Raw genomic sequence first — 72089 nt, forward strand, 5'->3', positions numbered from 1 at the left:
CTAAGAATTTATGATGTACATTGGGTATATGTTTATTATTTAACCTATCTAGTTAAATTGATAAAGGCATTTAAATGAATAGTTTGGGATTGGACATTATGATTTATTGAGTTTATTTGATGTCCTTGGACTGTTGGTATACTTGGTGAACTCAAATTTGGAATGGCTATATGCAATAGAAATATCGTTGCTTTATAATTCGGATGAGAAAGGTTTTCAGACAGATTCTGTAGTTTGGTATGTTACATAGTAAAAATGATGTTTACTGTAAAAATGGTTAATAACAAAGTTGTAGGTAACTTCTTCATATATCTTGTGCCACAATTTCAGGACAATAGGCCAAAGGGTGTAGGAGTTATAGCTGTTTAAAGTTAGTATTCCGAAATGCTCGCTCTCTGGAATTTCTGGACAGCACTGGCTTGATTGTCTGTTTTGGTTAAGATAGATTGCGAAGTAGCTTTTGGTGATTAAATAAGAGTTGTAGACAATTTTATAATATTTCCAAAAAGTCCAAGATCACATCATTTGGATAAGTAGAACTTTAGTTATGAGTAAAACAAGTAGCTGCTGTTTTGTGGTATAGTAAATGAATTGTTGGAGTGTTTGATTAAGTGATCAAGAAGAGATATGCACATACTCAGTAAAATGTGATGCACTTGTTATTTGTTTAACACCATGCTGTTAAGAATGCTTACAAGAATCCATTCATCATGTATCATCATACTATATTTGTCAGCATGTATGCATTCGCAATATCTTATGCTGTATCCATGCATATAGGATCGACAGAGGAGATAACGTTGCTGGAATTCAACGAAGGAGAGGAAGAGGGACCAGCAGGAGATTCCTCAAGCCACAGCTCCCGAAGGTGAGGAGCAGACCCTAGAAGAGCTTCCGGAGTGCCCTGACCACCGCCCCACTTCCTTTCTGAAAGGCAAGCCCCAGAGCATTCTAAGTCTCCTAGTATTTTACAAAATATTACTCGAGTCCTTTATGATTGATGCATTAGGTTATAAGAGTTGATTGGAACCACTTGATGCATATAAATTCCTTGTCCAGAAATATACCTTTAACCCTGTATAGGTCCAGGATCGAATATATGCTTAGCCATGCTTAGACCGGTAGAAGTCGGGTGATTTCCTGTCACCTACGAGATATAGGTGGATACTGAAGCACGGTTGGCTATATTTGCTATCGTGGAAAAGAACCATGGGGTAATGTAAATCGAGGCCGGACGGAGTCTATGGTAGTTTGACTCATATGATTCCGTCTGTGCCGATTAAGGACCATACCGTTGTTGGACCTTTTGACAAGATTGAACGCATGCCTATCACTTAGCTGGCCGGATAACTCGTTCAGACCACGAAGCCGAGTAGCTCAACTTAGGCTGGGCCCCGCTCTATAGGAGTGCGCACTCTGGATGGTAGTAAGGATGTGCGGGGAGCCAGACTGAGCCCAAGGGCAGGCTAGGCCTGAATGTCCTAGCATTTGGTGTCCCTGATTGTGCGGCGCTGGGTGAACCCGCGAAATGTGTACTTGAGTTATACCAAAGGTGACCTAAGGCTACCGTGGCTGGTAGACCCGGGTTTGTGTTAGGAATAAATTCCCAGCTGGTTCAAATTGATTCGAATCGCCGTCTCTCTCGGATAGTGAGACACTTGGCTAGCTCCAACCTCGTAGTAATTGTATTATGGAATATGATGGTTCGGATAAACATGGAATTACAATACCTACTATGGTTACTATTGTATGCTCTTAAAATAATATCCCACCTATTTGGCACAGGATAGTTGCTAATTTAGAGATGGATAGTCATAATTAACTTGGTAACAGAATTATAATTGTGCAACTGAGTTAATCGCTTTTTATGCAAAATGTTGTCAAGCTATCTCCACTTATATAGCCTTGCATGATCCTTGGAGTCATTTTATTTCTAGTTTATGATGGGTAAGTCTAGCTGAGTACCTTCTCGTATTTAGGGTTTTATTTCCCATTGTTGTAGATGGCACTGTTTATCATGGTTATTGCAAGAGTTGCTTCTATCCCGCTGTGGATGAGGAGTAAGCCTTGGGCAGGCTTCTTTATAAATCCCTCTACATGCTTTTGTGGACTATGATCGTATGTTGGCACTATATTAAACTATGTTGGCAAATGCTACTTTCAAACTTAATTTGCTTCCGCTATTATCTATCAAACTTGGTTTGTAATAACTTTATTTCATACTCTGATGATGAAAATGTATCTGTGAACCTTATATAATATGTGACATGTATGTTGAATCATGTACGATCTTGGTTGATGTAAATCGTTTATCGAGACCCGTCGTGGTACTCGACGGACTACTGGGTTTATACGGGTTCAAGTATGACTGTGCGACCGCTTGCGGGCTACCATTGTACTTGTACTCTTATAAATTGGTCGGTTCTGTGACACCTATAAAGCACCCTGACCCGAACACTTTTAGCCCGGGTCGCTCAGGGGCTCCACAGGGGTGCGATACCACCTCTCTTTTGTACTATCATATGGTAAATACTTTTTTACCCGAACAAAAGGGTAGTCCATCCCTTTAATTACCCTATGTGACTTTGGTTAAACATTCCGACCGATTGCACTCCGCCACTACCTATGGTTACGAGTAGCTGAGCCTCGCGGGCCACGCTCGGGCTGTTAAAGTTGTAGCCTACGGGACGAACGGGCAAGTGCAAAAAAGAAAGGATAAAAACAGAGCCATGCTAGGGTAAAAATAAGGAACGGATGGGACAAGCTTCCCCTTACAAAGTGATTCCATCACAAAAACAAAGTTGATGTATTCATGGATACACAAAAATGTTTACACTGGAGGCTCCCCCACGAACCTATCCCTTACATATATTGACTGTTTTTTCTACTCTAAATACTCCTGTGGCTGCCCGGCAGCATCGGCTACCGGCTCGACCGGCGAAGACGAGGGCTGCTTGGTCTCTGAAAGGGACGATCTTTGGCTCGGTTGGAGGCGGGGCAACATTCACTTCCGACCCAGGCTCCACTCCATCCATAGGCTGGGCGACGTCCTCCTGGCGTGTGCCTTCAGCCACGTTCACACAGCAAGCCTCCATCACCCATTGTGCGGAGACTTGCTCTGCCCTATCTGTGCGCATGGCAGCAAGCTCTCCCCGAGCGCATGGATGGTGTCCGAGCTCTAGCTGTCGGCGTACCCACTATAGATGGCAGCAAAGTCTAGGTCTGGGTGGTGCGTCACCACCGAAGTCAGTACCCCTGATGTCCCATAGAACATCCCATCGGTGATGAGCGCCCGAACTTCATCCGAGACCTCCGCCAGTCGGATAGCGGGTGTGCTAGTGCTCAGCGCTGACCCAAACACCTCCTAGACGATGACCTGGGCGACGTTATGGATCTGGTCGAGCTCCCCCTCAAGAGCACATCACTCTTCAAGGGACTTGGCCAACGCCTCCACATTTCGACCAATCATCGCCTAGGCCATCTCCATGTCCTGCTCTAGCGACCCAACCCTTCCACCCAGTTCTAAAAGAAGGATGACAAGCTCAGAAGCAAGCTAAAGGAAAAAACCAAGACATCAAAGGCAGAATAGGTACATACTGAGGTGGTTGTTCTTGAGCATGGAGAGTCCCTCCTCCTACCGAGTCACCTGCTCATGTAGCCGAGCGTTTGACTCCTCTGTCCCCAGCACCTGCCCTAGGAGCGCGAGCACTTCCTGGTCGACCTCCGACCAGGCCTTCCGATCTAACTCCAGGGCCTCCAGGGAACTTTGGAGTGCCACCTTGGTCTCTGCCAGGGACTTCTGGAGCACTGCCTCAGTCTCCTCCTGGCAGTCCTTCCCCATGTCAAGTCCTTGCTCAGCGGTGGTCGCCTGCTCCACCACGAGCTATTCCGCCACCCACACCTCCGTCGCCTCGGCCACCCGATCTTGAGACTCACAGAGGGTGGACTCCAGCTAGCGCTCGAGCTTGGCAACCCACCACAACGTCGTGGCCTCCTGCTCCATCCAAGCATGCTCCTCCTGGAGAAAATAGGACTTGCGGCACGACATCTCCTCCAAGCCATGCAAAGCAAGAAGCAGGCGTGCTGAGACAACCGGTGAAAGACCAAGGAACCAAGGAACATAGAAAACTTACCTCTATGATGCGGGGCAGGTTGACCATCACCTCTTGATGGACGGACTTGACCTGCCCCAAGGCCTCCTCGAGCCTTGCCCTAGTTTGGGCGAGATCAGACTCCATCGTAAGTCCTCTTCCCCCAAGTACGTCCCAGAGCTACACCTCCTCCTCATGCCGAAGGATGAACCACACCTTCCTCGGGTCATCGGGGAAGGGCCACACAAGGTCGATGGTCGTCCCCAACCCGCTGGAAGGCTCAGCCACCGACCGGACCACCGCCAGCTCCTGCGATGGTGGGATGGCCGGTGGCTCCACCCTAGTGTCTATCTCACCGGGGCAAGGGACCTCCACCTCCTCGACCCCGTGGCTCACTGCCAGATGCTCTGCCTCTAGCCTGGCCATGTTGCCTCCCGACGCCTCCAGCTCTGACTAGGAGGGTGAGCCATGCGTCCCTCCATTGGGCAAGGCAGGGAGCCTGGTCTCCCTCCCCTCTTCCACCACAGCCGGTGCAGGAGGGATCGCGAGGGTCACCTCTGACCCGGCCTCCATCGTCGCCACCGAGATCACCGCCAACACCGTTGTCGCCGCTGTCATCGTACTTGTGACTGACCGGGAGGGCGCAACCCTCAGAGGGGAAGGTCGCACCACCGCCACCTTGCTCTCCCCGCTGCTCGTCACGATGCGCTGCAAGGTGGGCCTCCACTCCTCCCACATGGGAGGTGGGGTGATGCTCAACCCCATCAGTATCTGGCCACTGTTCAAAAAATACAGGACAGTCGCATTCAAAAAACTCAACTGTGAGATAAAAGAAACAAAGAAAGCCTATCGGGACACAAGCGACAGGGCTCTGAAGCCCTGACCCACTGGTAATGGGCTTGCCGGACGAGGGCCGCTCGCAGGTCATGAGCCACGACCCCTCACCTCGACCTAGGGCCTAGGGGAGTCGACTCGGCTGGCTCCTGATCAGCCCAGGAGTCGTTGTGACCGCTAGCTCAAGGAGCACCGACCGGAGTAGCTAGCGGGGTGTCCCCCTGTTGCGGGCCATGTGCTGGCGCCGGCCCCGATGATCCAGGGGTGTGAGCCTGCTCCTCTGACCGCCTAGCTTGCCCTGCCACTCCGGAGCAGGTGGGGACAAGGCCGACGATGCCTCCGAAGGGCGCGGCGAACATGTCTGCTTCGCCTCTAGCTCACTGACAGCGTTCGAGCTCACGACACGCTTCCTTGGCATGGGAACATCACCACGCCTCTCTGCCTCCCGCCCACCGCCGGCGGACGCAGCCGTAGGCTCGCAATGCTCCACCGAGGTCGCGATGACCTCCTGGCCTCCCTCATCCTTGGAGGAGATCACATCATCACCAATCTTTGTGGGGTCCCCTAACTCGAGCTCCGCCTCGACGTCGATCCTATTTTCCCTAGCCCACATGCGCCGAGCGATCTCCTGCTCCTTCTGGTGCTTCCTCTAAGCCTTCTCAGCTCTCTTCTTCTTCCTGCCATCCATTGCCTCCTTTAGGGCAGCTTATCGAGCCATGCCCTCTGGCCCCTTTGGAAGGTGCGACCGGGATTTATAACCGGTGAGTCCCTGTGAAATGGATGACTTGAAGTCAAATTACATGAGGGTGAGATGGATAAGGGACACGGAATAAGGAGAGGACATACCAGATTGGGCAGCTTCCCGACGTGGAGAGGTCTGACCTTTCCTTCGAGGGAATCCTAGGCCTTCAGTTGCAGCACCCGATCGAGTCAGCTCTAGACTTCGTGCTTCGCCAACTCCACCAATGACGCGCGGTCGCGGTCCGTCAGGCCAGAGTACAGCCACATCGACCGCATCCTTTCCGCCAACGGGGTGGCCTGATGGTGGAAGAAGGTGTGGAACACCCGCACCCCATCGAGGTCGTGCTGCAACAGCTTCTAGAGCTCTGCCTCGATGATCTCTAGCTTGTTCTGCCAGCTAGAGGGGCCGCACGACCAGCTCTCCCGCCTCTCTAACCTCCTATCGGTGAATGGCAGGAACGGCACCTCCATTGGGTTCTTGATGTAGAACCACTCCCTATGCCACCCCTGATTGGAGTCATAGGGGGTGTACATGGGGTATGAGCCTGATGAGCTCGGCTTCTTCTACAGGGCGAAGCCACCAACCAGCATGGTCCTGGCTGGCTTCCCCTCTGACAAAGCTTGCCTAATGAAGATCCATCGGAAGAAGTCCACATGCGGCTCCATCCCGAGGAAGGCCTCATAGACGGTGATGAAGCTAGTGACATGCAACACCCTAGTCGGATTGAGGTGCTGCAGCTCTAGGCCCCACTCACTGAGGAGCCTGTGTAGGAACCAGTGCGTGGGGTATCCTAGCCTATGCTCATGGAAGGCGAGGAATGAGACGACCTTGCTAGCCCAAGGTCGGGGGAAAGCCTCCCCTGTAGGAGCCCTCTAGTGTGCCACCTCCTTCGGCGGAAGCAGCCCCTTCTCGGCGAAGGCGGCCAGCACTGTCTCATCGACATTAGATGGTCTCCAGCTCGACATTGCGCTCTAGATTCATGAACAGATCTGTGGGTTTCTCCTCTCCCTCACTTTACCCTCTCTCTTGCTTAGGAACCACCGCGGTGCATGAACGCACTAGGAGAGAAGGAAGAAGGAGGAGAGGCAGCAGTTGGAGAATAGGCACAGCAGTTATAGAAAGGTGAAGGATTAGGGTGAAAACCCCTCTCCCTTCCCCCATTCAATGCGGATGAGATGTGGTGGGATGTGTCCTGACCGATGGGATGCGCCCTGCCTGATGAGACGGTGCCTGGTTAGACATGACGTGGCTTGGGCATGGCCCACCACTACCGCACGCCAGGCATGGGAAACAAGGTGCAGCCGCACGCAGGCGGCCCTCCGCCGTCCTAGGCAAGACCTAGAAGGGCCCAATGACGGGATCTCCACCAAGGAGAGACCAACGTGCTTCCTGAGTCGATCGGACGGCTCAGGTGAATGCCGAGAGATAGGTAAGGAAAGAAGGACGCCCCACGTGGGCCATGCCGACTCCATCACAAACGATGAGCATGAATCCCATTTGGACATATCTGATAAAAACTCCTCAAAGCCTGTCACTCGAGTCGTCAAGGTAAACTCTACCAATCCCTCCTACTTTATTTTTCAGATACATGATCATTCATTCATCCATACTCATACATGCATTCACGCATTCATTCATACAGTCATTCATTCATCCCATACATCCGAAGCATCGCATATGTGGTTAAATACATCACAACACTCCGTGTTGTGTCATGAAGCGGTAGTTGCCTCATTCGACATGAGCAACGACTAATCAGGGTTCAAAGGCTGGCCCACGAAGGGCTCGAGGCCGCCTCACATCAAACAGAGCTAGGGGAGAAAACGCAGATGAGCCCCAGCGGCCCTCGCCCAATCTGCTCCGAAGCAGACAGGGTCATCTCAACCTTCTCGTTTGATCCTAACCTCGAGCCATGCCCACATAATCTCCATTGAGGGGAGGCCAGCGGGCCACTTGGGTCAGTCTCCGGAATGACCCGGGCATCTACCGAGACATGGGTTATGGAGCAGTGGAATGCCAAATGAGGGCTATGCCGACCCCGTCATGAATGAGGAACCCAGATTCCACTCGAACGTGCCCGTTAGCGAGCCCACCGAGCGCGTCACTCAAGCCATCAAGGCAAGCGACGTTAGCTCAACCCCTCTGGTTGTGGAAACCATGGACGGGGTAACACACGAAACTAGACCAACCCCTACCGAGGCCAATGGGGCTTAGGGGCTTAGGTCATCCGACAATGACTTAGGAAATCAACCGACCGCGCAGGTCGTAGACGAGACACACACAGGCAAAAACCCCAAATGATGGAAAGACAGCAGTCTACGACCCTAGGAAAGAGTACTAAGATATTTAGCCTCCAACTAACTCATCAGTCAGACGTAGGCTCAGGGGCTACACCCGCGGGTGTGCTCACCACACCCGCTGTCAAAACAAAAAATTCCCCCGCTGGCAAAACAAAAAACCCTCAGACGATTCTACCCGAATCGCCCGAGGGCTCAGGGGCTACACCCACGGGTGCGCTCGCGTGCACCCACTATCAAGACAAAAATCCCCCAGACAATTCTACCCAAATCGCCCGGGGGCTCGGGGGCTCCTGTCGGGTTCATAAACCTAGGGTCCCTCATGGACCTGCTTCCTAGCAAAAGCTCGGCCCAGCAAACGACGTTGCGAACGACGCACAACTCCTAGGCTGGCCCAAAAACCTAAGGATAGGACAGAAGGGTGACCCAGTATGAGGATGATGCTCGCTTCCGACTCCTGCCTCTCCGACCGGAAGGCCTGGCCAAGGAGGAACGACGCTCGCTTCTGACTCCAGTCCGCCTCTCCGACCAAAAGGCCTGGCCAAGGAGGAATGACGCTCGCTTCTGACTCCGGTCCACCTCTTCGACCGGAAGGCCTGTGTTAACTCTAGATTCTGGTCGACTCTGGAGGATGACAGGTGGACCCGCATGCGGGAAGAAGGATATTCGGCAAACAAAACGAGCGGTCGGCTAAATGCTTGTGCAGTCGGTTACTTCAGAAGGTGGTGACTCCATTCGGGAAAGCAGAAGATGGTAGGCAAAGCCGATCGAAAAAGATGAAAGTTGTAATAATAAAGGACTCTGAGAGTTTAGGGCAAGGAATCGTAGTTTCCAAGTTTATTTAAGAATTCCTTTGTAAATCGTAGTCCTTTAGGACTCGGGTTTTGTCTAGGGTATAAATATTGACCCTCGACCATTGTAATAGGTGTTCACAACCAAATCAACACAACCGGCCCTGTGCCAACTTTCGAGTCCTTTTGTCGTGTCGTCGAGTTCTTCGAGAGGAGTCATCGATCCGTCGACCTCCGTAAGTTCCGACAACCTTGTTATCATGTTTAGTATCATGTGGTGGATTTAGACGTGATGCAAGTAGTCTTGTTTGTTTTCAATGATCGTGCGGCGGATCTTTGCTTGACAATCAAGAAGTCTTTGCTTATGCTTTGTTTATGAGTAGATACCGTGCGGCAGGCGTTTGCTCAATATGCTTAGTGAAAGCAAGACAGTTATCGGCTCTATTAGATACGGCAAAATCTAAATAGATTCATTAAGTTATCCTGTGTTGCATGTTTTAAATATTTTATATATCTGTAACACACTTCTACCCAATCTAGATTGATATTGTTCGGCCCTCTCTTATGGTTTTATTCGTGCTTCAATGATCATTGCTTTTCATATTACCTTTGCAAATAGATAACATGCTCATAATGGCTGAATTATTTTAATCTAGATTGTCACATGTCGTGGGTTCATGCATGTTAATTACGTTTAAGCTTTAACGAAACTAGGTGTCGTGCGGCAGATGTTGGTTTTAGATTAGTTTAGTCGTGTTTATTTGCATGCTCCTTCTTCATGGACCCCAACTCGGCTGGATTGCTGAGCTTGGTTATGCATTAACTCATAATTAATTTCACTTGTTCAAACATGTCTTCCCATGCACATGCATTCGGCAATCGGATCTTTACGTGTGTTCATCTTACGATTAGCTGAATGGTTTATAAACTTGTTGGCAGACAGCTTCCTATAGCTGTATGTCGTTATAAGTGGCTTCAGGGCTGTATATATGGAACTGTCTGGTCTCACCCGACATGTTCCGATTTGGCATTTAACTGTTTTATCCATTGTTAGTTTTTTTTAGGTCAAACTGACTGGCACGTTTCCGGATTACGAAGCACCCGGGGACCCGATTGAAGCCACGCTTTCCGGCTTGCTGTGTGTGAGACACAGTGTGTCACATTTTGTGTCAACACACTTTTTGGCACGCTCGGTGGGACAATCTGTTAGTTCAAGATGGCGTCTGAGATCAACAATGATCATGTTCTAGATGTGAGCATGGCAGAATTGCCAGATAATTACAGGGATTTAGTGCTACAAGCATGTGAGCAATACCAACGGAAGTGTTTGATGTCTTTTTCCAAAAACAAGAGCAACAAAGTGTTTCAAAAGCAGTCAATGCCAAGGGTTCTTCTTCTACATCAAACTGATTACACTGAAGAGGAGGATGCTCAGAAGATGGCAGCCCTGGTTTATAAAGCTATGGGAGAAACCATGACAAACCATCACACAGCTTTTCTGAATACCTTTCGGGCAATCATGATCAGTACTTTTGGTCCAATGGTTGATAAATACTTTGAAGAAAATGTTGGCCCACTTAGTGGACCGACACTTTTCAATGTTCCAAAGCATCAAGAGAAGCCTGTTGGAAAAGAAGTAGCATCGACTACAAATATAGGTGGATTGACTCACACTGAAAAGCAATCACATCCCACCTATGGCCAGGTGACATTTGGTACCACAGGAGAAGTGCCACCTTCAGCTTATAGAGTTTCTCCAGCATCAAACAGATTGCAGAAGAATATGTATGGAGATGGGTATCAAGAATTTACTGATTATAATGCTATCAATGCTGTGCCAAATCCAGGGTATAGGAGTGTTTCAGGATTGCCTTCTGGAGTGCAAGTACAAGGAAATCAGGATTCAGGCATTGATGTTTTGATGCACAGGATGGCTGATATGATGCAGAATCAGTTCGGCTTGAAGCCAAAAAATCAATCCTATTCATACAAGTCTCCTTATCCAGAGTGGTACAATAGAGTGGCGTTACCTCCAAGGGTGAAGCCTCCAACAGATTTGACCAAGTTTTACTGGTCAAGATGATACTAGTACCATAGAGCACGTCAGTCGGTACTTAATGCAGCTTGGAGAAGCTGCTTCAGATGAAGCTTGGAGGATTCGCTATTTTCCTTTGTCTCTTATAGGACCAGCTTTCACGTGGTTCACGTCTTTACCAGCTCATTCCATTGGTACGTGGGCAGAGCTAGAGCAGACGTTTCATTCATATTTCTACACGGGTACTAATGAGAAGAAGTTGGTCGATCTCATGAGTCTGAGGATGAGAACAAATGAGACACCATTGGAATATCTTCGCAGATTTAGGGAGACCAAGAATATGTGTTATTCTCTAAATTTACCAGATGATCAACTACCTGGAATAGCTATAGCAGGAATGTTGCCAAATATCAGGGAGAAGTTGTTCGGCATAGAGTTTGATGATCTTGGCCAACTTGCACAGCGTTTAGCAGCTATGAGTAACCAGGCCCAAGGATTCAGGAGAGATAATCGCTTTCAGAAGAACAATGCCACTAATGAGGTGTATCAAGGTTTTCTGGAGGAAGCGACTGAGTATATTGATGAAGATGAGATAGCTGCAGCTGAGTTGAATTGGGCAAAGGAGCCTACTCAAATTAGTCAACGCTGGTTGAAACAACAAAAGGGAACCTATGACTTTGATGTTACTAAGGCAGACAGGCTTTTTGCATTATTGATGAAGGAAGGACGCATCAAGCTACCAGAAGGACATCCCATGCTACGTCCTGAAGGAGTGAAAGACAAAAAGTATTGTGGCTTCCATAACACTAATTCTCACTCTATCAATGATTGCCGAGTGTTCAGAATACGAATCCAGAAAGCTATCCAAGAGGGACATTTGAAGTTTGATGGCAAGATGAGAATTGATGATCAGCCTTTTCCACAAAATATGATTTCTTTCTCTGTGAATATGGTCTCTGCCAATGATCTCAAAGGTAAAGGCAAGATGAAGGTGTTGACTTCTAATAGAGCAAAGAAAAGTGGTGCTGTTGACCTGGATCGGCAAGTCACCAGTAGAGAGCTGCAGCAACGAGTTCGGTTTCAGAATAGCCGAACCGAGAAAGGTCAAACTTCCAAACCCAGAGTTACATCACGTATTTTGCTAAACAAGTGGCAGAGAGAGCAAGAGAAGGAATACTATAAGAAGCAATGGTTTATGGAAGAATGCCGGAGGTATGAGGAAGAGGTATACCGAAGGGAGCAAGAAGAATACATGACAGAACAGGAGCAGTCTCATTGGGGTTGTTCATTCTTTAGGCATTGTTGGAATGAAGGCTTGAGGTTGCCTGCTAGAAATAATTGTCTGGAGTGTAGTGCTCAGTACTCCGAGTATAGGCAATCTCGAGTCAACCGCCGTCCCGTCTATGAAAGACTTGGAACGAAGGTTCCTGAAGATGATCGGCGCTTAAAAATAGATGATTTTGAGAATCAGCAAAGGAAAAGATTTGCAGGTCAAGGTTGGATTCATGATAGGGTGCATGATGAAGAAGCTGATTCCTATAGATACGTATGGCAAAAAGGACAGTGGTGTCCTCCAGGCCTGAGGAAAAGTCAGAAAAGAAGAGTTCAACGGTTGAGGAATAGGGAGTTGGAACAGGAAGTTACCGAAACAAAGCAAATATGGCGTCCTAAGAAGAAGCCTGATGGATGTGGTCCTTCGGCTGATGCTTGCATGGCTTTCTTCCTCCCATCAGAGTTTATAGCTCTCGAAAGCCAAGATGTCCAAGAAGAGGTGTACTCTGATTTTGATGAAAGTGAATGTCAGGATTTGATGGCTCAGCTTGTATTAACACAGCAGGCTGTTTTTGACAAACCAATCAAGAATCGTCACTTGAGACCACTCTATTTAAAGGGATATGTCAATGGCAAGCCTTTAACCAAGATGTTTGTTGATGGAGGGGCTGCTATCAATATCATACCTTATACTACCTTCAGAAAGCTTGGGATGACTAATGAAGAATTGTTGAAAACTGACATGGTGCTTAGGGACTTTGCTGGCAACCCTTCCGATACCCGAGGTGCTATCCATGTCGAGCTGACTATTGGGTTGAAAACTCTTATTACTACCTTTTTTGTCATTGATGGCAAGGGGGCATATAGTCTACTCTTGGGCAGAGATTGGATCCATGTTAATTGCTGCATTCCTTCAACCATGCATCAAATTCTCATTCAATGGATTGGAGATGACGTTGAAGTTGTACATGCTGATGATTCGGTAAGTGTTGCTGCCACAGAATCTACCTACTGGGAATATGAAGGCGTCGATTGTTTCTCTGGAAAAGTGTGGAAAGAAGGTCCTGTAAATGTTTTCAGCGAGGGCCAACAGCCGATCCAAGCAGTCGGCTCTCATAGCAATTTTTAATGGGAAATCCTGTCGATGGCAACAAAGAAAAGTTGGGACGTGGTTTTATGTCGGCTGATAAGTTGGAAGAAATTGATGTTGGTGATGGTTCTAAGCCAAGGCCGATGTATATTAGTGCAAAGTTAGACCCAGAATATGAATCAAAGTTGATAGATCTGTTGAAAGAGTTTAAAGATTGTTTTGCTTAGGATTACACGGAAATGCCTGGATTGGATCGTTCCATTGTTGAGCATCGATTACCCATTAAACCTGGATTTCGTCCTTACAAACAACCTCCATGGAAGATATACAAAGAGGAGGTATTGGCCGATGTGAAGAAGGAGGTTGAAAGATTAATAGAAGCAAACTTCATTCGGCCATGCAAGTATGCAGAGTGGATTTCAAATATAGTACCGGTATTCAAGAAAAATGGAAAAATGAGGGTTTGCATAGATTTCAGAAATCTTAATAAGGCCACTCCCATGGATGGTTACCCAATGCCAGTTGCCGATTTACTAGTAGATGCAGCAGCAGGTTATGAAGTCATTAGTTTTATGGATGGTAATGCTGGCTATAATCAAATTTTTATGGCAATGGAAGATATTTCAAAAACAGCCTTCAGATGTCCTGGTCATATTGGTTTGTTTGAATGGATAGTCATGACATTTGGGTTAAAGAATGCCGGTGCAACTTATCAAAGAGCTATGAATCCCATAATCAAGCCTTGGCCGTTCAGAGGATGGGGTATAGATTTAATTGGTCAGATCAATCCTCCTTCTAGTAAGGGACACAAATTTGTACTCTTGGCCATGGATTATTTCACCAAGTGGGTTGAAGCTATCCCTTTGAAGAAGGTAACATCAGAGAATATGATCAGTTTTGTTAAGGAACATATAATTCACAGATTTGGGATTCCTCAAACTATAACAACTGATCAAGGAACTCAGTTTACTTCTTCAGAATTCTGTGACTTTGCCAAAGATGTGGGGATTAAGTTGTATAATTCTTCTCCTTATTATGCACAAGCTAATGGTCAGGCAGAAGCATCAAATAAGATTATGATTAAAATCATCCAAAAGAAGATTGATGAAAAACCAAGGAGATGGCACTTGGTTCTTAATGAAGCATTGTGGGCTTACCGAATGGCTTGTCATGGGTCCACTCAAACGTCTCCCTATGAACTGGTTTATGGGCATCATGCTGTATTACCATGGGAATTACGATCAAGTTCAAGGCGAGTTGTGTTACAGAAAGAATTGGTAGAAGAAGATTATAAGAATCTGATGATGGATGAATTGGAAGATTTACATTTGATTCGTCTCAAGGCATTGGAAAATATTGAGAAAAATAAAATACGCGTTGCCAAGTATTATAACAAAAGGGTTAGGTTGAAGCAATTCGCAGAAGGAGACTTGGTTTGGAAAACTATATTGCCAGTTGGAACAAAGGATAGAGCGTTCGGCAAATGGTCTCCAAATTGGGAAGGTCCTTTCCGAATAGTAGAATGTGTACCTGGCAATGCATACATATTGAAGACTTTATTTGGGGAGGAGTTTACCAGAGCTATCGATGGAAGATTTCTTAAGAAATATTACCCCAGTGTTGAGGTTGGTTCATGAATGTAGATCGGAGAAGCCGATAAAGGGAAAATCGCCTTTAGCCTAAAAAAAATAAGACTGAGAATAGCCGATATTGTTCATATCGCCTTTAGCACAAAATAGCCGATGCAGTTTGCATCGCCTCTAGCACAAGAATGTTTATGCAAGACCGGGGTGTTTTCAGCATTTTTCTGACGGTCGCAGGCAGAATTTTACCGAAAAGAATCAAAGAAATAAGTATTCTTCCAAAAGACAAGATTATTTATAGAAGTCCATCCTAATACAAACTACTCCTCAAATAACTTGTTGAGGACGGACTGGGGGTTTGTGGATTCGGCAAGGGCGGCGGCATGATCATCGTAGACCTCCAGACGCTCATCGATGTCGTCGATCTCGTCCGGGCGTCCTCCAGCGAAGCTGACTGGCTGGAAGGAGTAGTCTTCGTTGGTTCGGGAGGTCATTGCCGCCAGCCTGAGAGAAACACCAAGGTGCACACCTTGGATGACGGCCTGATCAATACGGCCGTCCACAGCATCAAGGCGTGCCTCGGATGTCTCCCCCTGGGCATTCACCTTGTCGGCAACCTTGTTCACCGCCGCCTTCAGGCGGTCATTCTCCGCAGAAAGAGCTGGGCAGAAAAGAAAAAAATGGGTCAGCAAGCGGGGGAAGCCAGAATGATAAAACCAAATGAAGATATCAAACCAGTATGGCGTCGCAGAGTTGCTTCCGCTGGTCCTCCCATTCGGCTTGCTCGATGCCGAATTTCTTGGAGACGTCGCCTAGCTCCTCCCGGGCCTCGTCCCTCTCCTGGCGAAACTTGAGCGCTTCCTCGTGAGAGTATGGATGGTGTGCATCTGCTGGTTCCACCGGGCCCCAAGGGTTGGGATGATAGGAGCTTGAAGAGCTGGAGGATTCGGAAGAGCTGGATGATGGAGTTCCCAGTTGAGCTACTGTCGCCGAAGGAAGGAGATGATATTGGCTGGAGCTGATGACCCTTATCCTGATGAATGAGGAAGAAAAAATCGAAACTAAGAGATGGACAAGAAAATCGCAAGGGGGCAAAAAGCCAAATCGTACCCACGGCGCCGGTAGCGCGATGCTCTGCTTCCTTCCGCCTCTCCATCAGCAGGTCGCTTGCCACGGTCGCCACTGTTCGCCATTTGCTTTGGTGGAGGTTAGGGTTTTCTTCTGGAATGAATCGAACAAAGGAAGTGGAGGAGACAGATGTGAGAACGCTAAAACAGAGATAGCGATGAAGGCTAACGGAAGGGTCTATTTATAAGCCGAAGCGAAGAATCATGGCAAATTCCACGGAGTCGTGGGGCGAGAATGCCAAACGATGGAGTAGGGTTTTTCCCTTTCAGCTGGGCCACTACTGGGCTAGGCCAGGCATGGATTAAGTCGGACGTCGTTCGACTATCTCCCTGATTTGTTGGAGCCAGCATTGTTCGGCTATACCCTCACAACATTTAAATTAGGATTCGTTCGGCTATTGGAAGAATGGAGACAATCGGCTACATTCTAATCGAGTAATTTAAGGGAAAATGGCCGATTGCTTTTTCGAACGAATAAAAATATGTAAACATAAAGTTGATTGATCAAGGGACAGAGGATATCACACTTAAGTTTGTTACAAGCCCAATGTCTACTTGTTCAGAAGCTGATTGATTGCCTCTATGGCTTCAGTCCTGATTCGGCTAACATTATCTAGCACTTTCTGATCCTCATCTTCAGAACTCTAGATGCTGGATAACTTAGTTTTGATTTGCTGATCTTCTTTGATGGTCGAAGTTATCTTTAGTGAAGCTGCTTCTATGTTCTTCGGCAAATTAGCTATATGGGCCCTGTGAGACTGAATTGTGGTATTCAGTTCGGCTAGTTGAGCTTCTAGTCTGCTTTTTTCATCCTCCATGGCTTTTAGTTCAGGCTCCAAGGTTGTCAAGGAATTTCTTGTAGTCTGGATATGAGAGTGAAGATCTTTAATCTCCAGCTTCTTCAAAGATCTATCCTTCTGCAAAGCAGCCCTCGAAGATATGTTCTTGGTTGCCCTTCTCACCATGGCAAAGTGGTCATCAAGATAGGCTGCAGATTCTAGGGGGGCCTTGAGAGCAGAAGGGATATCTTGATCAATGAGTTCAAGGAGGTCTCTTATCTGGTCTGCATTCTGAACCAGACTAATGGTATCCTTGTTCAGCAGAATGATCACCTCTTTTAGCCGAGCCTGATTTTCCAGCGATAAGGTTTGTTGAGAAGTAATCTCTTCACCTTTCTCAATGATATAGTCCTCAATAGAGAAGGAGTAGCTGGTGGTCGGTTTAGTGATGTTCTTCTAAAGAAAAGAGAAGAAAGGAGGTGTTAGCCGATTGGGTGAATTTGCTAAAATATAGTGTAAGACAAGGCATTACCTGCTGAACTGATTGATCATCAGGATGGGTTATACCCTGGCTTGCTGGAGGACTTGGCTGAAGGTTCAGAAGGGACGGGTTTGGAGCTTGATCAGGAGAAGTTTCCCTTACCAGTTCATCTAAGATTTCATCTATTCTCAATAAAGTAAATGATAATGAGCATAAGGGATAGATGTTATTTAAAAAAAGGGAGAAAAAAGAGAATTGGTTGAATGATGTTACCTATAGTCTCATCAGATTTATGAGCCTTTGAACCCTCAGCTTCATGAGTCTCTGAAGCTTCACTGTCATGGATTTCTTCATTTTCGGTAGAAACTTCAGGGGTTGGTTTTACAGGTGCTGAGGTATTACCTAGTCTGGGAATTTCGACTTGTGGCTGCAATGGAAGTAATGAATGTAGAGGTGGTCAGGTTTACTGCTAAGTGGGGTTGTTAACCTGATAGAGAATAAAAGGTTCATACCTTAAGAGATAATTTGGCTTTCTTGGTCCTTGGTTTCTTGGGTAAGAGAAAATTTTTAGGTGTTTTCCTTTTGCTTTTTCCTCTTGAAGATGCAGCAGCTGAAGTAGCAGGAGTTCTCATGAGTGCCTTTAAAGGTACTGAATCCAAAGTTGCAGGAGTTTTCATGAATTCCTTTAATTTTGGAGCATCAAACCCCAGAGCAGGCTTGGGACCAGCCGAATAGTACTGGATTGCTTTGGCTGGGGGAGTAGACTCAAGATCCTGTGCATAACCAGATGTTAAAATAAGAAGTGAATTCAAGAGCAGGAAATGATGAGCATAATGAAATTACCTCACTATCAGAAGTAAAATCGGGCTGCAAGTTTTTGCATAAAGGATGAACTGATATATTGAAGATATGAGCATGCCATTCTTGCCACCAAGAGACAAAGAAGGGATGAGCAACATCTATTAGCCCAAATGGAGATGGTTCGTATGTTGGCAATTCCCATCCTAATTCAAAGATTTTCTTGGCTTCCATTCTTTCTGTTATTACTTCCTTTGACTTTATGATTGTTGAGAAGAGGAATCTTGGGGGCAGCTGGCCACATCCTAATTGTCTAGCCACCATATTTGGATAGTAGAATTCATAGGTGGACTGCACTAACCTCCCATGATGAAATTCGGCTGGCAGAGTGCAAGGTTTGATAAAGGAGTTGAAGATCTCCGTGGATTCTTGACCTGAACAACCAATTTCATAGCTAAACTTGCAGGGCAAAGTCAAATTTTCATTTTCTCTGTAAGGAAACCAGAGCACATTGCCGAATCCTTTGAAAAATAGCTTGAAGAAATGACCGATGTCTATGTCAATGCTGATAGATGATGCTGCTTCCCCATAAGTCTAACAAGCCTTAACCTTTGCTGTACTGCCTTCAGCATAGTTAACTGAAGGAAAACTTAGATTGAAGAGGCTCACAGAGGTTATCTGATGCATGTATAGCTGGAGCCACATTTGAATTAGCCACCAGGGACCATTCACACAAGAGATTTCTCCACCTTAGCGCATCTGAAGAGTAATCTGATGCATCATATGATAAACAGACCCTAAGAGATATTTGCCTAGTGGGATCTGAGTGTCTGCAGCTAAGTCTTCAGCCATCACTATGTGATTTAGGGTTGGTTCATTGGATTTTCCACAGAAGATGAATCTGCATAGCCACATATTCATGAAGGCTTTCAACTCTTTGTCAGAGATGGTGCTAGATGCATTCATGTAGTTCTGGATGTATTTGACCCATCCACATCCAGAGCTGACGGCTCTTTGATTACTTTTGCTCTTATACTTATAAGGGTATACTGGTAGTGACACGTTCAAGCCAGTCATCATGAACACGTCGGCTAGAGTGATGGTCATCATACCATGGCCGAAAATGAAGGCATTAATGGTGTTAGACCAAAAATGGGATGCTGCTATCAAAAGGGAATCGTTTCTGGGTGTTTCTGCTAAGGATAATTCCAGACAATGACTGATGTCTTGACTTTCCCAGTGGCTGCTGCTTTTCTCCAGCATTCTCCTGTACCAATTCAGCCATCCAGCGATTGGGGGAAATGGCCAATTCTTGAACGTGTTTGGCCATCGGTTTGGCAAGGTGATCCCAGATTTGAAAGGGATTCTTTGGGTTTCCTTCTCGATAATTTCAAAAGGGTCAGGATTTCCCATTGGACTGAGGAAATAGGAATCGGGGTTGGCAGCATAGGGGATCAAAATCTGATTCTTGTATTCCTTTAAAGGGTGATTGAAATCAAAGAGTAATAAGCCAAAAGAAGAACGGGAAGATCAAGTGGAAATTGCCGAATATAAGTGAAGTTTACCTCTGGAATTTCATCCTGGGTCGCCATTGAAGATTCGAAGTGGGTCCGAGGTTGCGCTGAAAGCTTGAATTTTTGGATAGCGGCTGCGGTGTTGAACGGTGCTGACCTAGGAGGAAGAAGGAGCTTGTGGTCAATTTCAGAATAAAACAACTTTTATCCCGAAATTGAGGGGGCATGTGTTAACACTAGATTTTGGTCGACTCTGGAGGATGACAGGTGGACCCTGTGGGGGATAGACCCCCAGGTACCACAAGATGGTACATGGGCCGCACCATACGAGGTGGCCCGGCCCGTAAGATCAAGGCGTGCACATCAAGATTACAAGTTGTACTAGATATTGTAATAGTACCAAATTGGATACTTTACTTGTAACCTTGTCCCTTCGGAGTATATAAGGAGGGGCAAGGGTCCCCTAGAGGACAGATCAAAAGAGATTAATCAGTATACATCTCAATACAATACACCAAAGACACAGGACGTAGGGTATTACGTCGATCAGACGGCCCGAACCTGTCTAAATCGCTGTCTCTGCGCCTTGTGTCACCATCTGGTTCCAGATCACACGCATCCTACCGATAATCTACCACCACGGGCACCCCCCTCGGTGGACTGCCGACCATATTTCGTCAACAGTGGCGCGCCAGGTAGGGGTCCCCTTTTAGGGGTTGTGCGTGCTTGATCTTCCGGCGAACCAGATGGGATTTTTTTCACCAACTTCATCCGTGGCGACCCAGCGACTGGCGGCGGCATCCCTCGACAGACGGATCTGATTTCGCATCTACTGCACTCCAACGATCAACGGGCGGCCAGCAATAAAGCAACATGGAGCTATGTTTCCATCAAAGATGCTAATCGGCCGTATGAGCAAACTGGAGCAATCGAAGAAATATTCGAGCACGAATCCAACCACGCTCGTTGTCGTTCTGCATCGTCTCGCATTGATGACACGGATCACGTCATGGGGAGAAGCCCACAAAGATTGGAAGCAGAGAGGAGGACGAGGACACGATGTTCACCCACAACTCCCGCACCTACACGGTTGATGCTCTCGAGGTGTTCCACAGGCCGGAGGCGCTACGTCAAGGACGATCGGCTGCGGATCTGCTGCCCCGTCGGCATCGAGCGGAGTCGGATCCAACCAGTACCAAGCAAGAAGATGCCCAGCAAGAAAGCTAATTATCAAGAGCCTTACAGACAACCAGCACGTACATACTAAGAAGACATGCAAGCTACGAGATGAGAACACGTGCACTCAGACGTGTTTGCATAAGGCAAGCTCGTGTTCAGACTTGATACTGCCCGTCTGTTTTTTCTCCGACCCAAGTACAAACAAGCACCAAGGCAGATTGGAGCCAGATACAACAGCTTTCGCAATAGCGAGCCGCCAAGCGAGCCACGTTGAGCCAAGCGAGTCCTCGAGTCCGTGACGTACGTGCCAGCATGAAGTCAAGCCGCCAAGCAAGCCAGAAGCAAGCCGTCCAGGCTATTGTTGATCTATCAAGCGAGCCACGCTGAGCCGTTGAGCGAGCCGCGGAGCGAGCCACGCCGCTGAGCAAGCCGAAGAGCAAGCCACGCCGAGCTCCGACCACGTCGACCGCGACCACGTCGACCACGTCTTCAGCGGCTCCGCCGAGCTCCGACCACGTTGACCGCGACCACGTCGATCTCGTCCCGAGCAGCTCCGCCGAGCTCCGACCACGTCGACCGCGACCATGTCCCAAGCAGCTCCGCCGAGCTTCGACCACCTCGACCACAAGACTACGTCGCAATGATGATCGTCGCGAAGAACGGCGCTACGACAATCGCGACCACAGTCATGACGACAGGTCGAAAAGCTCGAGGACCGGACAACTTCATCGCCAACGACACGTCAAGCCATCTCTCGAACATCGCAACACGCCAACTGCACCCACCGGTCGTCAATAAAGCTAAGTATTATTTTTAATTGAAAATTTCTTCGGTCATCGTACGCCTCCGCCGACCACCCTTAGGGTGCGCTCCGCGTCGAATTTTCTCCATACATACAATCCAAAACATGTATAAGTTTTTACAATGGTTCGCCGATACGTTTTCCTTCCTGCTTGAGAATCCCAGAGCCGGCACTGTCTCCGGCTCCACCCCACGCGTGCATGAGAGTCCACCCTCTGCGCTACGGGTAGTCGGCAGTCGCTCCCTGGTAACACTGGCACTCTACGCGCGGCAGCGTTCCGTACCTCGCGCTACGAGATGTTGGTCAGCCCAGGGCTGGCGCATTCTTCAGGACAGGTTAATACATCGCGCTACGCCACTACATAACAAAAGGGCTAAAAATAGCTAATGTTATTTTTCGAATATTACACCAAGTATAATTCATCGCCAACCGAACACCAAGTGTTTACTTCACCTCCTACAGAGAGGTCAATATATTTCGTACACCATCATGTACTACCGCTCTCCGTGTTTATTTTTCAGGAACACAGTTCGGTCAGCGAGCTCATGCTTCAGGGTTCGCCAAGACCACTACGGTGCTCGAGGACTCTGGCCAGACCATGCTCGTGCTCGGGGACTCTGGCCAGACCACGCTCGTGCTCGGGGACTCGCCAGACCACTCCGTGCTCTGGGACTTCTCGCCAGACCACTCCGAGCTCCGACCACGTCGATCACATCTCGAGCAGCTCCGCTGAGCTCCGACCACGTCTCGGGGACTTCGTCGGTCGCTCCTCGACCTGTGCTCGGGGACTGCCTCGATCACTCTCCGACCACGGCTCGGGGACTTCGTCGCTCGCTCCTCGACCTGTGCTCAGGGACTTCGTCGCTCGCTCCTCGACCTGTGCTCGGGGACTGCCTCGACCATGGCTCGGGGACTTCGTCGCTCGCTCCTCGACCTATGCTCGGGGACTGCCTCGACCACTCTCCAACCACGGCTCGGGGACTTTACGTCTCGACTACATGCGACAGGCAACTCGCATACAGTTGGGGATATTCTTTCTCATTTAGACCTTGCTACAAGGCTCATACCTCGCCTTCCAGCAAGCTCGGGGACTACATCGGTACGATGCACCTACCGGTGCATCTTGTATCGCCTGTACGACGGTTGGATTCTCAACTTAACTGGGAATTCTTTTTAGACCCTGGCACCACGTGCCTACGTCACCTACTACCAGGCTCGGGGACTAAGTGGGCACACTTCACCTTGCGGTGAATGTGTTTGTTTTTCGACCTCTACGCTTCTGATGATCAAGGACGCTACGCTTCAGGACGCACTTACATTTCTTTTCAGAAATACAAGTGGGCACACTTCCCGGGACGGAAATCTTTTTCTTTCTTCTTAAGAGCACCATACATTCTTCGGACAACCTCCTTCTCCGGCGACAACGGTGGTCGGAGATGTCAAGAACTCAAGCCTCACTGTTCGGAGAAGGTTGAAATGGCGTGTCGCATCAGAATACATGGCGCTCGGGGACTAGCTGTGGGGGATAGACCCCCAGGTACCACAAGATGGTACATGGGCCGCACCATACGAGGTGGCCCGGCCCGTAAGATCAAGGCGTGCACATCAAGATTACAAGTTGTACTAGATATTGTAATAGTACCAAATTGGATACTTTACTTGTAACCTTGTCCCTTCGGAGTATATAAGGAGGGGCAAGGGTCCCCTAGAGGACAGATCAAAAGAGATTAATCAGTATACATCTCAATACAATACACCAAAGACACAGGACGTAGGGTATTACGTCGATCAGACGGCCCGAACCTGTCTAAATCGCTGTCTCTGCGCCTTGTGTCACCATCTGGTTCCAGATCACACGCATCCTACCGATAATCTACCACCACGGGCACCCCCCTCGGTGGACTGCCGACCATATTTCGTCGACAGACCCGCATGCGGGAAGAAGGATATTCGGCAAACAAAATGAGCGGTCGGCTAAATGCTTGTGCAGTCGGTTACTTCAGAAGGTGGTGACTCCATTCGGGAAAGCAGAAGATGGCAGGCAAAGCCGATCGAAAAAGATGAAAGTTGTAATAATAAAGGACTCTAAGAGTTTAGGGCAAGGAATCGTAGTTTCCAAGTTTATTTAAGAATTCCTTTGTAAATCGTAGTCCTTTAGGACTCGGGTTTTGTCTAGGGTATAAATATTGACCCTCGACCATTGTAATAGGTGTTCACAACCAAATCAACACAACCGGCCCTGTGCCAACTTTCGAGTCCTTTTGTCGTGTCGTCGAGTTCTTCGGGAGGAGTCATCGATCCATCGACCTCCGTAAGTTCCGACAACCTTGTTATCATGTTTAGTATCATGCGGTGGATTTAGACGTGATGCAAGTAGTCTTGTTTGTTTTCAATGATCATGCGGTGGATCTTTGCTTGACAATCAAGAAGTCTTTGCTTATGCTTTGTTTATGAGTAGATACCGTGCGGCAGGCGTTTGCTCAATATGCTTAGTGAAAGCAAGACAGTTATCGACTCTATTAGATACGGCAAAATCTAAATAGATTCATTAAGTTATCCTGTGTTGCATGTTTTAAATATTTTATATATCTGTAACACACTTCTGCCCAATCTAGATTGATATTGTTCGGCCCTCTCTTATGGTTTTATTCGTGCTTCAATGATCATTGCTTTTCATATTACCTTTGCAAATAGATAACATGCTCATAATGGCTGAATTATTTTAATCTAGATTGTCACATGTCGTGGGTTCATGCATGTTAATTACGTTTAAGCTTTAACGAAACTAGGTGTCGTGCGGCAGATGCAGGTTTTAGATTAGTTTAGTCGTGTTTATTTGCATGATCCTTCTTCATGGACCCCAACTCGGCTGGATTGCTGAGCTTGGTTATGCATTAACTCATAATTAATTTCACTTGTTCAAACATGTCTTGCCATGCACATGCATTCGGCAATCGGATCTTTACGTGTGTTCATCTTACAATTAGCTGAATGGTTTATAAACTTGTTGGCAGACAGCTTCCTATAGCTATATGTCGTTGTAAGTGGCTTCAGGGCCGTATATATGGAACTGTCTGGTCTCACCCGACATGTTCCGATTTGGCATTTAACTGTTTTATCCCTTGTTAGTTTTTTTCAGGTCAAACTGACTGGCACGTTTCCGGATTACGAAGCACCCGGGGACCCGATTGAAGCCACGCTTTCCGGCTTGCTGTGTGTGAGGCACAGTGTGTCACATTTTGTGTCAACAGCCTGCCCAAAGAGAGGACGACGCTCGCTTCCGACTCCGGCCCGCCTCTCCAACTGGAAGGCCTGGCCAAGGAGGAACGACCCTCGCTTCTGACTCTGACTTGCTTCTCCGACTGGGAACACATCAAACCTCTGCTTACAGCTCCTCTCCGACTGGGAGGCCAGAGCCGACTGGGGAACGACCGACCGGGGATGTCCGCTCGGTGAAGACCTAGGAAACGGATAGAGCAAGTAAGGCGGGGCACTCCAGTCAACCGCAATACCAAGGGTCGTACCCTGCACACTTACAGGATAGTACTGTCAGGCCGTATCAGAAGGATGCACCACAACCTTCCAAACATGTCAGAACTAGAACAGTGTTGTGGCGCTGACATTTATCCTATAGTATGGTAGGCGCCGACATTTGCCTTACTAGAAGAAGACGATGGAGCCTACCACATGCATATGAGCGGCAACAGTGTTGTGGGCGCCGACAAACCGTCTTGTATCCGACGGTGTGGGCAACAAGACTAGGTAGCACACACACTCTCTCTCTTGTAAAGCCATCCCCTTCATCTATAAAAGGGGATGTGCTCTCTCCAAAATAGGACGATCGATCCGGACAACCAACGAATGATGATTCCAACGAACAACAGACGTTCGAACACTTAGCGCACGTCGGAGCTCCCGTCACTCTCGGCCCTTCGGTCCGGAGTCCGACCGAACCTCTGATACCTCCCATCTTACTCCCTCTCGTTTGTAACCCTACAGCAAACTTTGAGCAACTAGGCTCAGGAATAAAGTCACCAACCGACTCAAACTGGACGTAGGGCACATTGCCTAAACCAGTATAAACCCTGTGTCATTGAGTGCTAGGCCATATCCGATCACAACGTACGGCAAGACTACAAATATTTACGTGTTGGTCACTTTTTGCACCGACAGTTGCTTTCTTCTTGGTGAATCATTTCCTCATAATTCTAAATCTGATATTGTGCCTCTAACATTTCCTGCTGCCTTGTTCTTCTTTCTAAATCCATGTTCTATTATAACATCCAGATTTCATGTTTTGACAGTTAGAAGGCTTCTCATCATTACATATTCCATGCATCCAACACACACAAGGAGATTGGATTCAAATGATCGGTGTACTAACCTTGGCTATTGAGGTTTGTGGTTCCTCTTTAATCTGATTTCTGCCCCTTTGCCCTGCTTTGCGTGTACAAGTTGCATGAGCTGGATCTTTAAATTGTATACATGTACAGTATAATTGCATTAGCAGCAAGTACAAGTTATACTATGTCAAATGTGCAATTTCCTTATTTTTTGTTATGTAATTTATTTACAATAGGAATATAGCAAATGCATAACAGATATATTTGTAATTTTAGTTGAGGATTAGTTGAGGATTGCTGAGTGGTGTGGCTGTAGAATTACTTTTAGAAAATTGGCCCAGAAAATTTGATTTGTGTGTGTGTATGTGTGATTTCTGCTAGCTACATGTGTGTGTGATCTCATGCTCTCTGTTTTTTACACTATGCTCTCTGTGTTTTTAGCCTTTTAGACCACATCACAACCCCCAAGTGCTGGATCTGCTCCTTGTGCACAGTGAGCAACCAGGGCCACGCCCTGCTGTTGGAGCAAGCATAAGCATTTAGAAATAAATGATGTCATTAGTATAAAGTTGGAGCATCAATTATATGTAGGAAATGGTGATTGAGCACTTGGCATAGAAAATTGTGATCTAACAGCATGCCAGGGCCATTTGTATGTCCGCAAATAATTGGTTGAGGAACTAGGGTGTGATCGAAATATGGCTGCAAGTGGAGGTTCATACATATAACTCTTATTGTAGCTTTTTTGTGCTTTTGGAAATTGTATGCTCTCATATGTGTAACTCTTTGGCACCTGACAGTGTGAGTTATATAAATTACACTTTTATGTTTTTCTTTTGCAGGTACAACACCGTTTGTGGCTTCTGCACAGTCAGGTGTTATATCCACTGTGAAGTATCCACTTGATCATGGTGTTGATCTAATGAAAGCAGATGTAAAAGGATATGCAGTTCTACACAATGTTGTATGTGCAGGTATGAGTCATCAAGGTTTTTGGTCATGCTTGTATGGTTGTGTGCCAGTTTGTCTTTATTTCTATGTACACCATAGGTGGTTTTGTAAGATGGTGCAAAAGCTAGTAGACTTTTTTCTTATTTTCTTTTTATTTCTATAGGCTTCTATGTACCTTTAGACTACATCAGAACCCTCAAGTGTTGGATCTGCTTCTTGTGCACACTGAGCAACCAGTGCCACGCTCTGCTCTTGTAACAAGCACAAGTAGCAGGCCATCTTTGCCATCATGAATGTCTTTCCCATGGATCTATATTTTCCTAGTCTTTGATCTGAGTTGCTATTGTTTTTTGTTGCTTTTTCAGAAAGTAGATTTAAAAGATTGGGATGCTAACATTTGTTGATGAGGTATGGATCAGTCTTGTAGTGCTTCTTCTTGAAATTTCCTGGTCTTCTTCTTTGCAATCTGTTGTCTGCCCCTTTCTCCTGCTCTACGTGAGCAGAGCAGAGGCTTTTCCCACGCAGCAGATCTGTTTTTGCTTTGCTTCTCTTTCAAGTCTATCTGCTATATTCCTATATATTTATGGTTTTGGGCTTCTCTTATGGGCTGCTGCTGTTTAATGAGCTATTTTGTCATTTTAGTTAGTGGGCTCTTCAGTTGCACAGAAATTACAACAAATTTTCCTCTACGTGGGCCTTCTTTAAAAATCCATTGTTTTAGAAGCAGCCAACAAACGTGTGCTAGCTTGTTTTAAAACACACAATTTTTTCTCTATTGAAAATCATGTGTTATATAGGCAACCAACAACCATGTGCTAGCTTGTGCTAAAACATATAGTTTTTCCTCCATTACAAATCGTGTATTTTGCAGCCAGCAAACAACCATGTGCTACCTTTTGCTGAAACACAGGGTTGATGGGTAGACAGACTCTTGTTAAAATGTAGTATGTTCCGGCCACCGGCTTTGGCCGGCTAATCTTGTAATTTAAACTCTGTCATTTTGAAATGCAATGATACGTGGATCTCATGCGTATTCGACAAAAATAGATTTTTGAATTTATTTGATTTAAGGTTAGACCAACAAACCCAATTAAATCAATATAAATAACTTGATCATTATACTACGTAAAAAATTGTATGCCATCGCAATGTAAGGGCATGTTTTCTAATATATATACTAGAATTAAAAAGAAGAAAATTTCTCTCCTTAACTTTTTAATATGTCAACCCATCTAATCGCATCTCACTCTCCCCATCAGCATCTCACTCTTGCCGTCCACGTGTTTCCAATCTAACTCCAACACGAGACCATGTTTTCGATCCAAAACTAGCATAATCCAAATCCAGCATGAAAGCACATTTCAAATAGTCCACATCTAGCCATGGTATGGAGTTCGACTATAAGATGTATTAGAATAAATGGCGCGATTTGTATAAATTTTTAAACCGCAAGTCGTCTAATTGACTTCGCAACAAGATACATGTTTTATTATAAATGTACATACATATTTGCAAGTATACATAATATGGTTAATACCTATGTCCGGAAAAGATATAATTCTAGAATAGTGTTTAATAAGAAAATTAAGTTTTTCTTGTTAAAAGATCTTCTTAAATTTGACCTAACTTTAAGTAAAAAATAGTAATATTTATAGCATACTAAATATGTACCACATATTTAGTATAGAATATGTTTTTATAGTATAGCCATTCGAAATCATAAATATTAATATTATTTTCTATAAAATCAATCAATTAAAATTAAAATAGTTCGACTTAATCTAGAATTGCATGTTTTTTGCATAGCTTTTTTTTGAATCTGCAAAAGATCTGCATATCGATCATTGTATTTAAAAAGAAAAGTTCAACCATATAAATAACACGCTTGTGACAAACGCTTTAGGAGGTCTTACAGTCATATGCTGGACCGTATGCTGGACCGTCTTAACAAACAGTTTTAACCTTCGATATTACATAAATGGACTACAACCGAGCTAAGCGCAACGCGGACGCCACCACCGATAAAAAAATTTTACGTACAGAGTGATTACTGGTTTATCTTCTCTCGCCGCAGCTAGCAGCGAAGAATACACGCGCACGGGCGCAGGAGCAGACAGCAAGAGCACGTGAAGATGGATCCGTACACCCAGCTAGCGTCCGGTGAGCGACGACGCGCCGGCCCCGCGCTCAGGCAAGCGGTGGGTCTGCCGCTGCGGCGCGCGGGTGTCAGCAGCAGGGATCCGGCCGGGCCACGAGAAAAGTTGCCGCGCGCGGGGTCGACGGCGAGTTGGCGACGACGACGGCGACGGCCGACGGGGATGGCTGCATGCATGGCAGAGCAGGGAGAGCTGACTGCTGAGCTAGCCGCCAAGCGCCACGAACGACGCCATGCATGCCGCCATGCCGGTACAGTCACTTTACTTAAAACAACGCCCAATTTTCTACTGCTCGTCGTCTACTCCTCCCATCTCTCATCTATCCCTGCACCCGTCGGTCTACCAATCCATCCATCCGGTACAGTGATCTTTGTCTTCCGTGAGAGTACTACTGCACATGCATCCATGGTCGTCGTCATTCTCCTCTGTGTGCGCGTGGTTCCCGAGGCAATGGTAGAGAGATGTACAGTGGCTAGGAGTAGACGGAGGAGGATGTACTGTGGCTGACACCGCCCGTTCGAGCGTGGGGAGCACTGTAATTAATTGGTTGGGAACAAGGAGCGTGTCAGCACGGGTTCATGCAGTGTACTAGTAGTACTATAGTGAGCATGCATCTCCTTGTCCGTTCTTGCTGCCTGGCTGGTCGCTACAGAGGTCTTTGCTTTCTCTTTCTCTTTTAGGCACTCCTAGGCTGATGATGCCATTTTGCGTAGGCCATGGTTTTGACCGTGATTACCCTCATTAGCAACACTGATATTGTGGTACAGTGTGCAACTGACAGACATGCCTTTGCTATGTTTGCAATTTTCATTACTTTTTTTTGAACGAAAGCTTTATTAATCCCGAGGCAAAAGGGAAAAAAAAGCAATGTTCGCTTGAACTTATCAGTCATGGTACAGTGTTTTTCTCTCACAACAAAACAGCATCAGCCGGTTTATCAGCCGCAGAAACCATTAGCCGAACAGAGAAACAGGACTGGAACCGCTAACACTACTTAATAAGAAACAAAAAAAAAGAGACAAAGAAAATGAGGACGGCTAGAGCAAGACTCGCTAATTCAGATTTGATATCCATTGATCAAACTGAGGGCTTAAAGTTGACTTCGCTATGTGGCTGACCATTAAGATCTCCTTATTGAAGAAAGGTTTGCAGTCCTGAACTGCAACCCCTGGAAAATCAATCTGTTTCTTGGTGTCCAAATCGTCCAGCTCAGGAGAAAACTGCTACCATGAAGAATTCAGAGTTTAACTGAACTCTGAGAATCGAGACAACTGCTAGTAGGCTAGCACCGTCAGGAATATCCAGGTTAAGGATCCCCCGCATTGCCTAGCGAAGGGAGTGTGGAGGAACAAGTGCTCTGAGCTTTCGTCCACTGCCAAACTACAGAGTTCACAATTATAGGAATCCAGACTCATATGATTTCTTCTAAAAAAATTCCTGGAGCTTAGCCTACAGCAACCAAAAGAATACCTTGTGCTTTAATTAACATTTACTTTTCCATAGCCATTTGAAAGCAGGGTCGATTTGGAAGTGACCGGTTGAGGAGAAGAGAATGGACTCCCAGTTGTAACCCCAAATGTTATCATCAGAGGCACCAGTTCATTTTGCAAAAAAAAAAAAACATTGTTCTAGCAACTGCATTTGCTGAAAGGCCACTAAAGAAAAAGGCAGATAAAACAGTTGTGCCAAGTTATTCACATTGTAGGCCTTCTCCACTGTAATGAGTTTATTATTTGCAAAAGAGAAGTTCTGGCGTATATACTTTGGCTCAGTAAGTTGTCATTCCAGTTGTCATGCCAAAGTAGACAGGTTTCCCACTTTTAACTTGAACATTCACCTGATCCTTGTAATTTGGCAAAAGCTTCAGGACATCTCGCCACCAAAAAGATACCTTCCTGATGTGACTTGGAAGCCTCCCATTCTTGTAAGGCTTTTCCCAAATTAAGTGTACCCAAGGATTATCCAGTTTATTGAAACATGTGGAAGTTTTTCAGGAGAAAGAGCATTATTTTGCTTACCAATATAAATGACCCCCAGACCTCCTTCATCTTTCGGGAGGCAAACCATTTCCCATGCTACTTTGTTTGCATTTAAAGCAGAGCCTCTCCAGAGGCAGAGGCAGTGCTTCCTAAACTTATCAATTTGCTTAACAATAGACTTTGGAAGGGCTAAGGTGCATATGTAGAAAGTTGGATTGAAGTGACGACTGCATTAGTAATTTGTAGCCTCCTAGCTTGAGACGGGAACATAGAGGTACCAGTCATTCTTCTTTCACACTTGTTTACTAATGGCGGTAAATCTTGAACACAAATATGTGACAGGCAAGGTCCCCTTAGAGCAGCCAAAAGTTGTAGACAGCATGTCCAACTTTCCTTCATTCAAATTGACGGGAAACATCATGGACATTGCAATTTTCATTACTAGTCCATCAACTCGTCACTCGTGCTCGTACAAATCTTATGAGTATCACAGTATTAGTAGAAGTTTATGTTGCAACTACAACTAATCAATATTGCCTACACTTAAACTATTTGTCAAAATGTATAAATTTATCTAAACTAACAACTTATAGAACTTATTGTCATCGACTATTGACATAATCAAAAATAAAATTGCTAATGCTATTGGTATGTAATTGCTTAAGAGGGAACACTTCGCATAATGTTGAAGCGGCAAGCTGCCTCCTAATTCTTCAAAGCGGACCAGAAGGTTAAGAGGACGCGAGTCCTTCACAGATAGATGCACAGGTACAAAGGATGACAAAACGAGATGGAAAAATAATGTTAGCACTTGCCACTCAACAGTTATAGATTATGTAAGTTCATAGAGAAGGCAAACAACCACCTTCAAGATTACAAATTGCCCTAGCTCTACCTAACATATTCTCAACATATGCGGGGACATAATGATCTTTTTTTTTCAAACCTGCTAGCTCTATTGTCCTTGCTTAGTTGTTCCCTGCGTTGGCAAACGGCGACACCAAGGCGGAGATGATGCTGCTGGCATGGAATAATTTTCTCCGGCCCCTTCTCCGTTTTGTTTTGGTTAGATCTGACCACGATGAAGGATTAGGAAGAATAAATCTGCCCCTCAAACAAGTTACTGGTATTGAGTTGGGAAAATCAGATCAGTTTTCCTTTTTCTTCGGTGGCAGAAGGAAGAAAAAGGAAGACACAAGAAATTAAGAAGAAGTTTCTCAACTCTGCTTGCAGGAATGTTGGCCATTGTTCGTTGGGCACCTATTCTCAGGCCTTTTGCTGCGTGTTTGCCTATACGGTCATTCATATGAATCGTATTGAGATTTGGAGCTATACAAAACGTGAGTACAATGTAGATGAAGAACAGGTTCTGGGTATACGTGTTGTATTCCAGAGTGCTCGTAACATGATAATATACTCAGCTATAATTTAATATAATTATTCTTTCATCTCGATAAAAAAAAACTCACAAAGCGTCGAAGACCTTGGATGGTACATGAAGGTTACCCCTTCAACGAAAACGGAATACCTTCAGGGATTCTCCAACTTCTCATTTTATTCGGAGCCATCCTTTAGTTTCTTGCTCACCTATCCTTTATCTCCAAAATGCTTGGCGGAACTTGTCCATATAATAATAAAGGAAAGTGGCATATACCTTAGCGGTAACGCCGTTTTGCGATGCACAGAGCAAGGGGTGGCGTCCCCGAAGGTTAATTACGACCCCAACACAAATATAGTTGTTTGAACTGGAATGTTGTATCTAGTTGTGCATTTGCATTGGGTACTTTGTCCTTTCTCCTACCAAGTCATTCCACATTTAGATTGACACATTGGATGCGGATGTATCGTTTCGCGCAATTGAGTTGATTTTCACAAGTATGGAAAGACTGGGAGCTGAGATAATTAAGGAGCCGTTGAAGAGAGGTGCTTTTCAATCTTGCAGAAAAAAATGAGATTGGGAGTCGGTTTCGAAATTTCTTGGAGATGCTCTGACTCCACTTCGCACTCTTGAGTTGGGAAAGTATCGTGATCTCACTGCGCTGGCCGATGGGCCCATGACACAATCAATGCCGCAGACTGCTGTTAAGTTTCCTGCCGAACAGAGGTGCGCGCCGCGCGCGGTTAATTACCCGGTTAGTTAGAGGCCCAAAGACGCATGCACACGCGGCTGAATACATGTGCAAATCAAATCCAAAGGCGTGTGAGGCGCGTGGAAAGCGCCAAAAAGCTCCCGCGCTTTTCTGCTGCACTCGGCTCCCCGCCGGCCTCGGTCTAGGTAAACCAGGCGCGCAAAAGGAGGTCGGCGGCCGGCCGGGCGGGCGGCCGAACGAGGCGACTGACGGGCAAGGGACGGGACGGACGACGAGCAGTGGGAATCCTGTTGCCCGTGTGGTGCTGTGGCCCTGCCCCGAACTCGCGCGGCTGGCTGGGCCAACAAAGCTACGAGCCGCACGCGACGGATTAGACGGGCGTACGTCCCATCGGCCGGGGGTCCGGCCGTCCGTCCGCGCATGCACCGCGCGAGCTAAAGCTGCGAGACCGCTGGTGAGAAAGCACGGGCGCGCGCGCGGTCGATCGGGAACGGGGCCGGCGTCCGGCTGTACGTGCGGCAGGCCGGGCTCCATCACTCCGTGGCTCCATGTCCAAGCCAGCCAGCCATGAAAAGGAGGAGCCAAAGCTAGCGACGGTAGCTAAAGCCGGCCGGCGGGGGTAACCGGGTGCGTGCGCGCGTGGATCACACTGTGCATGCAATGCATATGCCCTGCCCCATGCGTCACGCCGGGCGAGGAACTGAAGCCACGGCACGCCGCCGCCCGGTGGTTATTAGCTAAACGCCGTGTGTGCCGCGTGCACTATGCTAGTCGTCGATCGACGGCGTACCGCGTCCATATATGATAGTATTTAATATATCAAAGCAGGTTACTTGGCCGCCAGTCAGGCCATCCACGTCATCCGAATGGTTTCCAGATGTCCAATTCTGCGATGGATGCTCAAGATTGACTCCACCGAATGCTACAGTAGCTCCCACTTCTGCTTCCCGATTCTTCTTCTTGCCCCCTCCTCTCTCTCTTTCTTCGCTCGCTCTCGCTCTTCCTCCCGATGCGGACAGCGGCGACGACACCAGGCGCGTGCGGGGCGCGGCCGCGGCGCTCGCCCTTCTCCCTCCCTCCCTCGCCTACCTCTCCCTCCGTTTCTCCCTCCCCTTCCTCTCTCTCCTCTTCCCTCCCGTTGCGGCAACGGGCGGCCTCCCGATGCTTCTCCTCACCCGCACCGTCCCCAACCCGCCGAGCGACACATCCGCCCCCGCCCTGGGCCAGGCTGCCCCCCCCCCCCGGCGAGGTTGCCACTAACGGATGTCGCGTCCGCCTCTCCACCCCTAGATCGGCACGTTGGCCTAGGCGGTCAGCCACCGCCGCGACGGTGACGCCAACTAGGGTTTCGCCCTCGGCTCAGCTCGTCGGCCATATCTCCTGGTACCTCACCCTCTCCTCCTCCTAGTCCGTCTCATCGCTCCTCCCCAAGTCCTCTCTCCATCCATCTCCCCTTTGCACAGGTGATTGGCCGGCACTGCAGCTTGCGCCACTCGGCGCGGCGGCTCCAGACGCGGCAGCCCTGGCACGGGTGCCCCTCACGCCACGGCGGCCTGGCTAGGCCCCAACTGCCGCTGTCCAGGCGTGGTGACTCTGCTTCGCCGTGCTGCTCCCCGGCGCGTTCCTCCCGCACTCCGCCTTATCTGCAGTGGCCGGCTATCACCTCCCACAAGACCAGCAACTGCCACAAATGCCTGCTGCCAGTACCATCTCCCTTGTCCTCTACTCTTATCTTCGCATTGTCGCCACTGCAACTCGATTGACAGTTCATTTGGTTTAGCTTCAAAGCCTGTCAACTGGTTCACGATTTATAAGCCCGGCGCAAATTGGGTGCATTTTTTTCCCTTTTGGATGATGCACTGGATGCACTGTCTATGAAACTGCACTTGATGCATTGTTTATGACCTATGAGTTTGTTTTTTTAATGCTGAAGAAAAAAAGATACTGGATACCTGAACATCACATAATTTTCCAAGTTTTTAAATTCGTGTTGAGTACTATATGCATGTGAAACGTATTGCTTTTTCTGATGCCACATATAGTAATGTCACCGTATTATGTCACAGTTTTCCCGGCGCGCGTAAGGACGCGCGTAATGGAGCAGTAATAATAATGCTTCTCTCGGTGTGCATGCCACACGGAGCGTGCGCCGCGTACGTAACTACTCTACACAGCTAGCCTAGTAGTAGCTAGCTGCCTGCCTAACAAAAGTGTTAGGGAGTCCGACAGTGGTAGCTAGTATAATCACTACTAGCTAGGAGTAGCTAGTGACAGTTCTAAGCGTGATTAATTGGTGACTTGGTGTACAGTCGCAGGTCAGGCCGGCATGGACTGAGTGACTGACAGAGTACGTACGCTCGACGCCATCTGCATGCGTGCCCTGGCAGGCTGGCACGGCAGCCCTGCGGCCAGAGTCTCTTGGCGTCGTCGTCGGCTTTCCTCTCCCGCCGGCCGGCCGGCCGGTCCTCGGACCGCAGCTAGGGCTCGAGCTGCAATTCCTCGTTCACGAATGCATTGCATGGCATTTTACGGCCGGGACGGGGGCAGGTACGGTGAAGGCAGTCGCAGTCAGTATGGTCGTCAAACCAGAATGGGCAGGGACGTACACGCCACGTCATGCACAGCCGAAATGTGGCAGGGCCCGAGTGGGCCGGGTGCGGCACGGCTGCTGCTGCTGCTGCAGCTGCTGTACTGGTACTGACTGGACTGTTTGGATCGGTGCTGCTTGGCGTCTCTCTGCTGGGTGCTGGTCACCAAGTTCACAGCTAGCCTAGCCATGCCCATGCATATGCATGTGGCACTACGTGAAAAAAACAGCCCGTAGCAAGAAGGTTTTTTTTTTAAGGAGCGGCTGGTATTGGAGCAGCTCCTAAAGTGATGTGTTTGGGTTTTATCACAGCAGCCGCCCCTATAAATAGCACAGTAAGAACGTCTGATAATACGAGTCGCCCCTATAAATACGTCGATTTGTAGGGATGACTGGTATGTAGAGGCGGCTATTATCAGCCGCCCCTGCTGTGTCTATTTGTAGGGGCGGCTGAATCACCCTATCGAATACACCGTGCGATCCATCCTCTTCTATACCAATCTACCTGCTCACAATATAAAAGCAAATCGGCGCCGACAGGTGGGGCCCACCGGCTCTCGCTCGGTCGCCTGCCTCCCCGTCCCGAACCCTAACCCGCACGCACGCACGCCTTTGCCGTCGCCGCCTCCCCATGCACCGCACCCTCCTCCTCCCCGGCCAGCAACCGCCGCGGCGCCACGCCCTCCTTCTCCCCAAGCAGCAGCCGCCGCCGCGCGCCCTCCTCCTCCACCACCCCTCGGCAGCAGCAGCTGCGACAGGACCCGACGCTCGTCACTACTGGAGCACGACTGATGCGGCGACGAAGACGGAGGAGAAGAACGTCTGCGTCCAAGTAGAGATCGACCCTCCCTGCCACAGCGGCCACGGTCGTCCCTCCATGACTAGGTTAGATGGATCCGTCCCTCCACAGTTGGTTGGCGATGGTGTATTATGCCTTTGACTTTGTGGATTTTGTCTAGCTAATTGAACCTTCAAATCAGTCTTATTTTGGCCCAAACTTCAGGAACATGACTAATTTATATGCAGGGATTTGCCAAATGCCAAGATGATTGAACCTTCAAATTAGTCCTATCAGTTTGACTCTATGGTTGTTTATTAATCCTGACTTGTACTTTTTGAATATGTATTGGCTTTGCATTGATTCTTAGATCATTATTATGGTGCTACTGCAGATTTTATGGTAGCACCTCCGTTCAGTTACATCGATCAGGTGAAGAATTCATTAACTGATTACATTGAGGTGCCTGCTCAAAATGTGTGGATGGGAAAAGGATGAGCCTACACTGGAGAAATCAGGTTCAATATTGGTTAACTGTAGTTGAATTTTACTTTCCTTGAAAAAATCTGCTATATGCCTTCACATGCCTTAAGACAATGAAATCGCCTTTGAGATCCATGACCATGATTATAGTTCCATGCTATATGTCTTGTGACTAAATTGTACAACACTTCATTTTATCTAGCCAAGAAAAAAGGAAATCCATGCTATATGTCTTGTGACTAAATTGTACAACACTTCTTTAACAAAAGCTTTTTTTTCATTGTTGGACTGACACCTCCATTCTTTAAAAAATGAGGTTGTTTCTCTGTTTGCAGAGGTGCCATTTTTGTAGTGGTGTTGTAGAACACAAGTATCCATAAGTTGTCATGAGCCTAGGTTGTTAATGATCGAATTATGTAGCTTTCACTAACTCTGCTCTTATTACTACAAGAACTAACTCTACAACGCCATTGGTGGTTAGCAGGTTCCTGAAAGGCCATACTTCATAACTGACCTTTCCAGTATTTCTTTTTCAGGTTGCTTGAAGCTACAGTGATATGTCAGAGGAGCCGGAGCCGTTCGAATCTATACCAAAGGCCCTTCATATGCAATTGTCAGTCTATAGTTATCACGGCCAACAAAATATAACTGCATCACGCCGCATGGATATAGTATTTCATACTTATTATATTAATATAGAGTTAAAGGACTTAAATGATCACTAGTCACTTTGAAGACCTACCCAAACTAAAATACGGTGAGTTTATTCATTTATGTATGGAAGATTTTGTTACCTTGTTAGAATAGTAAGTTTTTGCTATTTTCTAAAAAAGGAATGATTGTTATTGACCTTAGAAGATACATTGAAATAGGTAAGCTGGCCTGGACACTTACTTTCTGCAAAAGAAATCTGTGCTAGCTATAGTGATTGAAACACTTACTGTTAGGCAACTTATTCTTGCTGGAAAGGAATTCTATATTGTTGTAGGCCATAAAGAACAAGTAACTAGTAACTTAATCTTGACACTACTGATATAGACATTATGCTACTGCTTGACACTACTGATACAGGGTTGTGTAAACAAAGCCATATGCTACTGCTTGACACTACTGATACATGCCTTCCTTGCAGAAGCAAGTGCCAGCTCTCCTTGATAATATTTTTCAGGCTTTCCTTATTACACCATTCTTTGAGCTGCTACAGGTAAACTTTGCATCATATATTTACACCCCTTACTGTGGCAACTATGTTACACATCTCGGGAATTAATTTGGTAACTAAAGTATTATTTAGTTCATCATATATGTTTTTGTTTCCCACTACTTTGTTCTGCTTAAAAATCTTTAGTGCTGCCGCAACAGTTTTTAGATTAGCTCATCTCCTTCAGTTTATTCTTAGCTTGTACGCACTGCTAGTTATATGTGCCTTCTTTAGGTTAATTTTTTGCTTCTACAACTTGTGTTAAGGATACTGATATTGATTGCATCTTGATCCTGCAGGTACCATGCCAACAGAATGCTTAGTTTCTATGCACCAGGTGAGTTCTCTTTAAGATTTGAAACTGTTTTATGATTTCTTTTCAATGAACCGATTTTTAATTTTTTCATGGATGCTAAGTTGAATTTAGAGTAGTTTTTCGGTCTTGCATATGTTCAACTATGCAAATAACCAGCTTATAGCCTTATACCATGCCACACCTGTTTTAGAGAACTTGAAAATAGCTTGCCATCTACAATTAAAGCTTTTCCTTTACTGCAGTTTTTTATGCAGATTGTATCAGCCATCTATAATCAAGTAATTGCATTTTCCCCCTTGCTCATAATGACACATGTGCTGCATTTCTACCAATTTAATATATATAATTTGAGTCCTATTCTAAAAAAAAGTGTGAACTCAAGTTCTGCCGGTGTTTTGAATGGTTTACTGAACAGTATTTAGAATATCCAAGGTGACACTTTCTTGATTTTCTCTTAAGCTATAAATTCTCTGTCTTAATTTGATAGCACTTTTATGGAGCTTTTGTGATTGATAATTCATTCCTTAATTTGTGTGCCTATGAACCTATTATTACAATCTGGCCTTGTCTTATTAGCATTTAGATTTAGATTTAAAATAGATACAAGGAACCTGTAGTCATCAACTAATTATCAAGGAACCTATAGTGAATTTGACTTGCCTAACTATTTCCGTTTTTCTGAATATAGGCATTAGATTACTATCATTCACAAGGTATTATGCACCAAGATGTGAAGCCCCACAATGTTATGATATATCATGAGCTTCGGAAACTCCGACAGATAGATTGGGGCCTTGTTGAATTCTTATGAATTGGACTTGTAATGGTAGTTTATATAATGCTCTTGTGCTTATGGTCAGATTTAAATTTTATATATATATATATATATATATATATATATATATATATATATATATATATATATATATATATATATATATATATATATATATATATATATATATATATATATATATATATGTTCTGGTCGAATTAACATTGTAAATTCGATTTTTTTTTTGTAAAAAATGTACTGTAGGGGCGGTTCTAGACTGAACCGCCCCTACAAACAGGTATTATAGGGGCAGCTGGTACTACAGCCGTCCCGACAAATCGATTTTGTAGACCAGCCGTCCATACAAATCGATTTATAGGGACGGCTGATAATACCAGCCGCCTCTACAAATCGATTTGTAAGGACGATCTGGGAACCGTCCCTACAAATACATGATTTGTAGAGATGGTTTGATAGTAACTGCTGCTAAAACCGTTGCTACAAATCTCCATAAGTCATCCTACAAATACTATATGGCGTAGTGCGTTAAAATAATAGGAGGAAAGATTGATACACATCAAGGAACTAATGTCAGTCACATTCTTTTCCTCTGTAGGCACCTGCGGCGCCAGTCTTTTGTACACATGGCACAGAAGAAAAGGGATCCTAGCTCATGCTTGCTTTGCCATGTTAACGGTTGATATAATAGCATCCGTACATGCAAAAAAAAATATTGGCAGTCAGTTGAGACTATAGATGAGTGCAGTTACGCTCATTGGAACAATCGTTTTGCTTTTCTTGGGAGAAGTTTTTGTATATGCACCTGCCACGGTAATAATATATTACTTCATTCGTTATAAAACATTTTTACTTTTCTAGATATATTAATTTTACTATGTATTTAGACACAGTGTATATACAAATATATAGTAAAAACTATGTACCTGAAAAAACCAAACATCTTATAATTTGAAATGGAGAGAGTATGATAAAACATAGATGTTTTTTTCTAGAAGACATTAAGGTACCTAGACTGGTAGAGATATGGGCACGCACTACTGATCTGCCTTAGCTTGCTTACAGAATTCGAAGTACATTCGGATCAACAAACATGCACTTAATTTTTCTAAGAAAAGAATGCACTACACATATATAGATGAATTTTACAATCCCCTACCATTTTTCAGAGCTAATATAATAAGTTGTCTTCGTAAATGACCAGCCCTAGAAATCAATTTTCAAGGATATTTGGCTTAATAAAACTGCCCTAGAAAGTTGCCTGTTTTTTAACGACATAAAACAACCACCCTTAAAATTGCACTGCCCCTGAAAATGAGTGTATTTCTAGGGGGCACAAGTCAAGCGTTCTTAAAAATCATTTTTAGGTCAACTACTTCTAAATAAAAGTAGATGTGGAACAAATAAATTTATAATTTTTCTCAAATAACAAATAAATTTATAATTTTTCTCAAATAAAGTTAGATAAAGACAAACTTTATCAAAAATAATGGAGCTTAACGAGATCTAAAACCTTATAGTTGATGTTTTTTTATTTGTGATCGTTTACCCAAAATTATGTTTTAAGTCATTAAATTTTTAAATTCAATTTTTTGAATTTTTCAAATAACCTTGGATGGAGACACACCATATATCAAAGTTGTAGAGCTCGAGAGATGTAAGACCTTTTAATTGAAACTTTTTTGACTTGAAATCATCTAGGGATGGAATATTCAATATAGATTCGTAGAAGTTAAACACAAAAGGACATTGCATCGTATACTTAGTCATACATGATTGTGTGGTGTGGTGGTTGAATGGCTTCATGTGAAGCAAGAAGCACTTATGAAAAACTGAAAGATCGAAGGTCTCGAGCAAGGAAAAAATATTATTGTTTTTTAAAATTTTGACCAAATTTAATTATTTGTGTGTTTTTAAAAATATTTTTAGGGATAATTGACCAAGTTTAATTTTTTATGGTTTAAAAATATTTTGTGGCCTGCACGTTGCTTAGCGCACGAGCCCGCGTGCAAACTATTCAAAATAAAATACTACGTTTTTGTTTTTGGTTTTGAGCTAACTCGAACTTGTGAAGAGTGGCCCAACGAAAAGCCCATTAATATGACAGCCTACCTATCCAGCACAGATAGATGACGATGTATTGAGCCTAAATGACATATGGGCCTCATAGGTGGGCTGGATCTGAGCGATGCTGCTTGAAGATCTCCGTACACAAATATGGCTAGTTGGGCTGATTGTTTTCAACACAAATTACAAGTATTTTTCTATGATTGTTGACCTGTTGCTTATACTACTCCTATTTGCTTTGCCAGTTTACATATATATATGTTCTTGCAATAAACACAGTCATATCCGTAGGGCCTTCATTCATGCCCTATTCATCGATATTAAACCTCAAATCGATAGCCATAAACAGGCACGGGAATTCTTCAATTCATTAGTAAATTATTATCCAGCTCACCTCACCAAAGTGTGTTTTAGCCTTTAGGTCCTTGTGAGTAGGTCAAAATCACAAGTTGTGGAAACACCACGAATGCATCTGTCGATCGCTAAAATCTTTTCTGCTAGCATTGTCTCTGGTGAATGGTGAGACACCTGTTAACTGTTATGGATTTTCTCTTGTACCATCTTCATCAAGGAAATGCCTTGCTAACCTTGTTTCAGTTTCCAGGTCACAAGCGCCTTTCTTCTCCATGCTTTTAGTCCACAGCACAGAATACAAGCCAATCACTATGATCGCCGCGCCTATAACACTGTGTGAAATTACGAAAAGGATTACAGTTAATTACCAATACATTCAATTGTTCAGCAATCCAATTTGAAGTGTTCAAGTTCAAAATTCTTTACGCTCCAGTATAGAGTTGATCACCAAGGAAAATTGCTGCCAAGATAGCTACCATGACAGTCTGCAGTGGTTGGAAGACAGCAATGAACAGCGGGCCTCCCTTATTTATGCACCAAATCTTAAGGGACCAGGCAAGACCCGTGGCCACAATACCCTGCATTTGAATGATATGTGCAGAAGTTATGATGCATTCACTTACACAGATCTGTTATTTGTCTACTATCCTATATTCCAATGTCAAAAAACTGTTCCCTTACGTAGTTACAAAATTGATGATTTAGATTTCCCAAGCTTCACCTACTCCCCTATATATATGTTTCCAAAATCATAGAAAGTTTGATGTTTGTAGTAAAGCAAAAAAAAGTTTTCATTTTTTTAATCCAATGAACATATATAAGTTATATTCGTGCAACCATATTCTAGTGTCGCGTCGCCGTGTGCCGCGCCGTGCTTCGCCCCTGAGTGCTCCCATTGGTCCACGCCATGCTCCCGCTCCGACCAATCAGACGATGCTCGAATGATGGGGGAAGCAAGTCATCTGAGGCTCCAAATCGTAAGCATCGCCGGTTGCTGGATGCCTCGCTCGCATGCCTCACCATCCTCTTCCAGGTGCTTCTGGACTCCAAGGGAAGGGCAGTCTTGACTCTGCGGTTCTACTCGTCAGGCTGTTGAAATATTCAGAGTGTGTTCCAGGCTGTTCAAATGTTCAGAGTGTGTCTCGCGTAAATAGCGGAGTTGACTGTTGGCAGTTCAATAGCAGAATGGATAGATGGGACTGTAAAGTGATATTGTGAGTAAACATTTGAGGTTGTGACCACTGAATTGTCAAAATGAATGACTGGATGTATAGATTGTTGCAAAATGATCATGTCATGTTTGCACAAGAGTTTGTGATAATCTCATTTCAGTGAACATTTACACATGTTTGCTCTTAAACATACAGACAGATCATCATAACTATTTTCTGCAGGCAAAAGGCATTCATACAAAGTTGCAAAAGACATTCAGATTACACATCAGTTGCAAATATCCATACTTTCTTCCATCTCAAATATGCTGATTTCGTGTTTTATGAAAGCAAGTTGACATTTTCTTTAACCAATTCCAACACCATCTGAGTGGGAGTGAGATGGCAACCAAATTAGAAGAATAAATATTGCTGCAATCTAGATACACATGAAGAGACAGGATGCAAAGCAGCAAACCTGTTCCTGGCATGGAGAGACCAAGAGATGGAGTGCACCAGCCAATTTCCGTCGGCTCACCCTCGTGTTCACGCGAAAACAATATGCAACGAAACAGGTGTCATTCATTCTCAGAGCTAAAATCGATGTATGAACCTTGCAATGATTTTGGCCAAGGCATTACCTGATGGATTGATATAATAATAATGCTGACGAACTGCCTCTCTGAGCCGCACGCCATGGAGGTCAAACTGGCATGAATCCTCTGCGGCGAAGCCTTGGAACCATCGTGCGCCCGCACCATCGTCCCCTTTCCCGTATCGACGTGGCCGGTGAGCGCCAGGCCGGGCACGGCAGGGGGTGCGCATCCGCATCCCGTCGAACGGTTGGCGGGCGCGGCGCACCACGGCAGTGCCCCGGCCGCGCTTGGCCGTCGCAGTAAGTGGGAGCAGGGCAGCGACACGCCGCAGTCGCGAGGTGGTCGCCGGCGAGGGCCGAGGGGGCGAAGGCGGCGGCGGAATCTGGGCAGCGCGGGGGGCCGGAGGTGCGACTGCGAACTGGTCCAAGGCCCAAGTTGTCAGTGAGAATCGCTTCTCAACCTTTGGATAATTTGGGCCTTCGGCCTAATTGGCAGGCCTTCTTCTCTTCCACGTTTCCTCGCTTCAGCTAGCAGCCATCCCCTCTCTAAAAAAAAAAAGCTAGCAGCCGTCCCCAACCAAACCTTCGAGCCGCCACCAGCCCACCCCCACCATGGCTCCGGCTCCGCCACCGCTCCCGCCGGCTGCCCTAACGGAGGAGCTCATCGAGGAGATCCTCCTCCGCTTCCCGCCCGGCGAACCAGCGAGCCTCTTCCACACCGCCATCGTCTGCAAGCAACCCCCCCCCCCCCCCCCCCCCCCGCTTCTGCCGCAGGTTCCGCGAGCTCCACCGCACGCCCCCAATGCTGGGATTCCTCTGCAACACCAGCTTCGTGCCCACAACCGCCTTCTACCCGTCGCTTGCCGGCCGCTTTCACTGGGGCACGCTGGACGCCCGCCCTAGCTTTGTGTCCTCATCCGAAGGTAAGTTCCGGAGGAGGAGGACGCCCTCGTGGTCTGGGATCCCATCACAGACGAGCAGCGGGTGCTGCCCATTCCGCCGCGGTCGACAATCGGCTCGACTATTGCGGCTCTCTACGCCGATGCCGGCCGGCGCTGGTGTCCGCGGTTAGATTGATCTCCACCAATTGACCCAACGATGTCCTTGGATTCGCATCCTGATCAAAGGTGCCCAACCGTTCCATGGTTGGTGGGCCCTAGTCGCACAGCACTATAAAAAGAGAGGTGGGGGCCGGGGCACAAGGCACGAGGTTCACCTGAGCCGCCAGACGCCCCACCTACAGTCACTAAACACTAAGCCGATCTAGTGAGGGGGCATTGCCAGCGACGGGAAGATTGCCACCGGCCATCGCCGCCTCTGCACCGCCGCCACTGTGTCCGCGACTTCATCGCCGGACCTCACCGCGCCACCGACAAGCCCCCCATGGTAAGCTCGTCTTCTACGAAGGCAGCCGATGGTTTGCACCTCCGCAACCTCTCTCTCTCTGTTTCTCGCACTAGCATGTTCTAGGGTTTGATATTCAATCAGATGTCAATATATATGCTAGATCTATAGCTAGTGATCCTGTTATGCAACTATCAATGGTATCAGAGCCTAACTAGGCGTAGATCTAGCTCTTGGAGTAGATCAGAACAAGAAATAGAAAGGGGATTCGATTTGAAGAAAAGGATCGGACCCCAACCTGAAACCCTAACCCTAACCCTAACCCTAGAGTAAGGACGAAGGAGGGGAGGACCTACCCAGACTCTCCGCCGCGCGTCACCACCGCCGTCGTGCGGGAAGGAACTCCGCCGCCACCTCACCGACACATAGGGAGAAGACGAGCTGCGCTCGCCGCCGTGCAAGCGAGCCCGACCGAGGGCACCATCATAGGACCTCTCAACAACGACACGCTCACGCACTGGGGAGCGCGCGCTCCAGCGAGGGGACCTATGGTGGCACCGGTAAAATCTAGGGTTTAGGGTTATGCTCCACCGCAGCGGTGTGGAGCGCAAAGTGCACCACCGTGGTGCCGCTTGACGACGCCGCATGCGGATCAAGCCGCACATGTGCACCGACGAAGGGCGCCATGGCGGCGCCACCACGCTTCTTTCACGAACCGTCGTGGTTTAGAGTGAGAGTGGGAGAGAGAGCCGGCGCAGCGGCGAAGAGAGAGAAGAGAAACTGAAGAATGAGCTAGGGTTCCAGCGCGCGGCCGCGGTTCGCATTTTTATGCGAGCGATAACGACGGGCGATCGTTCGATCTGATCAAACGACTCTGAGCGCTCGGACCGAAAGCGGCCTAGGCGGGTTCGAAGGTTCCCGGCCCAGGCCTAGGTTGTGGCCTAGGCGCGGGGGAGTGGGCGCGTGTACTGTGTTGGGCCGCTGCTGGGCCACGAGCGTGGGCACGCGGACAGCATTTTGCCGCTGGGCCGAGCACTGTTTCAACGGGCTGGGCCAAATGAACAATAGAAACTGTGTTATTGTTTTATTATTTTCAGAAGCAAATTTTGATAATTTTTTTGTCTAGTTTCAATCTTTGTCAAAATTTGAACCAACGGGATAATTTTTTAGAGAGTAGATTAGTACAGTAAAATGCTTCTAAAAAATAGATAAATATTTTTTTCATATTTCCGTTGTAATGTTAAAGTTTATTATTTTCTAATTAAATTCAAACCAATGGGATAATTTAATTTGAAGAGCAGTCATTTTTAGTCAGTAAATTATAATATTGTTATTTTTCTGACCAACGTTGATAATAGTAATATTATAATGTTTATTCATAAGTTTTTCCATGCATTAATTCTATTTCTTTCCAACGGTGATATAGAATTAGTGTATAAGAAAGTTGTATGTTTTAATTTTGACCAACGTTAAATTAAGGCATGCAATTATTATGACATATTTTCTCACTATCTCTAACGGTGTTTTTCAGGACTCAACCCAATGGCATTTATCTCGCACATACCGCCTCTTGAAGGGGGGCAACTATAGGGTACGTCGAGAGAAGTATGAACTAGCACTTGCGCTGTCTGAAAATGACCTAACGCTTACCTCCCTATGTCCTACTGAGCCAGTGGACCTGGTGAGGGAATAAAATGAGACTAATGCTGATTTCACTGCTCGGCAGCGAGATCATGCAGAAGTGCGGATAAAATATGATCTCGAACACAAGAAATGGGACATTTCAAATCGTAAGTGCTTGATGGTGGCTAAGTCCACAATTTCAGATGCTATAAGGGGGTCTATCCAAGATTGTGATACCGCCATAGAGTATCTTAAGAAAGTGGAGAGTCTGTTCACTGACTTTTCGAAGGCTTATGCCAGTACTTTGATCAAGAAATTATTCAATGAGAAATACACTGGTGGCGGTATTAGAGAGCACATACTGAAGATGAGCAACACGGCTTCGAAGCTGAAGCCAATGGATTTGGGGCTCAAGGATGAGTTCCTGATTCATTTGGTTTTTGCTTCCTTGCCTAAGGAATATGAAACTTTTGTTGTTAATTACAATATGTAGCCCGATAAGTGGGATATAGAGAAGCTCATCGCAATATGTGTTCAAGAAGAGAAAAGGCTGAAAAGCTCACAAAGTGATTCTGCTAACCTTGTGAAGGATAACAAAAAGAAAAACTTTAACAAAAATATCAAACCTCAAGGGAAAGCCCCTCAGAATGACCACCATCTGAAGAACAACAATGCTCAAGTTCAGAAGGATCAATATAAATGGTGCAAGAAGTATGGACATTACCAGAGAGACTGTCCAGACTTCCTAAAGAGCCTTCTGAAGAGGTGAGGATTTCATTACATTCATAGACGAGTCCTTGTATTTAAATTATGCAAAATCTACTTGGTGGATTGATTCAGGTGCAACTGTTCATGTTGCAAATTCATTACAGGGATTCCGTATGAGGAGAATCCTGCAAAGAGGAGAAAGAAAAATTAAAGTAGCAAATATAGTTGAAGCTGAAGTTGAAGAGATTGGAGATCTCTCTCTAGAATTAGATGATGGTTTTAGACTTCAGCTTTAAGATATTCTTTATATACCCTCTTTGCGTAGAAACTTGATAAGTGTCTCATGACTTGACGATGATGGTTATGATTGCTATTTTGGTAATGGCAAATGTCGGATTGTGTATAATAATAAATGTGTTGGTCTTGCCTTCCGACAAGACATGCTTTATTTATTATCACTTTCTGAGAATGTGGATGTTGTGAGCACTGAGAATGAGAATGCTTCCTTATCTATGAGTGCAACAAATAAGCAAAAGAGAGTGCATGATGTATCTTCGAAATTATGGCACTGTCGTTTAGGCCATATTTCGAGAGGGAGAATAGAGCGATTGATTAAGAAATCAATTCTTCCGTCTTTAGAATTTTCAGATTTAGAGCAATGCATTGATTGCATAAAAGACAAGTATATTAAGAAAATAAAGAAAGATGCCAAACAAAGCACAGGAATTTTAGAAATAGTTCACACAGACATCTATGGTCCTTTTTCTATGAAAAGTGTGGATGGTTATGATTCATTTATAACATTCACAGATGATTATTCTCGTTTTGGCTATATTTATCCAATTAAGGAAAGATCAAAAGTGTTGGATAAATTTAAGATATTTAAGGCTGAAGTAGAAAATCAGCACAACTTAAAGATTAAGGTAGTAAGATTCGACCGTGGGGGAGAGTACTACGGTCGACACACCCCATATGGCCAAGTTCCTAGACCTTTTGCAAGGTTCTTACAGGAAAATGGCATAGTTGCCCAGTATTCTACACCGGGCGAGCCTCAGTAGAATGGAGTAGCTAAAAGACACAACCATACCTTAATGGATATGGTGAGAAGCATGATAAGTTACTCTACCCTACCGATAAGTTTATGGATGGAGGCGTTAAAAACCGCCATTCATATTATTAATCAAGTGCCAAGCAAGTCGGTCCCAAAACACCGTATAAGTTGTGGACAGGAAAGGAACCCTCACTTTACTATTTACGTGTGTGGAGTTGTCTAGCTGAGGCTAAAGTCTTTAACCCAAACATAAGGAAGCTAGACTCCAAGACAGCCAGTTGTCGTTTCATTGGCTATCCAGAAAAGTCAAAAGGTTACTGCTTATATTGTCTTAACAGACAAACGAAGTTTGTAGAAACAAGACATGCTGTGTTCTTGGAGGATGATATGATCAGAGGGAGCATGGTAGCGCAAGAAATTAATTTTGATGAGAAGCGGGTATACGTGCCCACTCCGATGGTTTAGGAACCATTCTTCACGCTACCTGTTGTTGTTGTACCAATAGTGCAAGACACTGTAGTAACAACACTTGTTAGTTCTCCTATGGCAACAATGAATGAATATGAGGAACCTATCGTTCAGGATCCCATAGAACCCGTTGTCACACATGAGGAAGAGCAATAACAACCTCATATAGAACAAGCGTCATCTAATGAGCCCCTAGAAGGTCTCAAAGAGTCAGGAGATCATCCATTCCTGAAGATTATGAAGTTTATGAATGTGAGGAATTTCAAATGGAGGGTGATCCCACATCATTTGAAGAAGTCATGAGAAGCGCTCACTCATCAAAGTGGCTTGAAGCCATGGAATATGAAATGAAATCAATGAAAACCAACGGTGTTTGGAACTTAGAAATAATTCCTAAAGGAGCCAAGACAGTAGGATGTAAATGGGTCTATATAACCAATCATGACTCCAAAGGGAATATAGAAAGATTCAAAGCGCGACTTGTGGCGAAAGGCTTCACGCAAAGAGAAGGTATAGATTATAATGAGATATTTTCTCCAGTCTCGTGTAAGGATTCTTTTAGAATCATAATGACACTTGTAGCACATTATGATTTAGAATTACATCAGATAGATGTAAAGACGACGTTCCTAAACGGGGATCTGGAGGGAAATGTTTACATGGCACAACCGAAAGGTTTTGTTGTGGAAGGAAAAGAACGTATGGGATGTCGCCTGAAGAAATCCATTTACGGATTAAAACAAGCTTCAAGACAGTAGTATTTGAAGTTTGATAGTACAATAAGAAAGTTTAGGTTTCAAAAAAATATAGAGGATAATTGCGTTTATACAAAGTTCAAGAATGGGAAATACATTTTCCTAGTCTTGTATGTGGATGACATCTTGCTCGCTAGTAGTGATGTTAATCTACTACTAGAAATAAAGAAGGTCTTGTCCTCGAAGTTTGATATGAAGGATCTCGGTGAAGCTTCATTTGTCCTAGGAATAGAGATTCACCGAGATAGAGAAAAGGGGGTTTTAGGGTTATCACAAAAGGCATACTTAGAAAAAGTTCTAAAGAAATACAGTATGCAAAATTATAAGTCTTCACCTACTCCCATAGTCAAGGGTGATAGATATGAGGAATTTTAATGTCCTAGGAACTAATATAAGATCGATCAAATGAAAGCGGTTCCATATAGTTTAGCTGTCGGAAGTTTATAGTATGCTCAAGTGTGTACTCGCCCTGACTTAGCATTTGTTACCGGGTTACTTGACAGATATCAGAGTAATCCAAGAATAGAACACTAGAAATTAGTAAAGAAAGTTTTGCGTTACCTGCAAGGTACGAAGGGTCTCATGCTAACGTACAGAAGATCTGATTCCCTGCACATAGAGGGGTATACAGATTCTGATTATGCGGGAGATGATAGAAAGTCTACGTCAGGATACATATTCACTCTCGCAGGAGGAGCTACATCATGGAAAAGCTGAAAGCAAACTGTCAGTACATCGTCCACAATGTATGTCGAGTTTGTAGCATGTTATGAGGCCATAGGGCAGGTGAATTGGCTGAAGAAATTCATGTCTGGGTTGAAAGTGGTAGACGACATACATAAACCACTCAAGTTATACTACGATAATAATCCAACAGTATGTTATGCTCACAACAATAAGTCAAGTGGTGCTGCCAAACACATTAACATAAAGTATTATGTTGTGAAAGATAAAGTCTGAGATCATATAATTAGTCTTGAGCATATAAGAATAGAAAAGATGCTCATGGATCCACTTACAAAAGGCTTACCACCCAGCATGTTCAGAGAACACTTAGCCAGCATGGGTTTAAGGGAAAGCCTATGATTCCTGAACGATAAGAGCCTAGTTGAGAACCTGTTTCAAAACAGAGAGGTGCATTGTAGCTGTTTAATCTAATGGAAACATACCATAACGATGAGGCACGCTCTATGCACTGATCTGTGATAGAATGGGAACAAGATAAAACAAGTAAGTTGAGTTTATGTCATAAGGTGAGATCAAGGGGGAGCATGTTAGATTGATCTCCACCATGGCCAATTGGGCCCTTGGATCCATGCCCTGATCGAGGGCGCCCAACCGTTCCATGGTTGGTGGGTCCCCACCACACAGCGCCATAAAAAGGGAGGTGGGGACCGGGGCATAAGGCATGAGGTTCACCTGAGCCGCCAGACGCCTGAAAGGTCAAGATGCTGGACTAGAGGGGGGTGAATAGTCATTTCTAAATTTAATCATGCTGGCTAACCGAAACAAATATGGAATTAAAATAATCGGTCTAGCCAAGACTACACCCCTCTATCAAAGTTCACAAGCACCTTATAAAGATCCTAATTAGGCAAACAAAGGAACCAGGCTAACTAGAGCTCACCTAACTAATTCTAGAAGCAAGGTCATACAAACATATGCCACTAGTACTTCAAGCAACGAGGGAGCTCCTACACATGCTAGTAAGCAAAAGCACAAAGCCACCTAAGCTCACTAGCAATGCTCATTAACAAGGCAACCAATGCCAAATTAGAGAGCGCAAATACTTAGTTACACAAACTAAGTAATGTGACTAACAAGGTTACACAAACCAAATTAGCCACGCAAAGGAGCTACTTCTATGCTACACAAGCAAGAAGGTAACTAGTGAGCTACATAAGCTAACTAATTACAAGAGCAACTATACAAGCACAATGTAAATGAAAGTAATTACAAGCTTGTGTAAGGGGATTGTAAACCAACGGGAAGAACAATGTTGACACAGTGATTTTTCTCCCGAGGTTCACATGCTTGCTAACATGCTACGTCCCCGTTGACACAAGCTCCAAGGTTGCTACCGGTCCTCTTGCAAGTGGTGACTCGCAAGTCACACTCTCCCACATAGAGTGCTTACCACAAGCTCTAGCACTTGACCCGGTCGGACAACTTGTTGCCCTTCACGTCTCGCTCTACTAGAGTTGCTCTTTGTGGCTCCCGCGAGGCGAGCACAATGCCCCTCACAAAGCTCTTCTCCGGAGCACCGCACAAGCTTCTTGCGGGCTTTAACGGAGACCACCACCAAGCCATCTAGGAGGTGGCAACCTCCAAGAGTAACAAGCACCACCGGCTTACAACTCGATCTCCTAGTGTCACACAATGTAATCTCACAATGCAATCACACTAGAATCGCTCAATCACTCGATTGGATAAACACTATCAAGCTCAAGTGAGTTGGAGGGCTCCCAAGCTCTACCACATAAGCCACCAAGGCTCTAGTATGCTCAACCACCGGCCAAAGGCTGGCCAACACTTCTATTTATAACCCCCATGAAAATAGAGCCGTTGTACCCCTTCACTTGGCACTGCTCGGGAGGACCAAACACGTCTGTCAGATCGACCGGACACACCCTGCCAGCGTTCGGTCATACTACACCATCCACATGTCGCTCTGCGTTCAACCGGAGCCGCCTGATCTCAACGGCAACTTCGCACACCAACGGTCACACGATGATCGGACGTAGCACAGTGAGGATGACCGAACGCTGCAACATCTGAGTTCGGTCGTTTCCAGAGAGGTCCCCGAGCCTCTATTATGCGACTAGACGCGTCTGATCACAGGTGACCTAACGCAGCTTAGGGTCCGGTCCTCATTAGCTTCTCGCACCTGCCTGCGTTAGCGTACATCAGCTGGACTAGACGTAGGCCCTACGCATCCGGTCACTTCTTCGCCCAGCGTCTGGTCGAGGCTCGACGCCTGCACGCTCTCTGCTGCCACTGACCAGACGCGCCGGTCCTGCCGAGGCCAGCGTCTGGTCACTCACAGTGACACCATCTTGCCTCTGTTTCTTCACCGAGTTGATCCTCATCAACTTCAACTTCTTCTCCTTTGCAAATGTGTCAACACCACCAAGTGTACACCACCCTGTGTATGTGTGTTAACTGTTCACAAATATTTTTCAAAGGATTAGCCACTCAACTTGCCACACCACTCGATCTTAGCGGCGATGCAAAGTTTGATCACTCGAGTGGCACTAGATGACCGATACGCAAATAAGTTTGCCCCTCTTGATAGTATGTCCATCTATCCTAAACCCGGTCATCAACTTCTCTATACACCTATGACCGGTGAATTTAAATGCCCTAGGTTATACCTTTGCCTTGCGCACTCCATTCCATCTCCTCCAATGTCGATGCAACACTTGCACCAACACGATCAACAATGATATGATCCACTTTATATCATCATGTGATCATATTGGTTCATCGATCTTGACTTTACTTTGTTTTCACCGTTGCCTTCGTCCATTGGCGCCAAGTCTTGCTCAAGCTTCACCGCCACACGGTCCATCACTCCAAAGCCTCCGACTTGCCCTTCACGCTTGCAACCGGTCCATCAAGCCAAGTCATGTCTTGATCTTCTCCACCTTGATCACATGACTCCATGTCATGTCTCATGTGCAATAAGCTCCTTCATCATCACATGTGTGAGCTTTGCAACATCTTTGAGCCATCATCACCGTCATGGCATATGTTGCTCACACACATGTACCTGTGGACTAATCACCTGTCTATCTCACTTAAACACGTTAGTCCACCTAAGGTTATCACTCAATTACCAAAACCAAACAAGGACCTTTCAATCTCCGCCTTTTTGGTAATTGATGACAACTCTACAAAGATATAAAAATTAAGCTCATTTCAACCTAGCACTTCACACAAGTGTAAATTGCCAACTTAATTTGGATTTTATGCCACTTATCCAACATTTAAGCTCTATGTTAAGATTTAGATAAGCATCATAAAACCTGACTTGGTAGTAATAGCTCCCCCTACATGTGTGCTCAAATGATTTGGCTTCAAGTTTGCACATATGCATAAATATGAAATTTGTGGGAGTGTTATCACTACTAAGTGATGCTAAGGTGTATAGAATAACCTTTGAAGCGTGATACCAATTGGAGTTGCACTTTTAACACCATCCTTAACACCATGAGTAGCTAGACAACAAAAATACTAGAAAACCCCATGAGATCAACATTATAATCAAGTTTCTAGTACCACGTGTAAAAATACAAGTCTAGCTATCATCCTATGCATGCTAGTTATCAAATCATCATTCAAGTTCTACAACTAGCATACACCACACAAGCATGCATATCAAATTTAAAAAAATTATGCAATGCAAGCAAGCACATGACTGCACATTTCAAATGCAACTAATCAAAGTTCATGAGCTTGCTCCCCTACTTGTGTGCTTCTCTTGTCCAAGAATTTTGTTCCATCTCTTTTCTTCAATATTGCTCCCTCTTTGTCCATGTCCATGTCCATGTCCAACCTCTACTTCTTTGTCTCAATCTTTCCCAAAGCTTTTATATCTTTGTACAATCTCTCCCCCTTTATCATCAATTTCTATAAAAGGAGTGCTTCTCATTGATGCAAAGGTTTGCATTTTAGGGTAGATGGTTGAGGCTTGAATCTTGCATTTTATGGATATCACTTGATTGTTGGAATGACACCACTTGTAGCCCTTGAGATACCTCTCATAGGATCTTTGACCTTGATACCAATTTGTGGGACACCTCCCCCTATGTCATAGCATGGGTCATCCATATGATAAACTTGAGCTCTTGTAGATGAGGGATGCATTCTTTATTTAATGATCACTTAAAGTTGAGGATCACTTGTGGAACCATCATCTTGCATCATTGATACCATGTGTAGATGTGATACCATTTGAAAGAATTTTCTAGCATGGAACCACTTGTTGGATTTATCAATAAAAACCATTTCTTGAACTTTTGCTATCTTCATGAGTACCACTTATAGGATATCACTTGTGAGTTGATCTAGACATCACTTGTGAATTCTTAATGAAATACTTGAGTCTAGATACCACTTGAAACAAACAAACTAGATACCCATTTGCATTGTTGTCTTGTGCTTGTACTCTTATCATTATCATGAGCTTCTAATTTTGACTTGACTAAATTGATTTGCCTAAGCTTCCAAGTCCGGTTGAACCCTCTCTAAGCTTCTCCACACTCATTTGGAGGTTATCTTATCGAGGTTGTACTTGTCACTTGTTGGCAATCTAAATTAAATCAAGTACTTGGGTTCACTAGCTCATGAACAAATTCATGTACTAACCACTAGATCAACTAATTATTCAAGCAATAGTGGTAGGCTATGAATTTAAACATTTTATTTGTTATGCATGATCCTATGAAGCATGTACTATATGCACTAATCGCATACTAGTAAGTGATAAAATGATCATGCACATTACAATGATACCTTTGCTATGTTAGAGTAGAGGATAGTCACATAGATTCCAATTCATTACTCCAATAGCAATGTGAAGTCCAATTATAAGCTTAGTGAAGACCAATAGATACTATTTTGAATTCCATTCTTCACCCATATGAAATGAATACCACTTATGATCAAGTGCACTATCTTGTTGTGGTTAGCTTGCTTCATCTTTTGATCAATGCTTGCATGAGAGCACTATTTAGAATACCACTTGAATTGCCATAACTAGCTCTCTTTTGGGTGTTGCTTGCTTTTCTTCATCAACCCTTTTGATTGCTTCAACTAAGCATCTCAAATGTTCCTCGGATCACTACTTTCATGTTAGCCTTTCAAGTACCACACTTGGTTTACCTACACATAGGCGGCAAGCCCCTACACTTAAGGAGAAGTGACCTCTCTCCAAAAAATCATTCTTGACAGTCACTTGAAATAACTTGATTGATTAATCCAAGTGATGGACTTAACTTGATGAGTAACCTTGATTCCTTCTTTAAGTTCTTTTCTTTTTACTTGTTTAAGTTATTTTCTTTCTACCAAATGATTTTCAATAGTCACTAGAACTTAAACTTTATCTTCATCTTGAGTTTGATCTTGAACTTCCTATTTGAGTACCAAATATGTGCAAAGTACACTCCACAATCAAATGGCCTTGTACTCTTTGCTTGTTATGCTTCTAGATCATCTCAAAACCAAATTTAGGTGTCTCAATTACTTATAAACAAGTTTTAACTTGAGGACCTTTCAATCAAAGTGACTTCAAATAAATCCAATAATTTTCACTTTTCTGGCAGATTCTGTACTCTTCAAATAAAAATGCATATCTCCCAAAGTAAAAATCCAAATACCATGAAATTTGGTGGAGATATGATTTACTAAGTTGTCTAGCAGCTGTAAAAATTTGAGCTTCATTTGACTTCTAGATTGCTACCAGATTTCAATTCTTCCACCACTGTTACTTGCTGAAAACTGCTGCACTATAGCTGACAAGATCCACTCCAAAACCGAAGCATCTCTTATCCAATTCTCATGAAATTTGTACAGTATCTTATACCATAAGTCTAGAGCATGTACACCAATTTTTATGCCAACCCAATAAGTTTTAATCACTCATACATGGCTAAGATCACAGCTAGCTCAGATTCTCAATTATAGGACAGATTTTAACTATTGAGCTATACTTCATCAAATATGAATCAAACTTGAAATTAACTTGTTTGAATATACTTTCACAAGACATAAATCCATTTAATCCACTCACTAAAAGTCAACTCATAAATTTATCCAATACAAATCAATCCAAACTTGATTACTAAGCATTATCCATTCAATCATCTTATAGCAAACAACATTGCATATTTATCCAATTCAATCAACTCATATGCACACAAATGAAATGATCATCAAGAGATATACCTTAGTTAGCTCATGATCAATCAATTTGCAAGCTTCAACTCAATTATTTACAAGCCATCAAATATATCCAATGAATCAGCAACAACTTAAATTATAGCACTTGTATGATGTAGCATATTTGGACTTCACTCAATTATCATGGCATTGGGATAATGATCATCACTTAGCAATACTTGGCTCAACTACATGATCAACAAGGTGAACACCATTTGAACCAAGCCTCCAATGCCAATGGTACCTACACATAATCATCCACTTTTTGATGGTACCCAAACAAGTTTGGGTCCTCTCAAGTTAGGAGCAACATACTTAGGCATAGCCTTAATATGAGTAGCGGGATATTTTGCAATTGCAACCAATGAGGTACCATTGCCATCCTTTCTAAGCACATTATGATCATCAATTGAAATGGGCTTAGAATTTTTACCTAGGAGATATAAATGTGCCATGTGTCCCCTTTCCCGGCATGAGCAGCAAACTCTCTTTGATTGAGCCTTTTCTTCCTTGCTCATGCATTGCTTCTCATTGCCTTGCCTCTTCTCTTTTGTTTGAATCTTCTTCTCAAGCTTGGTAGAACACTTCGAGGCAAAAGTGTCCCATATCTTCACATGTATAGCACTTGATGTGAGTCAAATCTCTCTTCTCTTGATCTTTGCTCATCATCTTGGCATCTTGAATAAGCATTGGATGCCTTGCTCTTCCACCCCTTCTTGTTTTCTTCTTCTTCATCATCAAGTCACCACCATCTTCATGGTTGATCTTGATTTGAACTTGGGGTGTCTTCTCTTGCCCAACTTGTGGCTTTGGTTGAGGCTCTTCTAGTTGCTTCGCCAATTACTTGGTTGGGCACATTGAGGTAAGATGACCCCAAGTGCGGCACTTGAAGCACTTCACATGCTTGAGTCTCTCTTCTTCTTTTATCTTCTTGAGCTTCTCAATGTTAGGGCAACCATTTGCAAGGTGTCCCGCTTCATGACACCGGTAGCACATGGTATGAGAGTGCTTTCTTTGTTGTAGCTTCTTCATCTTTCTTTGTCTCTTTCTTTCGCAATTTGTCATCTTCTTCTTGAAGCTAAGGACACACTTGTCACCATAGTTTCTTTGAGTCTTCAACATGTGCTCAAAGGTGACTTTTGAGTTGTAGCACTTCTCTAACTTGTTGCTCAAATTCTTTACTTCATTTTTGAGCTCATTGCTCTCCTTCAAAAGGTTAGCCTCACAAGACATAGAAGTTGAACAAGCATCTATTTGCGAAGAACATGGCATAGCTAATAAATCATCACAAGAGGTGGATAAAATGCTTTTTCCCTACATCATAAGAGTTAGCAACAATATGTGATTGATCAATTGACACATGTGATGAGCTTTCACTAGTTTTAGTTTTTCCATTGGAAAGCTCCTTAGTGAGAAAAGCATGGTCTTGTACCAAGTTATCATGAGCAACACTTAGTTCCTCATGAGCCAATTTTAGCTCCTCATGTGGACAAGTAGTAACATAAAGTAGATGATTTTGTTGTTCACATGTGTTCTTTAGAAAAGAGTTTTTATTTTTCAATTTCTTAGTTTTAGCCGTCTCTTTTTCTAAAGCTTTGATCATGCAACCATATCTATCTAGAAGCTCCTCATATGAATCAAGATCAATCACATTTGCATTAGATACCTTAGTGTCACCTTGTGACATGAAGCAATGTGATGTAGTTGGAGAGCTTGAAGAAACATCACTCTCATAGCCCGAGCATGATCCATCATTATCACCATCAAGTGTGCATGGAGTAGCATCATCATTGGCATCATTTGTGGCATCATCATCAATCTTGTCAAGTGATCTTGTGGTATGATCATCATCATCATCACTTGACCATGAGGTGGAACAATCTTCCACAATCACCAAGTTGTGGTCATGCTCAACATCCTCACGCGCCACTTTCTTGGGCTCATCCTCCTTGAACTTGCAATTATCCCATGTGGAGGAATCATTAAAGGTGCGCTTGATGGACTCCCATATCTCACGAGCGGTTTCCGTGTAGTTTACTTGTTTCATCAAATCAAAACTCAATGCATACATTAGAAAACAACAAGCATGTGCATCAAGTTCATAGAGAACCTTTTGAGCTTTGGTGAGATTTCTATGGTCCAAGACATGAGTGAGACCACTAGTGACAATCCACCAAAACTTAGGTTCTTTTGCACGAAAATGATTAAGCATGTGATTTTTCCAAAGTGCAAAGTTTGTGCCATAAAAAATGTGTATCCCACAAACATCTAGCCCACTACACGCCATTCTCTCGAGTTGGTGAAGACCACAAATGAGAGACCTAGCTCTGATACCAATTGAAAGGTCGAGATGACAGACTAGAGGGGGGTGAATAGTCCTTTTTAAATTTAATTATGCTAGCTAACCAAAACAAATACAAAATTAAAATAATCGGTCTAGCCAAGACTACACCCCTCTATCAAAGTTCACAAGCAACTTATAAAGATCCTAATTAGGCAACATAGGAGCCGGACTAACTAGAGCTCACCTAACTAATTCTAGAAGCAAGGTCACACAAACCTATGCCACTAGTACTTCAAGCAACGAGGGAGCTCCTACACATGCTAGTAAGCAAAAGCACAAAGCCACCTAAGCTCACTAGCAATGCTCAATAATAAGGCAACCAATGCCAAATTAGAGAGTGTAAACACTTTGCTACACAAACTAAGCAATGTGACTAACAAGGTTACACAAACCAAATTATCCACGCAAAGGAGCTACTTCTATGCTACACAAGCAAGAAGGTAACTAGTGAGCTACACAAGCTAACTAATTACAAGAGCAACTACACAAGCACAATATATATGAAAGTAATTACAAGCTTGTGTAAGGGAATTGCAAACCAACGGGAAGAACAATGTTGATACGGTGATTTTTCTCCCGAGGTTCACGTGCTTACCAACACGCTACATCCCCGTTGAGACAAACTCCAAGGTTGCCACCGGTCCTCTTGCTAGTGGTGACCCGTAAGTCACACTCTTTCACGTGGAGTGCTTACCACAAGCTCTAGCACTTGACCCGGCCGGACCACTTTTCGCCCTTCGTGGCTCCCGCGGGGCGAGCACAATGCCCCTCACAAAGCTCTTCTCCGAAGCACCGCACAAGTTTCTTGTGGGCTTCGACGGAGACCACCACCAAGCCATCTAGGAGGAGGTAACCTTCAAGAGTAACAAGCACCACCAGCTTGCAACTCGATCACCTAGTGCCACTCGATGCAACCTCACGATGCATCGCACTAGAATCGCTCACTCACTCAATCGGATGAACGCTATCAAGCTCAAGTGAGTTGGAGGGCTCCCAAGCACTACCACACAAGCCACCAAGGCTCTAGTGTGCTCAACCACCAGCCAAAGGCCGGCCAACACTTCTATTTATAACTCCCAAAAAATAGAGCTGTTGTACCCCTTCACTAAGCACTGCTTGGGACGATAGGACGCACCGGTCAGATTGACCGGACACACCCTGCCAGCGTCTGGTCGTGCTATGTCGTCCACGTGTCGCTCTACGTTCAACCAGAGCCGCCTGATCTCAATGGTAACTTTACGTGCCAATGGTCAAACGACTACCAGACACAGCACATCGAGGATGATCGGACGCTGCAACGCCTAAGTCCGGTCATTTACAGAGAGCTCCTTGAGCCTCTGTTATGCGACTGGACGCGTCTGATCACAGGTGACCGGATGCAACTCAGGGTCCGGTCCTCACTGGCTTCTTGCACCTACCTGCGTCCGCGTACGTCAGCCTGACCGGACGTAGGCCCTCCGTGTTCGGTCACTTCTTCACCCAACGTCTGGTCGAAGCCCGATGCCTGCGCGCTTTCTGCTGCCACTGACTGGACGCGCCGGTCCTGCTGAGGCTAGCGTCCGGTCACTCACAGTGACACCATCTCACCTCCGTTTCTTCACCGAGTTGATCCTCATCAACTCCAACTTCTTCTCCTTTGCAAATGTGTCAACACCACCAAGTGTACACCACCATATGTATGTGTGTTAACTTTTCACAAATATTTTTTAAAGGATTAGCCACTCAACTTGCCACACCACTCGATCCTAGCGACGATGCAAAGTTAGATCACTCGAATGGCACTAGATGACCGATATGCAAACAAGTTTGCCCCTCTTGATAGTGCGGCCATCAATCCTAAACCTGGTCATCAACTTCTCTACACACCTATGACCGGTGAAATGAAATGCCCTAGGTTATACCTTTGCCTTGCGCATTCCATTCCATCTCCTCTAATGTCGATGCAACACATGCACCAACACGATCAACAATGACATGATCCACTTCATATCATCACGTGATCATATTGGTTCATCGATCTTGACTTCACTTGGTTTTCACTGTTGCCTTTGTCCATCGGCGCCAAGTTTTGCTCAAGCTTCACCGCCACGCAGTCCATCACTCCAAAGCCTCCGACTTACCCTTCACGCTTGCAACCGGTCCATCAAGCCAAGTCATGTCTTGATCTTCTCCACCTTAATCACATGACTCCATGTCATGTCTCATATGCAATAAGCTCCTTCATCATCACATGTGTGAGCTTTGCAACATCTTTGAGCCATCATCACCGTCATGGCATATGTTGCTCACACACATGTACCTGTGGACTAATCACCTATGTATCTCACTTAAACACATTAGTCCACCTAAGGTTGTCACTCCATTATCAAAACCAAACAAGGACCTTTCAACGTCCCACCTACAGTCCCTAAACCCTAAGCCGATCTAGTGAGGGGGTGTTGCCAGTGATAGGAAGACCGCCACCGGCCACCGCCGCCTCTGCACCGCTGCCACTGCGTCTGTGACTTCACCGCTGGATCTCACCGCGCCACCGACTAGCACCCCATGTCAAGCTCGTCTTCTACGAAGGTGGCCGATGGTTTACACCTCCGCAACCCTCTTTCTCTCTCTCTCTCTCTCTCTCTCTCTGTTTCTCGCACTAGCATGTTTTAGGGTTTGCTATTCAATCAGATGTCAGTATATATGCTAGATCTATGGCTAGTGATCCTGTTACGCAACTATCATCTGCCACCAGCTTAAATTGCCACCGTGGACCCTTCCTTGTGGGTTTTTTTTGGCTTTGATCCATATGAAACGTTCATCTACACTTACCTATCCGATGTTGATGCATGGAGTGAGCCAATCAGCACTCAACACCTTGATAACAGCTTGGTTGATTTAGAGGAGCGCTCTGTGCTTGTGGGTAATGCACTCTATTTTGGGATTCTGTACGCAAACATAACTCTGAAGTACAATTTGGAATCGCGTGAAAAATGCTCCAATTGGCGGTGTCATGTGCTCACAACCACGGAGGAAGGTGTGTTGGGGCTCGTCACTGTAGTTGACTCCAAACTCTCCATGTGGTTGAGGAAGGATGCTCCTGAAGTTGATGCTGGATGCATGGACAAAGAGTAGAGTCATTGACCTTAAGACGTTGCTCCCTCTTGATGGCGTCTTTACCTCACCTCACGTGTTTGGTTTCGCGGATGGTCCTGGTATCGTTTTCATGATTGTGGGAAGCGTTCTCTACACCATTGATCTGAAGACCTATAAGGTGGAGTTATACCAGGACACAGGAATTGGTTTCGTTGTTCCGTACATGAGCTTCTACACTCCAGGTACATGTTTACTTAGTTTTTGGTTTTATAATATCCTGAACAAGTAAAGAATTGGTTACTAACACGGCATGATAGGCTCAAGAATAATGAATTTGTGAAAGTGAAATATCACAATCCTGTGTTCTACTGGTTCTGTCCTACCTAAATCCTTTTAATATTGGCAATCTTGATATGCCTAGGAATTTATTTATTGACCTATGATGCATGTAGTGCTCTCATGGTAAGGTCATGACAACTTAGGCTCTGCCAAGAAGGTATATAGCTGGAGAGGTAAAGAAAGAGTAATTCCTTGGATGAGCTTCTACACTAAAGATGCCTTGTATATATCTCTAATCCAGTTCATCCATACTCCTAATCTGTCAATGAATGGTGATATCGGTGTGCTAAACTTAGTAACATTGTTATCGTAGTGAGTTTGAGTTTGTGCAGGTGTTGCTGTTAACTGATGTTGCTGTGGATAATATAGTACTGTTGCTTGGTTGATGAGAAATAATTGCTCATTGAGGAAAATTTGATTCATTATTCAGCTGATGCCATTCTCAAACTTTTTAAATTCCTGCAGAATTGGAAGCTGCTTGTGCAGGTGAGGGACCAAGTGAGGGTGGCTCAAGTGAGATTGCTGTTGGCCTTCAACTTTTGTGTTTTTTAAGTAGCAGTGGTCAGATCCCCTTCTCACTCTCTTTCCCTAGTTTTCTAGTCCCTCAAAAATGTCTCCTGATCTCTCAAACAAAGGGGGTTTCACCCAGAACAAAATCCTCTAACTTTGGCCTGGATGACTAGTGCAGACGAAGAAGGATCAGCATTTGTTGAGAATTGGACGTCCGCGCATCGACGCACTTATGGATGCGTTCACAGCCTCCCGATCTGGCCCAACGACCGTAGGTTTGCTCGACGAGAACCTAGGCGCCGCCGTCTAGTGTCACGCTGCTGTGTGTCACCCCTGCTTCGCCCGTGAGTTCTCTCCTTGGTCAGCGCCATGCTTCGGCTCTGACCAACCAGTTGATGCTCAAATGATGGAGGAAGCAAGTCATCTCAGGCCCTATATCCTAAGCATCGCTGGTCACTGGATGCCTCGCTCGCATGCCTCACCATCCTCATCCAGGTGCTTCTGGACTCCAAGGGAAGGGCAGTCTTGACTCTGCAGTTCTACTCGTCAGACTGTTCAAATATTCATTGTGTGTTCCAGGCTGTTCAAATGTTCAGAGTGTGTCAAGTGTAAATAGCAAGTTGACTTTTGGCAGTTCAATAGCAGAGTGGTTAGATGTGATTGTGAGATTGTAGTGTGATATTGAGTAAACAATTGAGGTTGTGACCACTAAATTGTCAAAATGAATGACTGGATGTATAGATTGTTGCAAATGATCATGTCATGTTTGCAAATGAGTTTGTGATACTCTCATTTCAGTGAAGATTTACACATGTTTGCTCCTAAACATACATACAGATCATCATAACTATTTTTCTAGAGGCAAAATGCATTCATACAAACTTGCAAAAGACATTCAGATTACACATCAGTGGCAAAAGACATTCAGATTGCACCAAATATCCATACTTTCTTCCATCTCAAATATGCTGATTCCGTTTTTGATGAAAGCAAGTTGACGTTTTCTTTAATCAATTCCAACACAATCTGAGTGGGAGAGAGATGGCAACCAAATTAGAAGAATATTGCTGCAATCTAAATGCACATGAACTCATGAAGTGACAGGATGCAAAGCAGCAAACCTGTTCCTGGCATAGAGAGACGAAGAGATGTAGTGCACCAGCCGATTGCCGTCGCCTCAACCTCGTGTTCGTGCGAAAACAAGAGGGAACTCGCGCCAAAAAAAAAAAAAAAGAGCGAATGTGCCCAAAAGAACAAGTGATAGTGCTGTTTTTGAGCCGAGACCTAGATAGTGGAGTGTGGCACATCCGCACACACATCGTGTCTGATCGAAATCGCGAGCCGAAGCTCAGACGTCCGATCCCCAGCTAATGGTGATCCTGCTTCGACTGCTCTCTAGTGCCGTTGAGGGTGAATTTAGAGAATCTCGTTCTGTTTGGTTTCTAAATATTAGAGACTGCTTCGACTAGAGAGCAGTGTTGTATATTGGAGACTAAATCCAAATATTGGGGTATTTAGTTTAATCTCTAATAATGAATTCAATAGTCGACTAAGCAATATTTAGATTGTCTCTCATATTGGGGCTTTCAACTCGTGTAGAGAGCAGTCGACTAGACAGGCTTGCAAACATGGGGACGAAAGGCACTCGGTGAAGCTGTTTAGGACTCACCAGAGCGCTCCAGTGTGGCATCTGAGTGCTCACCAGAGCATTCCGGTGTGGCACCGGAGTGCCCACCAGAGTGCTGGAGCAGTGCACTAACTCGTGTTAGTTCTCAGCCGTGCGCACCTGAGTGGTGGCACCGGTGTGCTGCGGTGCTAGCTGGTCTTGCGGTTTTCAATCCCTCGCCGGAGTCGTCCGGTGATCTCACCGGGGGTCCCACTGGACGTGAACTCCAGCGATGGTTGCAAACTGAAGCTTTGGGCGTTGCACTCAGTGCAACTTTCCAGCCGTTAAGACTTGGGAGCCATTAAATCCTAAAACAAATAAAGCCGTTAAATAAGTAATAGAGAGTTTGTAATACATTGCTTAATAAAGCATTTAAATTCTAAAACAAATCTATAAAAATGCATCTTTATAAACCTACAGTAATGGAGAGGTATATTAGTGTCAAGTATTTTATCCGGCACTTGTTATTTGTATTTTTTATTAAGAATAGTACATCGTCCTTTTATTTTTATAAGGTGTCTCTTGATTTGAAAGTATTCTATAAAAATATTTTGACCTTTATTTGAGTATGTTATCAATCATTATAAATATACTCTCATAAAAACTGCAATTCTTACTATTTAAGGAGTCAAAAGGTTAAAGTTAAACAAAGTTATATTAAAAAGTAATAGCACTTAATATACAAAATAAGTACCATTAAATTAAATATATATATAATATAATTTTTCAGTAAACCTAGTTGGAGACATAAATGTTAGAGAAAATTGGCTCCTGGACACTAAAAGTGACCACGCTTTGTTGTTGGACATGCAAAATGAAACAATCTGCTGGAGGACACTCTGGTTCTTAACAAATTTGCTGATGGACACTCCGCCTAATAAAATATTAATTTCTGGTTTTTTAGGAGAGAGAAGGGCGGTAAAATATCCTTTTTGCCCCTGCTCCTTTCTTCTACCTTGGTCTGGTGCGAGGTTGAGGACGGCGTCCAGCGCCAGCGCGATGTCGTGGTCCAGCGCTTCCCCATCCTCCCCTCCACCCGCTGTGCCGCGATGCCACCCGTGCCCAACCTCTGCTGGCGCGTCCACGCGCCACCAAGACCGCGCGTCGTCCTCCACTTGCTGCGCCTCGACACCACCCACGCCCAACCTCCGCCCGCGCGTCCGCGCGCCGCCATGGCCGCACGTCGGGCTGTGGAGGGAGCCGCGCCGGTAGGATGTGGGGGAGGGGCGTGGCCGCTGCGGCATGGAGGAGGGCGCGCCGCCGTCGCATGGGGGATAGGCGCGCCATGGTGGCCCGCGCCATGCTCGCCCTCGCCCACGCTCGCCCTCGGCATGGTGGCCACGACGCGGCCGAGCACCAGCACACGTGCCCACACACGCCCTGCCTCGGGCCCTAGGCGTCGGCAAAACGACCGGGGCGTGGCCAAGCGGGGCCGTCGGGGCGCATCGAGCAGGCCGGGCCACCGGGGAACGGGGGAGCGCGGCAGCCGAGGCACGCTCGAACAGGTGCGGCCACCGGGGCGAGGGCGAGCGTGGTCACCATGGCGTGGGCCGCTGCGCCCGCCGTGGCGCGGGTAGCCACGACCACCGTGGCTCTGGGCGGGGCGGGACGAGGACGGGGGGCCAGGGCTCGGCTCGACTTGGGGCATGGAGTGGCAGCGCACCGGCGAGGCTGCCGGCAAGGGCAATGCCGCCAGGGTTCGGCTCATGGCGGTAGCGGGTCATGGGGCGCGGGCGACGTGGGGAAGAGAGAGAAGGAAAAAAAGGAAAAGAGAAAGAGGCAGGGGTATTATGGACATTTTACCGCTCTTCTCTCTCTCTAAACCCAGAAATGAATATTTTATTCGGTCCGGTGTTCACCAGCAAATTTGACAAGAAGTAGAGTGTCTATCAGCAAACTGCTCCATTTTGCATGTCCAGCGGCAAATAGAGGTCACTTTTAATGTCCTATAGCAAATTTTCCCTAAATGTTAATACTCTTCACCATATACATGATTAAATTGTACTTTGAATTGCATAAATCTCATGGTATCTTTTTTTAGTTCTAGAACCCTGGTCTTAGCATTAGCAATAACAAAGACCGTCTACAACATCCAGTTGGATAACACCTTTCCAACAAGTCTACAAAGCACACATCGAAGAATCTCTCCAGAAAAACACCACAGTGGGCTCAAAAACCAATTACATGCCCCCACTCAGAACCCAACTTCAGAAAATTAACCCATTTCCCCTCTTAAAACACATCCCCCAAAGGCAAGAACTCTAGTTGACTTTTAGCTTCAGCCAGAACTTCTGTCAGCTCCCATTCAAACGCAGTCTGTTAAAGAAATTTCTCCTATTTATCGTCCACTTGATTTAACCATGTAGCCTTAGGGGTCTGATGGCTAATAGTTTCATCTTCTACAGCCTTGTATTGAACTCAAGGATCTTTTCTAATGGGCAGAGTATACTCTAACCTTGGAGCATGACTGTTATCTTTAGAAGAAGAGACTTCATATAATTTCAAAGAGGTCCATGAAAGCAAGGACTGTTTCTTAATTTCAAAAGCCTTCACAGGGCATAGTTATATCGTTTTATGGACGAAAAGAGTACATGATATTAGAGGTCATCTATGTGTAACTTTTTATATACATTAAATTTACATATAATCGAATTAATTGTCAGTCAAGATTCATAGAAACTAGATGTATACCTCGCGTCTTCTCTATCAATATATTTGCCTGGCATAATCCTGCTAGCAATTTTCAAAAAAAAAAGATGTATACCTCGCGCGTTGCTGCGAGAATTACGGATTAGTGGACTGTGTGGTATGATGACATGGACAACAAAATGCCTATGTGTCTTGGTGATGTGGATATTATAATTGCATGTGCTAGTGGATTTTAATTGTATGTGATAGTGCATTGCCTAATTGGACAACTTGCATGTTGAAATAAATAGCTAGTGAGGTTTGCTTAGTGGATTTTAATTATATGTGATAGTGCATTGCCTAGTTAGATAGCTTATATGTTGAGATAAATAGCTAATAGAGTTTTTCTTTATAAAAGTATTTTTTTAGATAATAGAACTGAATGCTTCGGCTTCAGCTTCTCACAAAAGAGAAGCATCAGACCAAGCTTATTACAAATTCACTCCAAACAAAACTCACACTGGTGCAAACTAGTTCCCAAGGCGATAACTAAAGTTCCAACCATTTGAAGCAAAAATAAACATGGCTTTTGACTCCAAATTTCTGCAAACATCTTGGATAAGCACCCTGTGTTCATCCAGTCATTGCAATGGAGCCAAAAACCGGAGCCAATATGTCGCCCTGAAGAGTACCTGCATAAAAGTTTTTGGTTGATATTTATTAAACACCAAATCATTCCTTGTGAGCCAAATAACCCAACAAAGGGCAGCTGCACCTATCAACAATAAGAGACTATGTTTTTGTTGACCCAATTTATACCAACCTCCAAACATATGGGCTATGTTCCTCGGTGATCTCAAACCAGAAACACAGTGAACCATACGCCATAGAGCCTTAGCGATAATACAATCAAAGAATAAATGTTTTATGGTTTCTAGGTGTCGAGTTCATAAACCCGGGGTCCCTCATGGACCGGCTTCTCAGCAAAGGCTCGGCCCAGCAGGCGACATTGCGAACAACACGCAACTCCTAGGCCGGCCCAAAAAAACCTAAACGACAGGCCGGAAGGGCGATCCAAATCTCCAACCAGAAGGCCTAGTCGAGGAGGAACGGCGCCCGCTTCTGACTCTGGCCCGCCTCTCTGACCGGAAGAAGAACAGCACTCGCTTCCGACTCCAGCCCGCCTTCAGACGACCTCTCTGACCGGAAGGCCTGGTCAAAACACCACTTCCGACTCCGACCCGCTTCTCCGACCGGGAATACGCCGAACCCCTGCTTACATCTCCTCTCCGACTGGCACAAACAGAGCCGACTGGGACCAACCGACCGGGGACGCCTGCTCGGTAAGGACCAGGAAACGGGCAGAGAAAGTAAGGCAGGGCACTCAAGTCAACCGTAATACCAAGGACCATACCCTATACACCTACAGGACAGTACCAACAGGCCATGTCAGAAGGCTATCCTGCAACCTTCCTGACATATCAAAACCCAAGCAGTGTTGTGGGCGCCGACATTTTCCCTATAGTCTTGTGGGTGCCGGCATTTACCATACCAGACGAACATGGTAAAACCCCCTACATACCTCTGAGCATCAACAGTATGACAGGCACCAACGTCTGCCATATCAGAAGAAGACGACGCAACCTCCCACGTGCATCTAACATTAACAGTGTTATGGGCGCCTACAATCATCTTGTACCCGACGACGTGGGCAACAAGACTTAGCATACGTACACTCTCTCCCTCTCACTTGTAAGGCCATCCCCTTCATCTATAAAAGGGGATGCGTTCTCTCCGAACAGGGAGACCGATCAGTTCACTAGCACACAACAGCAGAACCACTAGGTTCAAACCCTGAGCATACGCTCAAAACACTTAGCACATAGCGGAGCTCCCATCACTCTCGACCCTTCAGACCAGAGTCCGACCGGACCTCTTGTACCCCCTATCTTTCTCCCTTCCATTTGTAACCCCACAACAAACTTCGAGCACCTGGGCTCAGGAATAAAGTCACCGACCGACTCAACTGGACATAGGGCACGTTGCCTGAACCAGTATAAACCATGTGTCATTGAGTGTTAGGCCAGCTCCAATCACAACGTACAACAAAACTATAAATATTTACGTGTTGGTCACTTTCTGCACCGACAGTTGGCGCCGTCCGTGGGGAAGACGTTGTACGTTCATACTTTTTGGTCATCGGATGGACCACTTTTCACCACCTTCGCCATGGTGGACTCAAGCGATACGACTCGCTTTGGCTCGCTGGAGTTTCCCGCACTCCCACCTATTGGGATGCGGGTTCCACCCATCTTTGAGCCATCCCAGGCCTTCCTTTTTAGAAGCCTAGACTTCATCGCCGACCGGCTCGGCGTACTACACCTCCGCGAGGAGGCACTTGTTCTGGTGCCCGTCGGAGGGGCGACCTCCATCGGCTCTGGGACGCACGATGACTTCAACGATGAGGTGCCTGCACTTCATTCTGAGCAAACTCTTTGCTCAAACCCCGCTGTGAGTAATGCACATACTATTATTTACTCTCTATTTACTATCTCCCACCGATTACCTAGAGGGACCGTATTATCCGCACCGCAAACACCGTACGACCGGTTCCCCTGTGGCCTCACGTCCCCTATGGACGTGTCCACTCGGGGGCTTCGAAGGACGCTGGAGCCGCCCCCTCTCACATCTAAATTCATGGGAATGGTGAGCTATGCTCCCACCACTTTCCATGAACTCCTAGATGACGAGGTTGAGAGCGATGGCTTCAGCATCGGCGATGTGGCACCTAGCCATCGTCCATCCCGGGAGTGCGCTATGGCGGATGCTCCGAGATAGCCATCGGTGGTTGTAGAGTCTTTGCAGACTCACATCCCTTCGGACCCACATGAGGGGGCCCTCGCGCTCGCATAAGAGCACGCCGAGGAGCTATGACAACGGCGGCAGAACCAGCCACCACATGTGCTGGCGCGCTTGGTGCAGCACGTTGCGCCCCATGCGTGTGACCCGGCGAGTGGCGCCCGAGGGCGCGCCCACCAAGTCTAGCGTGACATCATGAACGAGGGGAACGCCCCCCATAGTTCGCTCGGGCTAGCCAGAACATCGCCGCTGCGGCAATGCTTCTGCTCGGCGTTCCCGAGCCCGTCGACCCCTAGGAGCGAGCGGTCTACCAGAACCTCCGGGCGCTGGTGGAAGCCACCGCCGTTCAACAGGCGGAAAGTTCCGCATCGCGACTTCGACTTGTGTCCTCTCTCCTCACTGGGGGAGTAGGGACGCACTAGATAGATCGCTCCATCTGCTCAGCGCTATAGCCACCAAGCACAGCTTGGGAGGCCGCGGCTGCGCCGCGATCCAACCTGGCGCCTGCTCCACACCGACCGCCGATACGCGAACGGCTTGGTCCGCACCACGACGCTCGTAGCGTCATCAGCAACCGGCATTAGGCCCGGCATGATGATGATGTGTAGGGTTATGAGGGTGCTACGCTAGCCGAAAAACAAAAATTTCAACCTCATAAACCAAGATTTACTGCTAGTTATAGATCATGGGATTGCCACTAGACGTGCAGGTGCAGCAGAAGTGACTCGATGTAGTCGAATGCGTCATAGCAGTGACGTGCAGTTGTGAGGTCGTCTGTCCGTCCGTCCCCTTCGTGCGGTTCATCCTTGTGCTCCAGATGCAGCACCTCCGAGGTATCCACATGTACAGGGAGGAGCGTTGCGCCTCCGGACTACTAGGTCCATGACGAGCAGCAGGCGTGGGCGTAGCATGGGCGGTGGCGGCTGCCAAAAGGCATGGATCCTTTAGCCCCATTGCCCACCCCACATATTTATAGGCGTCCCTAATGAGCTCCCGAGTTGGAGGCCCATTAGTAACCCTAAGCCTTGTCTAACTCAGATCCAATCCGAATTAGGCTTCCAGCCCCTTAAACGTGCAACCCTATGGGTTCACGCACACATAGACATGGCCTGAGTACTCCTACTCGGCCATTAGTTGATAGCGGCCTCTAGCAAGACATGTCATCTCCTATGTGTACGCAAAGATCATATCAGACGAACCACCACAAAAACCACATACTTGTTATTCCCTTGCCTCACGATATTTGGTCCAACTCATAGGTTAACACTTAACCCAAGCACGGCCATGCATTTCTTGATCTAATCATTAGAGTGATCCAGTGATATCTCTCTCATATATACAGAGGGACAAATTCCATCTTGATTGTCTATGTCTCATAGCATGTTTCTCGACAAACCCGAAAACCACCTTTATAACTACCCTGTTACGTAGTAACGTTTGATAGTCCCTGAGTAGGTCGTTTCACATCTTGAATACATACAACAATTTCAGGTCTAAGGACATAACGTACATGATATGAATAGAGATAATAACGACATCTCACGTTGGGTCAGTCTAGCCCCATGTCATACATGTGCCCACATTATTAGTTTGACATCTCCATGTCTATGACTTGTGAAACATAGTCATCAACTAATAATGTGCTGATCCATTATTCATGTGTGTCCTCACACAAACTCTGACCAGGGACAACATTAGAATAACCATTCAAGTAAAAGAGTTTCATAAACAATTCACATAATTGCTAATCGATACAGGTTGTCTTTAATGGAAATTCAATGAACTCATAATATATCATGGATACAAGGCAATATAATCATCTCTATGATTATCTCTAGGGCATACTCCCAACAATCTCCCACTTGCACTAGAGTTAATCTCGAAGATATCTAATACCCATAGCTCTTATGTGCGCCTCATGCTTAGGCTATGGAAGAGCCTTTGTCAAAGGATCTGCAACATTCAAATCTATGTGTATCTTGCACATCTTGATCTCATCTCATCTAACGAACTCTCGAATGAGGTGAAATTTCTGCAGTACATGTTTGCTCTTTTGGTGATTCCTTGGCTCCTTAGCCTGCGCAATTGCCCCATTGTTGTCACAATGTAGATTCAATGGGCTGGTCGCATTCAGAAACACACCAAGTTCAATGAGGAACCTCCTCATCCAAACACCTTCCTTTGCAGCTCCAGAAGCTGCAATGTACTCGGCCTCTGTTGTAGAATCGGTCACCATCTCCTGCTTGGAACTTTTCCAACTTACAGCACCACCATTTATTGTGAACACAAAACCTGATTGAGACTGTGAATCATCCATGTCAGTTTAGAAGCTAGCATCGGTGTAACCATTTACAATGAGCTCCTCCTCACCTCCATAGATTAGGAACACATCTTTAGTCCTTCTCAAGTACTTAAGAATGTTTTTAACAAGTGTCCAGTGACTCTCTCCTAGATCAGCTTGGTACCTGCTCGCAACACTTAGAGCATATGAGACATCTGGGCGAGTACATATCATGGT

At 45.5% G+C, this 72089-nt stretch overlaps 1 long non-coding RNA gene across 3 annotated transcripts; it reads right to left on the bottom strand.

Moving 5' to 3' along the window:
- Window positions 1-41452: 41452 nt before the first annotated feature.
- On the bottom strand, window positions 41453-43707 carry LOC136529556 (uncharacterized). Of its 3 annotated transcripts, none has more exons than XR_010777353.1 (4): window positions 43143-43707; window positions 42351-42631; window positions 41990-42091; window positions 41453-41845 (listed from the first exon to the last, which is right to left on the bottom strand). It is a non-coding gene; the product is annotated as an uncharacterized lncRNA (long non-coding RNA). The 3 variants fall into 3 exon arrangements; XR_010777352.1 differs by having other exon boundaries at window positions 41962-42091; XR_010777351.1 differs by having other exon boundaries at window positions 41940-42091.
- Between the last annotated feature and the right edge of the window lie 28382 nt (window positions 43708-72089).

This window comes from Miscanthus floridulus, chromosome 19 (assembly GCF_019320115.1).
Source record: "Miscanthus floridulus cultivar M001 chromosome 19, ASM1932011v1, whole genome shotgun sequence".
Classification (NCBI taxonomy): Eukaryota; Viridiplantae; Streptophyta; class Magnoliopsida; order Poales; family Poaceae; genus Miscanthus; species Miscanthus floridulus.